Raw genomic sequence first — 72089 nt, 5'->3', positions numbered from 1 at the left:
GTTTTTTCCCTCTGGGGGGACATGGCTATGATATATATAATGTTTTTGTTACATTGACATCTATGAACATAATGTCAACAAACAAGACAAGCCAGGTGTGGTGGTTTATGCCTGTCGTCCCAGCTACTCAGGAGGCTAAGACAGGAGGATTCCTTGAGCCCAGGAATTTAAGGTTATGTTGAGCTATGATCACACCACCACACTCCAGCCTGGGCAACAAAGCAAGATCCCATCTGTAAAATTAAATAAATAACATAAAGTAAAAAAGCAATACATATACTCTGACGTATAGCAAGAGTTTTGTCCTCATGTAATGCCTTCATCCTGGAAACTCTCCCTCATCCAGCTAAATAGGACGAGATGTTCCCTCTGGGAAGGCTGTCCCATGGCCATAGATAGCATCAGGAGCAGAGCTTTTGCTCTTATTAACTTGTTTCTCCTTAGGATCCACTCAGAATAGCAGAGAAATTAATCACGATAGGCCTTGCTGCTTTGGTTTGGATAAAAGTTTAGTAATACTTAGCAATTGAAATATTTTTGTAGCCAAGTTTCACTGCCCAATACAATGTTATTTTTAGTTCATACATTTCCAACAATGTAAAGTGTTTTAAAACAAAACATTTAATATGCAATCTAAACTTTTGTATCCCCATAATATGCTGAAATTTTAAAAAATGGTACCATTTAAATGTAAAAAAAAACATTTAGTAAAACTTTTACTCTTCTTCCTTCTTAAGGTAGGGGGAAGGAGGTCATCATAAACAGTGTCTTGTAAGAAAGTCTCCACAATATATGCAGTCTAACGGAGGCTTGCCTTTCTTTCTTCTGCTTAGAAGAAATGTAGAGAACTTCAAGGAGCCTATTAAATGGCATATGATAGAAAATCAAAGTGAGGAAGACACATGTCCATATAAATCCAGAAAACATACACATACACACAGTAAACATACAAATTATGAACTGTTTCTAAGGCTTCTTATTGATATATGTACATGCTCTTCCATCATTTGTTTTGTCTTTTATCAATAACTGATAGACACAAGAAATGAAGAAAAGAAATTTAACATTTATGAGTTCCTCCTAGGTGGCACACACTCAACTTCATATACAATATTTCATTTCAACTTGAAGACAACCTGATAGGGTAGGTAGGTATTGTTCCCTTTTTTTTTGGATGACAGAGTTGACCACAAGGCCATACTCTCTCCACTACACAGTGATGACAACAAAAATTTTAAAATGATGTATCAGCCAAAAACTTAAAATGAAGAGAATTTTATCATATAATTTGTTTTCAGTGAAGAGAAAAGAAGACTGTCATTGTTCAATTTTTGCATATAATTCTTGATTCAGTTTTTATTGCACCTGTTTCCCTAAGGGATGTTCCAAGTGCTATTTAAGTGTTTTGCATATATCAACTAATTAATTTAGTCTTCCCAAGAACCCATGAGGTAAATACTGTTATTATTATCCTCACAATGAACTGATGAAGAAGACAAGGGGCTGAGGGATAACATGGATGCCTAAATTGAGAAGCTAGTGAGTAACAGAGCAGGATTTTGAGCCCAGAGAGTCCAAGTCCATGTCACTCTCTCCTATTGGCTCTCAAGACAGATCTTGGAAACCAGAGGTTTGAAGAAATGTGTAGACCAGCCATTGGGCAATGTGTATCTAGTCCTGACATTACCACTAATGAGCTGAAGACCTTGCAGAAGTCACTTAATATCTCTGGGCCTTACTTTTCTGTATAAGGAAGGAGTTGTACATGGAGGTGACAGGGATTACCAAGGAAGAGACTGATAAGAAGGAAAATAAAAGATTTTTGGATAAATCCATAGGAACACTTGTGTTTAAGGGATTTTCATAGTTCAACTTCTTAATTTACCTTTGAAGACTACAGATCATGGTTTCTGAATTATCATTCTGACTCTAGAGTGTACATTGATGCCTGAATCCCTGTTGAATCAAGCCCAAACTTCCCTTATTGGTATACAAGTTCTTCTGTAACATGTGTTTATACAATACTTCTTCCCAGTCACCATCTCAACTTTTCCACTCCATTTAGTGTCTGTGTTTTACATATGCCTAGTTCATTCTTACTTCTTTGACTTCTACATAGGAATAACTTTCTCCTCCTCTCTCTCTCTTCCCAATCCATACCTTGTTCAATATACAGTTCAAACCTGTTCTTCTTCCCCTATGGAGCCTTCCTTGATAACTTTTGATGCCTCCTTCCAATTAAGCACTCTTTTGCTCTCCCACATCGTTTAACCCTAGGTCATAAAGAATTTTTTGATAACTTATCAATTTCTGCTTATTTTTTCTCAAGATTGAGAATGAATGCCATATATTTTCCCCCAACTATGCCTTCTTCACTCAATAATCTGTGTACGTAGGTGAATTCAATAAATACATGGTGACTTGTCCATTGACTTCTGATATGAACACCACACAAATGCCTTGTATGACAAATTATCATTTCTAGAGAATTCAGTAGCAAATGCCAAAATGAAATCTTGTATGGTTGAATTGTACCTTGTTTTAGGTTATGTTTCTAAATATTGGGGATTTGAAATAGAAATAATGTGGAGAAATTATGCTTCCAAATGATATCTAAATAATGAGCATTTTAGCATGTGACAATGCCTTATCTGCTGAAGCAAGCAGAACAGCAGAAATGACTGTAGGTTTACATCCTGACCCAGCCGCCAACCAGAGTGTTATTGGGAGCAATACTTAATATCTGTTTCCTTTATGGTGAAATATGAATAATAGAATCAACAACAAGGGTTGTGATGTGTTTTAAATAAAAGAACATAAGTGAGTCATTTCATGCCTGGCTCATGTTAAATAGCCAATAATATAGCAAATGTTCTATATCTTGATGATAGTGATGGTTGTAAAACTGTACGCATTTGTCAAAACTCATCAAACAATACATTTGAATTTTAAATGTATGTAAACACCTTAATAAACCTGACTTTAAAAATAATGATATTTAATAAATGAATAAAGGGAGGCTGGGCAGCCAGAATCACAACCAAAATCATGTCACAGACCCCATCTGCTGAAGACACCACCACCGATGGAGCAGGGCATGGGGCATCAGGCACTGCTGCTGACACTGCTTGACCTGCCACATTACCAGAATAAATTCCCATCATTCCCCGCTTCTCTTCATCATTAGCTCTGCATTCCAAAGTCCCAGGTGGATGGAGATGATTAGTTGAACTAGATCACCTGCAACTCCACAACTGCAAAAGAACTTGGGAAATGAGGCACCTGTCCTGTTGATTTCTGTAGTAGGAAGCTGGCCAGAACTCAAATGAAAAAGCATACACAAAGACAAAAAAGGTATTTTAAAATATCAACTGCACTGCAACATTTATAAAATTTTCAAATTAATAAGAAAAAGGTAAAAACCTCAATACATCACTGAAGAAAGTACATAAAATGGCAATGCCTCTCTCCCAAGAATAATAAACATTTGAAAATATTAAATCTTTAATCTCACTAGTAACTAATGTAAAACAAAACAACATATTTTAAACATAAATTTGGTAAACTAGCTTTCTATATACCCAGATTTGGAAAGGGTTTGGGAAAATGAGTACTTAAATAAGCCGAGATGGCAGTATACATTGCTATTATAATGTTTCTTGAGAGTATTTGGCAATATCTATTAAAAGTTTTCAGAATTTTCATGCTCTTTGACCAAGCAATTACATTTTTAAGTATTCAACCTAATAAAATATTTTTAAAACTACACAAAGATAGATATGTAGATGTTGCTTCTAATAGCAAAATCTTGGGGAAATTATCAAGGTCCAACTATAGGCAATTGATTACATAAATTATATGATATTCATCATACTATGGAATATTAATCATATGAAATTGTGTTGTAAACAATATTTAATGATATGGAAAGATGTTCACTTCATTAGGTGAAATAAAATTTATCAAATATTTATATACCACTGATAAAATAATACTTCATTTACATGGAAAAAATACTGTAACTATATATATAAAATTTTAAGAGTGGTACTACTAAATGGTGACATCACAAGTGATGTTTGGGTTTGTCCATCTATTTTTCTGAAAACTATTTAACAAATATGTTTTTTATACTGAGAAACACAACACACATTTTTTTTGAAGTTACAAGTTACTCCCTCAGCCTCCAAAGACTCATTTCCCTTAACTAAACGTTATGTATCTATCATCTCTGGATTTACTCAAGTCAATTTTGAAGCTACTTCCACATTTTTCGATGAAAATCATGTCTTTTGGTATCAAATTGCATATGTTTACTACCTGCAGAAAATTATGTATTTTTTATCTGTGCTAAAATTTCGTCTTTTAAACTTTAAAAGAAGATTGCACAAGAAGGGAATTAACATTTATTGAACACCTACTATGTTCCAGGAACTATTTAAATCCCATTCACATATGTTAGTTCATTTGCATTTAAGTCTGGTTCCAATTACACATAACTTTCATAATTTGACAGGCATCAATCATTTTTCATTTTAGCCTGCATATTGCCAGACAGATGAGAGCATACATTTTTAGATTGTCCTCAGATGGCAGCACTCACATTCCCTTGATTCAGTTCAGGTGCCCTTTTCTGGACTTTCTCTAGCTATTCCTCTGGTTCCAAAATTCCACACATTGTTCTCCTGACTCTAATACTCTGTATAATAATGCCAAGAAATTGCTGGCATTTTGAGAAGCAAGTTGCTTTCCTGTGGGAGAATCTACTCTTAGAAATCACTCTCGTAACCCCCACTTCATGAGAATGAAAAGATTAGCAATATATTTCATCAGTATGTTTTAAACATAAATTAAACCTACTTTTTATACATCTGAGGCCCTCTTAATGACATACCAACAAATACTTCTGCAGCAATATATCTTTCAGTTTCTACATTTTAAGTGAGGTGTCTATCTTTTGGAAGATGATCTTATGCATTCTTTCTGTGTGCTTTGTCTGAAAAACAAAATAGATAAGGCTCTATCCCAAACTGATCTGGAAACCTCAAGCAACATAATTATCATTAAGCAACACTTTTGCTTCTGGGGTCAGGAAAAATTCCAAGGATTGGAAACCAGAGACTAAATCTGTTGTTTTAGTTCAGCAATGCAGCAAGTCTATATTAAAAGGCTCTGGCTAAAAGTGACCTGAAATCAAAGCACACCTTTTCTTTTCTTTCTCTATATCTCTCTTTTCAGCAAAACAATATAAGGTCATTACATTTCAGTCAATTACTTATAAGCTTCTTGAATATATGATTGTTCAAACAATGGCAGAGAGTCACGGAATGACCTTAGTAACCCATGGAATATATTCCTCTATAAGATCATCCCCAAAAACTCCAATTTCTATTCTTTAGGAGCTAATGAGCTAAGGAAATTTGATAACTAACACATGACTTTATATTTCAGTTTTAAAACTTTATTACTGCAATGAATATGGGTACTGGTCCATAGAGCCAAGCCCCCAAAAAACCTCTAAATGGAGCTAATGAAAATTATGGGGCAGACCAAGAGGAAATCAAGCAGAAGTCCTAAAATAAATCAAATACTCAATAAAGCCATACATGAATGCCAATGTCTATGAACAGGATTACTATATGCCTTACAGACCAATCATGTTATATGAGGCTTTTACTATAAAACTCATAGAATATAATTGATTCTCAAGGCTTTAAAGGAATTAGAATCTAGCCAAAACTCCACCATATTCATAAGAGTCCTCTTCAACATAATCATCAAGGGACCACCTGGCCTCTGCTTAAACCTGCAGACAGGGAGCTTATTGCAGACAGGGAACATATTAACTTCTAAAGCAGCCTATTTTAGCTCCAGAAAGCTCAAATCACTAAAAAATTCTTCTGTTATTGAAATGAAATCTGCCACTCTGATCTTTCTGTATCCACCCTCTAGGAACATGGCACATCCGAGGATTTCCTAAAAATGTATGCACATTGTTCCTAAAAATTACTGATATGTATGCATATTGTATGTATGCATTTTCCTACATCAAATGTCAAAAGCATTCATCAGATTCACAAAAGTATCTAGGATTCATAAAAGTTAAGAATTACTATTGTGGAGGTAACAGAATAAATCTAAACTTTATTCTACATGAGAGATATTTGAGGATAAAAATCACACAGCTATCAGTCTTCATTTTTCAAGGCAACCATATGTAATTCCTCAACCTCTTTCTCATTTCAGTAGTTCAGTGAACTCACTGTATTTCTTTAATATGTTAATGCCACCTATAAAATATGTCCCCCAAACTAGGTGCAACACTCTAAGTATTCTGTAGCATAACACAGCAAGTTTGTCACTCACCCCCTTTCTAGACCCTTCACTTCTATAAGTGAACCCTAAGAACTCAACTGTTCCTATCCGTTGAGTAGTTGCTGGCTCTATGGGCAAGCATTGCTCTATACAAATTAGACTAGGAAAGAGGGAGTGATAGCCCAGCCAGCAGAGCTCTTCACTTCTCTGGCAGTAGAGGGACTCATTATTCAGTTATTTTTAAACTTATACTTTGTTTTTCATTTGACTAATGTTTCTTGACCACCATATAGTCTCCTGGTCAAGAGTCCTGAGGAGAGAAAGGTCAGCAAGAAAAGATTCATATTTGGGGGGACTTCATGCTGACAAGCAGTGTGAAAACCTCATCCTTGAACTGTCATACGCGCCTGGAAGAATGCAAAATGGTCCAGCCACACTGGGAAACAAATTAACACTTTCTTATAAATTTACATATGCACTTACCGTATGATCCAGCAATCCCACTCCTAGAAAGCAAATTGAAATGAAAACTCATCTTCACACAAAAACCTGTGCACAAATATTGATAGCACTTCCGATCTAGTCATAATCACCAGAAACTATTAATACAAACAGCCCAAATATTCTTCACCAAATGATGGATAAACAAATTGTGGTACACCCATAAAATGGAAAACTACTGAGCAATAAAAAGAAACAAGCGAGATAATGTGCAACAACTTGAACAAATCTCAAAGGCACCATGCCTGGTGAAAGAAACCAGTCTCAAAAGGTAACACATTGTACAATTCTATGTATTGGACATTCTCAAAAAATATAAAACTATAGGGCCACAGCACAGATCAGTGGTTCCAGGAGTTATGGGCGGGGACAGAAGACACCTGTAAAGGAATATTGTAAGAGAATATTTTGGGGTGAGGGAACTCTTCTGTTTGTAACCTGAATGCAGTGGTGCTTACAGACATGTATATGTGTCAAAACTCATAGAACTATACACCAAAAGATAGTCTGTTTTACTTTATGTTAATTTAAAGTTGTCCTCCAAAGAAGGAGAACCTTATCCTGAATTCTTGAGGACCTCAAAAAAATGGAGAACTACCCTTAAATTAAACTCTGTGTAACTAGAATTAAACCTGCTTCTTCCTATTCCTGCTTTTTTACAATTCTTCCCCTCATAAACAATTGAATGCACAGATTTTGGTGGCGCTATCTTTAACCTATGTTCATAAATTGTTATTTTTTACAGTTATGGGAACCAAATCTTAATTTAATCCAAAGTGATGCAGTTTAAGATTGGCAAGAATCCTCATGTCACAATTCTCCTGCCTGGAAAACAATTGTCCTCTAATGATCCCAAACTGAATTCTAGTGTGACGCTGTTACTCTGCTGACATTGCACATGCAGCTTCGGGTGCCTGAGAACCTGAGATGTGGCCTCAGTGCAGACCAAATCAGAATCAGAGAGTCTGAGCTCCTGCTCCGAAGATGATACCCTGATTTTCAGACTTTTTTCTGAATGATCTGATACAAGCCAGCAAAATGCAGGCTGATTCATAAGTCAAGCACAAGGAAATGTAAAATAGATGGGTTATATGTATATGAAAGGAAAGCAAGCTCTATGAAAAATCCACCAAGTTATCAATACATAAGCATGTTTTTTTTTTTTCCTTAAACACCAGTCAGAATTAACAGAGGAAATGGGAAAGCAAATTCAACAAAGATTTTTGTCGACACAACTGTTCAGTCCGAGGAGGCTCCGCCAGCTGCCTGGTGGTGCGAGGAATCCACAGCCCGGCTCGCTGGCTGCAAAGCTGGGAAAGGAGTCAGAACTGAAGCCTCATTGCCATAGGAACACTCACTTCTGCATTTTCCTTTTCCTCATAAAACTGTACATGAGAACTGCTAATAAGTTTCACATTTCTTGGCTTTATAAAAGAAAAATCTTAAGATGTGCATAAGTTGGCAATATTCTTCGAGTTTGGAAGCCTGATGGAGTTTTTAGAGTATTACTGCAGGATGTGTCTTTCTTATTTATTTTTTTTTTAAAAAAAAGAAAAAGAGATGATATGAGAAGAAAAGTCACATAGGTTCTAAATTTCAGTGAAAATAAAAAGATAAAATAATTTTTAAAAAAAAATCTTAAAGAAACAGAGGGCTCTACAGCCATATCTGCCTATCGGATTTCTTGTCCTATGTGCCCCTTCCAGATAGATGCTTAATCATTTCATGCCTAATGATCCATCTTTCTTTATCCTTTCTAGGTATTACAGCAATCTGTTTTTATAGGGATGGCCAATTACATTGTTTTTGATGCAATAGGTATGTATTAACACCTACCCTATACCACGCCAGAAATTGTGCTGTGCATCGAGGGGAAAAAAATAAATGACTAAGATAGAGCTCTTGTCTCCAAAGACTTCAGTGTGATAGGGCGACAGTCTGGTCAGGGAGATGTACAGATGAAAATACACTAAGGCCAATACAACCAGATGACTGCCAAGCACGAGCACTGCACAAAGACTGACTGACCCTGTCAAGGAGCAGAGGCTGGAGGGAAAGAGAGAAACCTTCCTGACAACTCAGTTCTATGTTGACCCGTTGAACATTGTGAGAAAACATTCTTACCAAAGTTGAAAATGTACAATGACCAGGTTAAACGAGAACCAATTCAAAGATTTAGTCAAGAGCCAGGTGAGAATCATGCTTCCAAGAGTAAATGCCTTCTACTATCATAACCCTGCATGAACTAAAACAGTGATCAGACTCTAATTTAGTGACATGTAAATGCAGTGACATAAACTCAAAATAACATAGGCTTTTTACATGCTGTAGGCAATTGCCATAGATCTTCCCCATGGTATTTGAAATATGTAAGATATTGATTAAAAAACAACAGACATGTCTGAATGTCTTTGAAGATACATCTACAAAACAAGATTTCCACAATAATTATCATGTACCAAAAATTTGTGTTTTTATAGCACCGATTTATCAACTTTTGTGTGTGTTCCATTCCTCCATTGAATGTGATTATATTTTACAAGACACAGTATGATAAATATATTGCTGGTTAAGAGTTGTATATGCTATTTTTGTAAATTGGGGATTTGTTAGCTGCAGCTTGTGTTGTCATGTCACTTTGAATGAACTAACATCAAAAGTTTCCATCTTCACGAGCCTAGGAATTAGGAAAGTACAAAGAGATTCATGACAGACTCACCTGAGAATCATGAAGAAAATGGATTTGCCACAAGCTAGAGGCATGATTAGATGACTGTGATTAGATGACAAAAAATAAAGTAAATATATCAGAAATAATAAATGTCACATATAATAAAATTTCATAATAAAACAAATGCCCTAATCATTAGTCTAAATTATAATTCATTAATAAATAAAAATAGATGTGTTTCATATTAAACATCATAGAGTGATAAAGCCAATATTCTGACAATTCTCACTAGCTAATGAAAGTAGGTTTATTATAAAGGGCTTAATTGTGGTGAGACTCATTCCTTAGAAACTCCTCATACTTAGGCTTCCAAGAAGCTTTAAATATCTGATACCAAAGAAGGAAAAAATGCTGTGAGTTGGAGATTCAATTACCTAATTATTATTAAATTTACTAGAAAGAATTAGTACCACTCTTCTTTTATAATGATGAAGCTAAAATGGCAAAAGCTAGAAGTAATTCCAGGATTTTCATTATGTTATCTATTCAACAATCTCTGGTATATCTCTGCTCATGAATTAATATCTTGCTTAAGAGCGCCTTCTCTCATAGCAGGATGAATGCTACCTTTAGTCAAATGCTATATTAAGTTGATATAAATTTGCAAAATCAGAGTTATAAAAAGAATACATACTATTTTACTCTTATTATGTACCTTCATTGAACAGTTCTAATATCTAATTTAGGGTAACTTGTTTTAATATTAACATTATTTTGTATGAAACTATTGTTTTTAACTTGCACTGTTCACTTAATAATTTATCATGAATATTTCCCATATTATTTCATATCATTGTACAAGAAATAATGTATACATTATGAGGACATACTGTATCTAACAAGATATACTGTTAGACTCTGATTCTGTAAAACTAAATTGAAAAAAAAATAAAATAAAATAAAAAAACATTATTTTGATAAAATTGCACATACCTTTTCTACATTATAATGTATGAAAATTCTATTTCTGAAATATTTGCTTCCTTGGTTATATAATAACTCCAGAATGGTGGTTAATATATTCATGTCAGGGCTACTTTGATCATCTATCTAAAGAGACATTGAAACAGAAGATTTTTTTTTGTTTGGGGCAGTCATAAAACATATCTCATTTTACACACAGCTCACACAGTGGGATGTAGCTGTTCACTTAGTGCCTCAGCCTACCAAAAAATGCTATCAAGTGCATTGCCTGTCCTTTCCGCTGTGCACTTGGAGAAGAAGGGCATTCCAACTTTGATTTTGCACCACCACACAATAGTATGACTGGCAGAGCTGATATTTTTTTTAGAAACTGCCAATTATGCCATTACAAACACAAACCACTTCACTAGGAAAAATTAATAACTCCAGCAAACAGACTTACCAAAATGTCTGTCAGTTTGTTCAATTTGGTTAAAATAATCAATGAGATATTAATAATTTGCTATTCGGGTAAAGCGATTGGGGACTTGTCAAAGAAACTGAACAATATTGACAAGTCTATACATTAGTCTTACCACACAATATCATCATGTGGGACATATACCCATAAAGTTAGTCGGCAGTCTGTGAGCATTAAAATGTAGCATAACAAATGAAAGGTGTGTTCTTACATATTTCAAATTAATAATGGGATTTGAAGGCTGATGAGACTGAAAATAGAATAGTCAAGTAATTGTTTCCTGATTTAATTCTTTCCTTTTCATCTAGGTCAACATGACCAATAAAAGGGTCCGGTTTGGTTTGGTTTGTTTTTACTCTTAGTCTTCTCGCAGTAAATTTCATATAGTTTCATCCCCTAACTGAGATGTGTTCTCTCTGGGCTCTCATCTTTCTTTGGGCATGACTCTCCCATAACAGCCCCCACTCCCTCACTGTTGGGGTTTACTTACTTCTCTCTCCCCCACTAGGCTGTACATTCCCTGAGAACAGGAATAAGCACGTCTTTCTTGACTTTGCATCCCCAGGGCCTAGGACTGTGCCTGAAACACAGTATTTGCTCAATAAATATTTGGTAAGTGAAAAAAGCAACCAACTCAAGGGGAAATAAAGTTCAACATAATGTGAATTAATATTAACAACTTGCCCTTTGCCTTTGCCTTTGTCCATTCTCTCCCCCCTCTCTCATTTCTCTCAGCCCCTCCTCCTTACCCTCCTTTCCTCTTCTCCCTCCCAAAACACTATGTATATTAACAGCTCCTTAAATGGTAAAGAATAACACAATCCGTGTGCCTACTACATAGCCTGCAGCACAGCGTATTCTCAATGAGCAATTTTTGAATAAAAGAACAGAAGAAGTCAAGGGGGGAGAAAGGAAGGGTAATAAAATAAATCTTTAGAGAGGCTATGTTTTTAAGGCTTATCACAGCATAATGAAAGATTATTGCCTCACCCTATCCTCCTTTGCTTTTGATGCAATTTATTACCAAGTTGAGACAAACCATCCTCCTATTCACAGGGCAACTGTGATTTATTAATTGTTGGTTGAGATGTAATGTTGTTGGCACTCAGACATTTTTATTAACATAAACAAAAATGTACTTGGGTATTACATACATATTAAGCTTTTCTCTATAAGTCATCTTGTCTTACTATCATTTTCTAAAGATTAAAAATGAGTTAAATGAAATAGATAGCGTTCACATTGAGAAAGATCAACCCTGGTGATCTAGATTGTAGCCCATTTCTCTGACTAAGAAATAAATATGCTCCTTGTCTACGTGACTCTCAGTTTGTAGGGAAATCAATTACACCAAATGATGCTCAAAACCCCGGGAGTGTAAGAAAAGTCAAACCCACACCCACCCATCCACTTCAGGTGGGGACAAAACAAACAGCATGTGGAATCTGCATTATGGGTTCAGTTTAATTCAATCAATGTCTGAATATTTGTTTAATTCAATCAATGTCTGAATATTTGTTTCCTGGATGTTTGTTAAATATTTGCATGAGGGAATCAGGTTAATTAATGCATAAAAGTAGTTTGACTTCGGAGTGACTTTTGGTATAATTAGGAAAGGGAAACTGGAAATGCTGGCTTTTTATGGAAGCCAATTTCTCTTCTGTGCTGACCAAATGACAGGAAAAAGACAGACTTTTGGGTACAAAGATTTTATTATTTTGAAGGCAGAAGATATAAGTGGCATTTTCTGGGTACTAAAATTAATTTTTCCAGGCTAAGCTAGGTCTTAATACATTTCTTTGATTGTTTTAGATAAACTTTTTTCATTTAATTTTTAATTGACAAATAATTGTTTATATTTATGTGATAGAAAGCGATATTTCAATACATGTATAGTGTGGAATGATCAAACCAGAGTAATTAGCATGTTCATCACCTCAAATATTTATCACTTTTTTTTGGTAACCACATTTAAAATCCCCTTTTTTAGCTACTTTAAAATATATAGTACATTATTATGAACCATAGTCAATGCACTTTTTTAAATCAATGTTTGCTATTGACGTTATTTTCATTAAAATGTTTATATAATTGTAATGAAATGGAGACATGAAATTGGTGACTTTGTTTTTGATGTATTTTTTAAGATAATTAAGTCTATACAAGCAAAATACTTCATCGCAGAGAATATTTTAGGAGGATGATTTCATTTATTAATGCTAAAACCACGCAGTCCAGCAAAATGTTTCAGTAAGCTTCCTCTATGCATCACTCTTTTTTGTCACTGGAGGGGTGTTTTCAAATTGTTAAAATGGAGTGGTGTGCAAGATAGACAACATATCTTTTATCCTCCCCGCATGCAGGAACTTAGAAGTTTATCCAAACTGTTTCTATCTCTAAAACTCTAGCTAATACACATCCAAGATCAGAGCCCACACAGCAGGTGGTTGCCTATTCCACAGGACTAGACCAGGGCTGAGTAGGTCATTCCTGCCCCCTCCATAAAATATCTCCCTTGTCCTCATGTGCCATCATGCTTGAAATTCTCTCTTTAGAGATTCATTCATTTGGGTTAAACATTATCCTCTGATTAAAAAATGCAAATAAATGGAATAAAACTTTAAGCTACTAACCCATAAAAATCATAAATCAGAAGACTGGAAGCAACCCTTGAAATCATCTATTCCAACCTCTGTTCTACAGAGAATCTGTGCCTTATGAAAACCCTGGTTAAGCTATTAAGAAATGGCAGGGAGAATAGCAGAGTACAGATAGAGAACACCTTGGGTGTCAAAGGCAGAGCTCATCTTATTCACCATTGTTACTAGAATCTAGTTTATGCCGCCACTTATCTTGACAGAGCATCAAAAAGATGAATTGTGAAGACAAACAGAACCACTATCTTCTAGCTGTATAATTTAGGCAAGACTCTACATCTTCTCAGCTTTAGTTCTTTATTATAAATAAACAAAAAAATAACACTTGCCTTTAATGGTTGTTATAAAGAGAAAATGAAGTAAGAATTTGTGATAAGTGTTAATCTATTCCTTTATTTTTTTTTTTTCAGAAACAACTATTCTCAAAATGTCTAAAACAATCTGATGCCAGACTTTATCTGAGGGCATCCATTTTTTTCTAAAGTCAAGTCATTCAACAACCATGTCAATGGTCTCTCATGGTAGCACTTTCAGGGGTATTGAAATACTTCTCAATTTTATATCAGCTTGAGTTTTTAAAAAGAGCTAAATCCGCATGATTACACAGAACTACTGGTATGCATGTCCCATGAGAACAGGGACTTTAATTTTGTTTATAACTATATACCCAACACCAGCCCATAATAGAAGGCCATAAATAGTCACTGAATACATGAAGGAATCATCCTTTTTCCCCACGAGATTGGGAGAGGCTTTATAAGGAAAGGAAAAGGATTCCATGATTACCAACAAGGCTGTTTTATTAATATGTAGACATGCAAAGGTTGTAATGAAACGGCAGCAGCCAGTATTTGTCGTGTATCTACTTGTGCCAAGTGCTTTACAGGCATTGCTTTCAATCTTCACAGAACCTTCTGAAGTAGGTTTTATCTCTCCATTCTAAGATAAGGACACTGAGGCGCAAGATATTAGTGACTTCCCTAACAGAATAATACTGGTTATGGTAACTAAAATTTAAACCTAAGATTTAACTAAAAAAAAAAATTGTAGTCTTTTTACGATATCATGTTCTCTCAAATGTCCAAAACAGATTAAAAAAAATTGACAAGCGTAATGCAGAGGTGGAGTAAGAAAATAGGGACAGTAGAAGACAGTTTCACCAAAAAAGAATAAAAATGGTTCTGTTTTAAAAGCTAACATGAATTTAGAAAAGTGTTTAGAAATATAATAGCAAAAACTCATGCTATGTCCAAATTTTATTGGTTTAACTTCAATATGATATTCAAATTACAATGTATTTAGTAAGTTATTGAGTTCACGCATACTGATGATCATACCAAGTGGAGAAAACCATGACTAGAAAACTTTATGTTTTCTCTATTAGAATTTTCAGATGACTTAGAGTATTCATCTCAATGGTTATAATTAATTTTAATAGCTTCTGCCCTTAATTCAGTGGTTGCAATTTCTGGGAAAGTACAACTGGTAATTCAGTAAATGAATAATTAGATAAGATAGGAGACTAAACTAAAGGCTGTTATCCTGGCAGTCTCTAGTTTAACTTGGGGTTGTGAGAAAAAGGTGGGGTAGGTTCGTCTGGGTTGCAATGAGTATGTATGATCAGCACTTTACCCTCAACAAGTTGGAGAAAGAAAGTCACACTGCACCCTGGGGAAGAATAAGCTAAACGGAACTGAATTAAAGTTTATTAGATTGATCAGACAGTATGCTAATAAGCGATCTGCTTCCCCAGTCACACTATCTAACCTGATTGAAAGGGACACGGCTGACACCTGCAAATGAGTTTTGGACACTTGATGTATGGACACAGAACATATCTGGGCAGATTCAAACCAAACCAAACTAAGTCAAGCTAACGTTGAAGTCATGTATGTTAACGATATCTAGGCCAGATACACAGATCCCAATGTGATAAATGCAAGCCAGTGTGATACATGCATGTTCACCAAAAAGAAAAATACTTTGTTATATATAAATCAATACACATTGGTTGGACAATTATCACCAAGTCAAGTTGTAAAGGAAGACCAAACCAAAGAAGAATTAAGCAAGGTCGCTGAACTTGGAAAATTGGAAATCAAAACTGAGCACAATAAAATTGGTACCTAATCATAAAGCCCCCCATCCCTCTTCAACCTAAAAGGCAATTCTAATACCTCCAGGATGACATCCCCTTAGAACTTTAAAGAATAACTACTCAACTGCATATCCCTCTGCCTACAAAAAATAACTTGAAAAAATTAGCAATAAAATGTGAAAAAGATGAATAAAAATGTATTAATGATTCCATTAGATGGCTAGATTTCTGTGGCTAAGTTAGAACATCAATTTCCTTTTTTGTGTGTGCAAAAAAGTGTCAATTGTCTACCAATATGATGACCTACCTCTCTTTTTTAAGTAGCCTTGCTGAGGTATAATTTGTAGACCAAAACATATACCCATTATAATTGTGCAATTCAACTATTTTTAGTAATTTATAGAATTGTGCAATTATCACAGTTTTAGAACATTTCTACTACGCTAAAAAGATCCCTTATACCCATGTACTGTCAAACTCTGCTCCAACCCTCAGCCCCAGGCAATCACTCATTTGCTTTCTATTTATAGACTTGCCTTTTCTGAAAAGCTTAATTAAATAGAATAGAATACCATGTGTTATTACGTGTCTGGCTTCTTTCCGTGAACATAATGTTTTTGAGGTACACCATATTGAGGTACATCCATATTGAGGTACACCATGCTGTCTTGATTACCGTTGTTTCATAGAAAGTTTTAAGATTGGGTACTCTAAGTCAGGAGTTTGCTCCTTTTATGGCTGAAGAGTATTCCATTGTATGGATATATCTCATTTTATTTGTTCTTCATTTGATGGACATCTGAATTGTTTCCAGTTTGGGGTTCTTATGAATAATGCTGCAATGAACATTTGTATACACAAGTCATGAGGACATACGTTTACATTTCTCTTGGGTAGATACTAGGAGTAATGTTACTAGGGTATATTTATTTTTAACTTTTTAAAATACTACCAAATTATTTTCCAAAGTGACTGTATCACTTTATATTCCCATCAGTGATGTGTGAGAATTCAAATTTCTCCACATCCTCACCAACATTTGGCATTGTTTTTTTAATAACATCTACTTTAGTAGGTATACAGGGGTATCTCATTGTGATCATAATTTTCATTTCCCTAAGAGCTAATGATTTGAAGTATGTTTTCATTTACTTTTGGATGTCTTCGTTGGTGAAATATCTATTCAAATATTCCACCCAGTTTGTATTTGGGTTGGCTGTGTTATTTTTGAGTTGTAGGAGTTCTTTATATATTCAGGATGAAAATACTTTATTAGATATATTCTTTGCAAATATTTTCTCCCCATCTATGCTTTATCTTTCATTTTTTAAAGATGTCATTTGAAAAGCTAAAAGTTTTATTTACGTAAAGTCCAATTTATCAATTTATTTTTCTTTTATGGATTCTGCTTTTGGCATCATATCTAAGAAATGTTTATCTAACCTAAGGTCACAAAGATTTTTCTCCTTTGCTTTTTCTAGAAGCTTTATTATGTTAGCTTGTATAGTTAGGTCTATGATCCATTTTTATTTCATTTTTGTGTTTTATATGAGATAAGGGTCTATGTTTGTTTTTTGCATATGGATATACGGTTGTCCCGGTATAATTTGTTGAAAAGACTATCCTTTCTCCCCTGAATTGCCTTCGCACTTTTGTTGAAAATCAGCTGACCATAAATGCAAGGATTTATTTCTGGACTACCCATACTGTTCCATTGATATATATATTTATCCTTACACCATGCTGTCTTGATTATTGTTGCTTCATAGAAAGTTTTTAGATTGGGTACTCTTAAGTCCTCCAATCTTTTTACTTTTTCAAAGTTATTTTGGCTATGTTAGGTCATTCCCATTTCTACATAAATTTGGAGGATTAGCTTAATCAATTTTTACAAGAAACAAAAAAAATTCTGGGATTTTGGTAGTGATTGTTTTATATCTATAAATCAATTTGGGGATGATCGCCACCTTAACAACCCTGAGTCTTCCAATCCATGATAGGGTCTTCCTATTTATTTAAACATTCTTTGATTTCTCTTAGCAATATTGTATAGTTTTTGTTGAATATGCCTTGCATTTCCTTGGTTTAATTTATTCATAAGTATTTTTATGCTATTGTGGATGGAAATAATTTCTTAATTTCATTTTTTCATTTTTTTCTGATATGTAAAAACACAACCGATTTTTTTATCCTGCAACTTGGCTGAACTTGTTTTTATATTCTAGGGGTTTTTGTTTGTTTGTTTGTTTTAGTTTTTGTATATTCTTTGAAATTTTCTATGTATAGGATGGTGTTGCTGTTTTTATGTTTTGTTTTGTTTTTGTTTTTAATAACTTGCCTGGACTTAAATCTGTGGAATCTTTCTGTCCCCTGCAGTGTGAGAACTGATGTCTCCGCCCAATATTTTTTTGACTTGGCTTCCCAGGAGTCACCCTGACTGCATAGCAGCCAACCAATACTCGATCAGGTGTTTAAGCTTCCACCCTTTGCTGATGGATCTCTGTGTGGGTTGTAGAATATTTTTTAAGTTTCCCCTGGCCTTTTACTTTCTACTGGGCTCACCCGGTTCTTTTCTGTTTATGTGAACAGCCTCCCAGCCAGCCAGGGAGTGTGGAGAGCTCCTCTAGCCCCTGAGTTGTTGTCTCACTTCCAAGATCTCCTATTAAATATTTGGTTGTCAGCTGGTGTGCTTCTTGCCCTAAACAAAACTCTAACATTAGCCTAGGAGAGTTGTGGGCTTTCTTCATTCATTTTCTTCCAAGTTTGTTATTTTTACCGACAACACTAGTGTGCTTGAATTTTTTACCCTCTGCTCCAGATTAAGCCAGTCCTCTTTCTCGAGGTAAAACTGGTGGTTTTCACAGCAAGCCCTTCCTGGATTCACTGCTGCAGCCAGGCTGGGAAAGAAGGCCTGGGAAGGAAACAGCCCCAGGCAAGAGCGCCACAAACTCCTATTGTTCTTACCTAGCATTCATCAGTTTTTATGAATAAACGTTTCTCAATGGTTATTTGCCATTGGTTGATTTCTAGAGGTTATTTTTGACAGTTTAATCCAGTTTCACAGTTTGTTTTGGAAGGAGAAGACTTGCCAACCTCCCTCACTCTGCCATCAGGGAGGGTCCTGTATCGACTTACCTCTCGTTTGTTTCCTCTGTAATGCTTCCTGCTTTATTTGCTTGAATGTTCTGACCGTCTTTAATTATTTTCACGTTTTTTTCCTCCGCCATCTTTAGCCATTGGAATTATACCTTTTTCTTACTAGAATATGTATTTCTTTCTTTTTTATTTTTTTAGAGACTGGATCTCACGCCGTTGCCCAGGCTAGAGGGAAGTGGCAGGATCACAGCTCACGGCAACCGCAAACTCCTGGGCTCAAGTGATCCTCCAGCCTCAGCCTCCCGAGTAGCTGGGGCGACAGGCGTGCCCCACCATTAATGGATAATTTTTGTTATTTTTTTGTACAGACAGTGTCTCATTATGTTACCCAGGCTGATCTCGAACTCCCGGCCTCAAACAATCCTCCCACCTTGCCCTCCCAAAGTGCTGGGATTATATAGGCTTGAGCCACTGTGCCTGGCCACTAGAACCTATTTTCCTTTTTTTCGTTTTTATACTTGTCATTTAGTATGTGTATTTTTTCCTTTCTATTAAACTACTTAGCATTTAGAAATAATTTGCATCAGACTGTTACTGTATATGCAGGAATGTAATGCAGTTATTTTCTTCTTTTAAAGAACAAAATGATTAAATACCTTTCTTTACCCTGTATCAGAATTGCATATATATTCTATCATTTTGAAAAGGTATTTGATAACCATCTTATTAGAAAACAAATGGCAAACTCAAAGGAACATTGAAAGGATTTTAATAAAGGGATCTTTTGTAAAGTTATAAAACAGTGGTTCTTAACTGGGGATGATGATTTTTCCACTTGAGACATTTGGCAAAGTCAGGAGACATTTTTGGTTATCACACTGGGAAGTGCTACTGGCTTCTAGCGGGTAAAAGCAAAGAATGGTGCTGAACATTTTCTACTAAACAGGACAGCCCCCTAACAAAGAATTATCCAACCAAAATATCAATAATGCCAAGGTTGAGAAACCATGATTTATGGAAACCAACAAAAGATGACAAAACCCTTAGGGAGTCACAAAGGGGTTTACTAACCTCAGGCCCAAAGGGTCAGGGTGAGGTAGCTGTTACCAGATCCTAGATAGAGTGACACTGTGGAGAGGGGGCATAAGATAGGGGCTGAGCCAGCTTTTACAGGGCTTAGTTTTGTGTAATTTGGAGGACTCTCTCTAAGAAAAAGAATGTAGTTACAAATAGGAAATTAGGCATGAAGACAAATATCTTAAAATAAAAAACCACAAATGCTTAAAATCTAACAAATACCACAAACATAACAAAAATCTAGAAAAATAGCATAATATTTTATTAATTAACTAACAGACATAGCTTTGGAATATCTTTTTTTTTACATCTTTTGGTTGCATATTCTGATTGCTTCTTCATGTGACAATTTTGTGATACCATTTTCTAGAGGGAGGGAAAAAAGTCAGTAATTTCTCTAACATGATAGATTTAAATTTGCTTTCATCATTGATAGTTTAGAAAAGATTTTTATAGCTACACAATTTATATTACTAATGTCATATAATTATTTTTGTTTCACAGTCAAATTTGGGAAACCAAAAAAAAAAAAATTGGGAAATCTTTCATCAAATTGCTTTTATGTATAAGCTGTAAGATTACAAAGCATTTTAAGTTTTCTTATGTAGTGATTAATATTAAATACTCTTTGAATTGACAATGCTATTAACCAGTTTGTACTAACTGTCTCAGTATTTAGTGTCTTACTGTGAGTTTGATATTATCTTTATCAAAGCTGATAATTCATGTGAAAGCACCAACAAATTTATATCTTTCTCCAAGGAGTTGTATGATTCATTCCTGTTTGTTAATTAAATTATCAAATGACTCAAAAGTGTATTCATTCTTTCTATTCATAACTTATCCCTTTCTCTTAATGAATTAAGTTTTTAGTATGATCTAAAATAACTTTTATCAATATCAGAATAGTTTATGTTAATTTATAATTATATAATTATATTTATAATTTATATTAATCACTAAATTATCAATTTTGCTTCATATTTCATTAATTGTTTAACTTAAATTCTCAGCTTTTTAATAAAATATTTAGAAATGGTAAAAGAAAGTATCCTTCATTTATACTCCAATCAAGTCTCAAATTTCTTACTTGTTTTATTGAAATGTCCTAAAATGTCTTTTCCCATATAGTGCTCAATTTCAGAATATATTTTTTTTTTCTATTCACAAAGACATATGATCAAGTGAAGCACATTGTTGAATGCCTTCTGTGGGCCTTCAAATAGAGCCTGTTCATGGGAGGGGCTCTGAAACTTAAACTTCATTCATTTCGTGCAAATACTCCTCTACATGCAATCACTGACAAATTTTGGTCCGGAAAGGAAAAAGCCAGGAAAATAAATACCTCAGCCTTTCTCTATTGTTGCTGCCACCCATTGTCCAAACCCAACCGGAAGTCAGAGGGTAAGGAAGATTTAATGATGCAGTCTGTCAAAGTCAGCCTCCTGGGTCATGGAGCAGGGCTAAGGATTAAAGAGCAGATCTGGAGGGGGCAAACAGAAAATAAGAAGCCCAGTTAATTGTCTTTGACTAATTACTGTCTCCTAAAACTTGTATTTTGCTACATTTATGCCTTATTTTGGGCTTTTGTGCTTGTGTTCATAGAGAAGAAAAGCAAAATAAAGAACATGATTGGCACTTGCTCACAGAAAGCACTTCCTCAAAAAGCACCTGCTAGCCTAAGTATGCCTGTGAATACTGTACAATCTTGGTTCAGCAAAGCATATTCATCCCCTAATACATTCACATATCATAATCATTTTGAAAGCTTCAACACATGTCTTCTAATGGTGTCACTCTATATAATGAGATATGCAAATTAGAATGTTATAGAGAGTCTTAATTGCATTATATCATTCAGAGTTGTAAATGTTCAGCTAGTTACAGCCCAGGTAGGGCAATCAGATGAAGAAAAGAGAAAAAAGAAATATTCTTTTGGCTGTTTGACCCAAAAATGAAATAGACTTACATTGCTAATGGGCATATTAATATGCTTCTCAGACATCTATTGTAACAGTGGGTTAACAGGGATGGCCTCAAGAGATGTATCAGCATTTCCTTATAAATGCTTTATGAACCCTGGCTTCAGTGTTTTGGGGCCCCCAGGCACTATTTCATATATTGTTTTAAAGCTTATCATAAACCCCAAGGAATTAAAAAGAAAAACTTAAATCAAATATGACTTGTCAAGTAAAGAATATGGTAGGGCATAAGCATATCTGCTACAAAGAAAATGTATTCCCTTTTATATACTTTTCATGTAACTAATTTCCAAAATATTTTTTCCCAAACTCCAAATTCTGACATGTTTTGGCAAGATGTGAAAATGGAACCTGGAAACCTTTTTCCCTCTGAAAATAGGTGGTTTCTTTTAGCTGTTACCAACTTCTAAGCCAGCAAGGAATCTCTAACAGATTGTTCTACAAGACCACAATCAGGCCGGGCGCGGTGGCTCACGCCTGTAATCCTAGCACTCTGGGAGGCCGAGGCGGGTGGATCGCTCGAGGTCAGGAGTTCGAGACCAGCCTGAGCAAGAGTGAGACCCCGTCTCTACTAAAAATAGAAAGAAATTATATGGACAACTAAAATATATATATATATACAAAAAAAATTAGCCGGGCATGGTGGCGCATGCCTGTAGTCCCAGCTACTCGGGAGGCTGAGGCAGTAGGATCGCTTAAGTCCAGGAGTTTGAGGTTGCTGTGAGCTAGGCTGACGCCATGGCACTCACTCTAGCCCGGGCAACAAAGCGAGACTCTGTCTCAAAAAAAAAAAAAAAAAAAAAGACCACAATCATATGCCAATCTGTTTCATACCTCAGCTATGCATTATTCTATGCAAGCAAGATCAGATTCCAAGAGCAGCAGATTATTGAAAGAAATAATAGCCCACGTAGATCCATTCTTCATTTTAAAACCACTACCATCCTCTCCAGTAATCATCCCTGCTTCGTTCTACCACCAATGCCCCATCACAACCACCACTCTCACCATCCTGTTACCAGAAAGTAACACGGCCCTAGTCTGGGGCCATGTTCTTCCAGTGTTTGTCTTGCTCACTTAGTGCAGTTTCTTGGATGCTCTATCTGGAATAACGTGCCTTCAATCCCACACAGGTCTATTGAATCATGTTGGAATTAATGAAATTCAAGGTAGAAAAATCACAATTTTCCCTAAGGCAATATAACTCTATTATTTGATTCTTTAAAAAAGGATGCATTAATTCACTTACCTAATGAGCAGTAACTCTTGAGTGTTTCACCATTATGCCAAATTGAATGCATTCAAAATGCTCTGATTAGGTCTCCAATACAAAACACCTGAATTGAGTCCCATATTTCTGTCAATAGCATTATTTTCACATTTGTCAAATCTCTTAATTTGGTATTTATTCTTTTCTTCCTCTTATTCACCCTCTGCAACAAATTAATCCGCAAGTTACATTGGAGTTTCTCTCTAAATGTTTCTCACATTCCATTCCCTTCCCTGTCATTCCCTATCAACACCCATGCTCTTGCCATTTCACGCCTAGTTTATTGCATGAGCTTCATAAATCACTTCCATCCAATCTCCTCTACAAATTGCTTCCAATTAGTATTCCAAAAATACAATTTTGTTGTGCCACTCCTCTGCTGAAAGTCTTTCATGGATATCCAATAACTAAAAATAATAGTTATTATAAAACTTCTCAGTTTGCCAAATCTTTCAGTTTATCAAATTCCATTCCATGTCAGAATTCTCTTATTCTCACAATCCTCAGACTGGCTGGGCAATCTTATGAGGTAAGTCAGTGTACAAGACAGAATGTACTTAAATTCAGAGAATAGTGTCCATAGACAGGAATCAAGGCCAAAGATACAAAAATTTAGAGATTAAGCCCAGCAGAGATGGACTGGAAGGTGGACTACAAGGAGCAGAAATTCCCTTAAACATAAAATCAACTCTTTTGGCCACTGAAAGACCTAATTGACTTTTAGGACCAAAGCCAAGGAAGACGGCCCTAATCTAACCTTCAAAACTTCACTTTCACATACTATCCAATGTAAGCTTTCTACCTAGGGCACCAATTGTTCTCAGACTTTAGTGTGCATCAGTATCACTTATAAGGCTTGTTAAAACAGATTTCTTATTAAAACCTCCAGAGTTTCTGGTTCAGTAGGTCTGGGGCCAGAAAATTTGCATTTCCTCCCAAGTTCCTAGATGATACTGATGAAGCTAGTCTGGGTATCACACTTTGAGAATCATTGCCCTAGATAAACACAATCTCCTCGCTCTCTCATAAATGTAAATACCCATTCTCAACTCCTACAAACTGGCTAGAATAGCCACTCCACTTCAACCAATATACAGCCTACTCAGACTTCAATCCTACACAAAACTCTCCCTTCCCCTGGTCCTTACATCTTTAGTGTCTGTGCCTGTAGCGCTATTTTTTTGTTTTGTTTGCATTTTGAGAAAGAGAGAGAGGGAGAGAGAGACAGAGAGAGATTCAGTTCTTTGGAAATAGACTTTAATCCTGTCTCCTTGGATTTGAACCCTGCCCACAACAGTGTGATTTTAAACAAGGTCTCTTTTCTTATTGTAAACCGAGGATAATAACATACCTTTACTTTGTGTGAAGATACCAATATTTCGTTAGTTTTTTTACCTGTACTGGCCTTTTCCCTTCCCTCCAGCCTTCCCGATTCTGGAGGCCAGCATGGCCACTAGATATTTGTTTTATAGGATCTCACAAATTCTAGTTATAAAATTTCCAAGATGAAAACACTCTAGTGGTCCTTAAATGTAACCCCTTCATTTGAGCTCATTGTCAGAAATGACATATTTGGTAGATGATATACCAGGCTCAATTCACTTTTTCTGATCCCACCTTCTCAGGTAAAAGCTTTTTATTAGATTAAAAGGTTGCTGACATGGTGTGAATTGGTGTAAGTAGTAGGAAAAGGGAGTAATTTGGCTAAGGAGGTCAGAGAACCAGACAACACACAGGAATTCTTTTTAAAAAATATCAATTCCATCATCCTTTAGCCCATTATTACACCTTCATTTCTCTGAGTCTTAAAAGTCAGTGGCATGGAATTATGCTAAGTGAAAAAAGCTAATCTCAAAAGGTTACATACTGTATGATTCCATTTATCTAACGTTTTTAAAATGATAAAATTATAGATATGAAGAGCAGATTAATGGTTGCCAAGGGTTAAGGAAAGAGGTGGTGGTGGGGAGGTTGCTATGAAAAGGTAGCAGGAGAGTCTTTGTGGTTATGTAACTGTTCCGTATTTTGACTGTATTGTGTATTGTGTATTTGACTGTATTGTGTATTTTGACTGTATTCTGTATTGTGGTGCTTCCACAAATCTACGCTTGTGGTATTGTAGCATAGAACTAAATACACACACACACACACAGTGTGTAAAACTGATAAAATCTGAATAAGTTCAGTGGATTCTATCAATCCCAGTTTCCTAGTTATGATATTATGCTATAGTTATACAAGAGATAGTTATACAAGACATGGGGCAAAACTGGGTAAAGGGTACATAGTATATCTTGATATTACTTCTTACAACTGCATGTGAATCTACAATGAGCTCACAATAAGAAATTTAGTTTTAAAAAAGTCAGTGGCATGGAAGAGTGGCAGTGTTTGTGGGCTTTAGGCTGATTTCCAAACACCTTAGTTAAGCTCTTATTTAAAGAGTAAAATCTTTTGGAAATAGTGCCAGGATATTCCTGGGGTATGGCTGGAATTCCTGGGAAAAGAGGAGGAAACTTATGAAGCTGCAGAGAAACATGTCCGTGGTATCAGTTTTGCCTCACTCTGGCTCTAAATATAAATGTTGAAGTTTAGAGGTCAGCTGGGCACAGTGACACTTGCCTGTAATCCCAGCTACTTAGAAGGCTGAGGTGGGAGGATGGTTTGAACCCAGGAATTCGAGGCTGCAGTGAGCTATGACCATGCCACTGTGCCCCAGCCTGACAGAGTAAGAACTCATCTCTAAAAATAATTTTAAATATATAAAGTTCAGAAACCATAACATTCTTGGTTAATGCTAAGGTTTCAATGTCTTAGACCCTACTAGGCCAGTCCAATATCTGTCCCTTAAGTTAATCATCTAACAAATATTTATTAAGCATCTACTATATGCCAGGATCACTGACTTTACCTTTTCTCTATTTTTCACTTAGGGTCAAAATTTTTAGAAGTGGACTAATTTTAGAGACCCTCTAATCCAAACCTTTTAATTTATGGAACCCAAAATAGGGATCTAGAGAAGTTAAGTGCCTCAGTCAAGGCACAGTAAATTATTTGGACAAACTGTGTATATTTTCTCATTTATGGCTTTACTCATTTAAGTAACACAAAATGCCTTTCCCTCCTCATTGCCTCCACTCTTCAATACACGAAGCAACTGGTCCTGATCCCACGGTTCACCATCCACCTTAACGGCCTCACGTTCTACCCACTGAGCTAGCTGGGCAGAGGCATCATCCAACTTAAAACACGAATCTTTCAAAGCCTGCATAGATCAAAGCCACCATAGGTTCTATTCAATCCACAAGTCTTGTTCTTAACCACGATGTACCAATTATGCCTACAACAAAACTGTTACTTTTCCTGTTTTTCTGAGGTTATCCCAGTAAGAGAGAGAGGGTGAGAGCAATGGAGTGAGAGGAGAGAGAGTGAGAGTAAGAGAGAGAGAGAAGCCTGAGAATACCAGTTGTCCAGAGAATGCTAAACTGGAGCCAGGCCAAGGGCATTTCTGGAGAAGTGTTTTCTAATGTCCCATTCCTATAGGGTCCTACTCAGTCAGAAGGTACCAACAAAAGTGTTTGTTATTAAAACTTAATAACCATGAATGGTTTTTACTTTCAAGGAAAACTCCTGAAGGCTAATTACAAGCAACACACTAGAGTGTACTTGACACAGAAGTTTAGGTGTGTCTGGCTCATGTGGAGACTCATGCCCAGCCTGTGCCTCAAACAGAATATAAGAAGTCTGCCCTGGCAACCTGTTGCTCACAGGAACTACTTAATGATCACTTTATTATCCTTATGATTCTGTGCATTAGCAAAATGGGGCAGGACACAGCAGCGATGGTGTGTCTCTGTTCCATGATGTCTGGGACTAGCCTATGGTGGCTTAAATGGCTATAGATGGCTGAGACAACTCAATTGGGGCCATATGTCTGGAGGCCTCATATTCTTAATGTGGTGTCTGCTGGGACTGGATAAGATAATTCCTTCACTCTCATGCCTGGCATCTGTACTGCGATCACTGAAGCAACTGGGGGTGGCCTACAACTCTCTCTCCACATATCAGTTCTTCATGACTAGCTTGGGCTTCCCTACAACATGGCTGTCCAGGGTTAACTTCAAACATTTGTCAGTAGTGAAAACTCATCTCTTCTACACTCATGATGCAAAGTTCTCACTTGCTCCTATAAACACATATCTTTCTTTAGTTGATATTTCATATTATGTTATACCTCTTACTTCTTATTAACATCATGTTAAACCCTACTTATACAGTTGGAGTGTTTGCATATACTTAAAATTCATATGTTAATAACTAACTCCCAGTGCAATAGTATTTTTTTTTTTTTTTTTGAGACAGAGTCTCGCTTTGTTGCCCTGGCTAGAGTGCTGTGGCATCAGCCTAGCTCACAGCAACCTCAAACTCCTGGGCTCAAGCAATCCTTCTGCCTCAGCCTCCTGAGTAGCTGGGACTACAGGCATGTGCCACTATGCCCAGCTAATTTTTTATATATATTTTTTTGAGTTGTCCAGCTAATTTCTTTCTATTTTTAGTAGAGACAGGGTCTCACGCTTGCTCAGGCTAGTCTTGAACTCCTGAGCTCAAACAATCCACCCACGTTGGCCTCCCAGAGTGCTAGGATTGCAGGTGTGAGCCACCGCGCCCAGCCCAATGCAATAGTAGGGGGAGCTTTGGAGATGATTAAGTCATGAGGGTTCCAGCCACATGAATTGGATTAGTGCCCTTATAAAAGGGGCCTGAGGAAGCTTGTTTGCCTTTTCTGCTGTGTGAAAACAGAGCAAGAAGGTGCCATCTATGAAGCAGAGAGATTTTTGTGAAGAGACAAAGACAGAGCGGTTGTAGCCGCGTTGTCAACCTCAAGCAGCACTCAGCTTCTCCACGTAGAACCCAGGGAGTGGGAGACTTAGAATCAAATTTCTCCCCCCTCCTCCCAGTCTGTGAGATTTTTTTGATCTTCAGCTACTTTTATTTCGACTTCATGAGGAACCTTAACATCAAACACAATGGCTAGCAATGTTACCAGCAAAACAGATCTTCATTCCATGAACTCCTGTGTATTCATTGGGAATCTCAACACTGTTGCCGTCAAGAAGTCTGATGTGGAGACAATCTTCTAGAAACAGGGCAAAACTGCGGATTGCTCTGTTCATGAAGGCTTTTGTTCACTGTGTTAATGAGAGAAATGCCCGGGCCACTGTAGCAGGAGTGGAGGGCAGAATGATTGCTGGCCAAGTTTTAGATATTAATCTGGCTGCAGAGCCAAAAGTGACTCGAGGAAAAGCAAGTGTGAAATGATCTGCAGCAGAGATGTATGGCTCCTCTTTTTACTTGGACTATGACTTTCAACGGGATTATTATGAAAGGATGTACAGTCACCCAACACGTGTTCCTCCTCCTCCTATTTCTTGGGCTGTGTTGCCCTCAAAATGCCAGCGTGTATCAGGAAACACCTCACCAAGAATGATAGTGGGGTTCTCCTTCCAAGCCTCGAAAGTTGAAAAGAGATGACCATAAGACCATTAAGAAGGAAATTGACTCAGATAAACTAAAAAGTGGATTCTCTATGGGAAGACTTGGAAAAAATGAAAAGGAACTGAGCAAACTATCAGTAGAAATGAAGAATGATAAGTCAGAAGAGGAGCAGAGAAGCAGCTCCAGGAAGAAGGATGAGACACATGTGAAGATAGAGTGTGAGCAGTTGCAGATGACACTGCTGAGGAGGGGGACCTACTGGATGATGATGAGAATGAAGATAAAGGCAGCAGATGACCAGCTGGAGTTGATCAAGGGTGATGAAAAAGAGGCTGAGGAAGGGAGAGGATGAGAGAACCCCAATGTCAAAGATGATTCTGAAGCACATAGAGGGGTTTAGAAATCTTACCCCGTTATTTCTTTGCCTAGGCTCTTGTCTAAGATCAAAATTTTCAGCAGATCCTCCCCCGGTATCTTCAGCACATGCTCACTGTTCTCCCCATCCTTGTCCTTACCATGTTCATTAATTCATATTGCCCTGCCCCTAGTCCCATTTTCACTTCCTTAGATGCTCTTAGCAGTTTTGTTAAGTCTTACTCTGTAATTTTTTACTTTTAATTTTGATACATCTTTATGACTTAACATTAAACAGGACCTATGGTTTTTATCAGCTGTCTCCAAACTAATCTCTTGTTATGCATAGAGTACAGTTCTTTCCATTCATACCTGAGTTCAGTAGTTGCTTCCCAGACTGCAAAGGCAATCTCATTTAGTTAAGTAGCACCTGAGAGCAGATTTGGATTAGAAGTATGTGTGTCATACCCCACATAAGAGTGCTATGTGGGGCATATGGACACAAATGTGACAATGTATCTTTATGAATGAAAGTTGGCATGTCAAATGTATCCTCTAGAAAAATAATTATCGTAATGGTCTTAAGATTTGTTTTCTAAAGTTGATACTGTGAGTTATATTTGTGAACAGCCTGATGTTTGGGACGGTTTATCCTCAAAGTAAACGAGTCCTTATTAAACCACAAATTTGGAGGGGAAAAAAAAAACAGAAAGCAAGCCGTCACCAGACACCAACTACTATTGCCTTGATCTTGGGCTTTCTAACCTCCAGAACTGTAAGCAATAAATTTCTGTTGTTTATGAATTACCAAGTCTAGGGTATTTTGTTATAGCAGGCCAAACAGACTAAGACACCCACTTGGCATTGAATCCTAAAACCGGCTCCGACAAATAGCCTTGTAATGTCACAGTAAATATTTGATCAAGATTAGGCAGCACACCTATAATAGGTTCAGGATAGCCCAGCTGAGAAGAACTAGAACAGGGTTACTACATTTAAATTAGTGATCAGAGGGTTTCAGTGGTTCTTCAAGTTCCTAAATATATCATTTGAGCTGGATGAGTAAGAGCAAAATTTATTTCATTTCCAAGATAAAATGCTGTGTTGAGTCATGTTTGCAAACAAGAGTGTAGGAAAAGCTGGTTTTCCCAGAGTAGGCTATAGAACAGATTGTATAGGGGGCTGAGGATGTCACTGGCACCAGTCTCCCCTTCAAAGGACCCCCTAGCCTTGTGCTCAGCCCTGGTGGGATGTCCAGTGCAGTTCATCACTGGTGTTATCCTCGATGGGAGGGATATGTGGTTGCAGGGCTCTAAATTCCTCTTAAAATTCACTTGTCCCATACGCTATCCAAACTTGTTTCAGAGATGGCTAGATTATTTAACAATGTAATGCATGCTAATATGATAGTGCATTTCACATGCATACTGTTTCCATAGCAAGACAACTATTTGCTTTAGAGGGACCATCTAGAATGTCTATCTCATCTCAAAGGAATAATTGTTCTGGTAGAAATGTCAGACTCTACTGTAGGTCTGTTAGGACAATCTGAGGATAAGTGGTCTTTTTTTGGTACCACTAGATAGTATGATCAATGACATTCAAAGCTTTATAATCTAGAACTCTGGTCTTAAAAGTTTCCTTTATATACAGCTGAATGTTTATGTATTGATTCTTTCTGGGGTCCGTATCATATATTGGATAAGAGTAACAGTTCTGGCACCTAGCTACTAGGCACTGGTGTTAAATGCTGGCTTCAACACTTGTTGGCTGTGTTACTTTGGGCAAGTTACTTAATCTCTCAGTGTTTCAGTTTCCTCATCTATAAAATGGAGAATATATAAATACCCTCTTTACAGGGTTGTTAGGACTCTATCGGTGATATTTGAAAATAATTATTCATTCATTCATAACTGGCTTGTTCCCAAAAGATTTAAACAAGCCAGCTGAATAAATAAGACATCATAGTTATGATATTATCTGTTTAGGAATAGTACACAAAGAAAGTAGTTCTTGAACAAGGAAAAACAATGATCCTTAACTCCTAAGTGCTATCAATTCAAATCAGATTTTGAAAAGACTAAATACTGAGAAGTGGCAGCTACCAGTGAGGAAAAAGAGAAAAATCACCAACTAAAAAAACACAACAATGTGTATTCCCTGTTGAGTCACCTGTATTTCCCATTAGATTGTACTTTCTGGATGAGCAAGGACTATGTCTATCTTTTTCATATTAATTCAGTTCTAGTGTATTGCCTGGCACTTACTAGGTGCTCAATATATTTTTAAATAAAATAACACTAAAAGTCTTCAGTAGCAGAATAGATTATACAAAACAATAAATCAATACTTTTCTCAGTAATTTCTTTTATGGGTGATTTTCCATATAGTTATTTCATGCATCAAATCATATTAAGCTCTAAATTATAGTTTAGGTCAATCCAGAACAGCAGAGATGTCAAGCCCATGTCAAGTTCATGTGGGAATATTGTTTATATGTAAAAAAAAAAGTGGTGTGCACCTTGTGAAGATTTCATACACACAAACAATAGAAGTATTTTTCAATAACTTCTATATACTTCATACATATGTCTGGGGAAAAAATTATACGTCCAGATTTTTTTCTTATTTTCTAACAATGTAAAATAAATATGCCTCTGGCCTGTGTTCCCACTACACAATGTGCATGCTTCTTTCCTAGCACTGCTCATGTTATAGCATATCTACTGATCTTTGTAAATGCTCCATTAGACTTAGCATCTGTCTTTTATTTTTGTATGCCCGATGATATCTGGTATATAGAAGAAACCTCATAAGTATTTGCTTAATTAATTCACTAATACCTTATTTTCTATACGAATTTCCCCTTTCGGCATATTTTACCATAGAGAAAATCATCTTGATCTAAGTCATCATGTTCAAATAAGAAGGATAGAGACCCCCGGCATCCCATGTCAATGGCTACCCATTGCCCTACGGATAATGTCAGCACTATTTATGGGATCCTGTGTGACCTAAATCCTACTTCTGTCTCCAGACCCATTTCTTGCCCTTTTTCTACCTCCCATGCCTCTCTAGCTCCAGGTGAGCCCTGTTTTATGAATCAAATAACTGGGAATTCTTTGAAAGGATCAAAAAGAGAAACTTCAAGTCTCTAGCCAATCTGTTATTTTAAAAAGTAATGTTAGGCAATAAATTCTTTGGCAGGTATCAATAAGAAAGAATGCAGGTTACTCTACAAGGGCTTCAGTGATGGCTCCTTTCTCTGATTTCTGATTGTTAAGTTCTGAACATGATATTATCTCATCCTTGAATTGTAATTTATTTTGATTAGAGATTGATTCTTTCTTCAGTAAATATTTATAACCTTGAAATAGAGACATGGAAGCTACAAAGACAAGATTTTTTAACAATAGGCATTACATTTGTTTTTACTACAAGCTTTCAATGAAATATAAATTGCATGATTTTCATAAACATATTTGCATCTTTCTAACCATAGTTGAGTGCTTTACACAACTCCATGCAATAGTGATTTATCCACAGCTATCGTTTTAAAGGATAAAATCCCTACTTTTGCTGAATCTATTGCATTATCTAATTCTTTGAAAAACAAATGCTTATTTGTAATATGAGCTATATTTTCATAGGCATCAACATTTATGTGTTCTTCCTCTTACATAAAAGGCCATAGTTTAGATATATGAATATTTTATTTTCTTAGAGCATGTGTGTTTTTCTTTTCTTTCAAAAATATTGAGCATACCTTACCCTGCTTGAAAAAGAATGATATAAAGTGGACATTTTTTAATGCATAAATAAAATAGCTTTGGAATACCACTGACTTTTCTCCTGCAACAGCCCCCATTCCTGATTTTTTGTTTATCTTTATAGAAACTTCAAAGAAACAATTATGACAACCAAAAATAAAAAACAAGTCACATTCCACAGACATCTGTCTATAGAATTCATAGCCTTCAAGTGGACCATGCAGTCTGATGCTTTGAAATGTGGCCTTCCATGCGCCACATGGAAGCTGCCTTTAAAAACAGAACACAGTATCACTTTGTGGTTCTGGGTTACCTTTTGCATAAGATTTGCCAGCAGCAAGATATATAACAAACTTGAGTCTGAATAAGAGGCCATATACAGAAGACAAAACAAAAATATAAAAAAAAAACTTAAAAACACAGTAATTAGAATGTCATTAAGCTTCTCAACAGCAACACTAGATGCAAAAGAATGCCTTCAAGATTCAGAGGAAAAAATGATTTTCAACCTAGGATTCTATAACCAACCAAACTATTAAATGAGTATCGGAAAAAAATAAAGATATTGTCAGACAAACAAAGTTGCTGAAAATTTACCTCCCATACCCTCTTTCTTAGAATGTTATGGAAGGATACTCCACAGCACAGGAGAGTAAAACCAAGAAAAAGAAGAGCATGAGATCAAGGAAGCAGGAGAACCAACAGAGGAGACCAATGAAGTAGAGTCCCAGAAAGAGAGCTTGCATTCCCTCAAAACCACATTAGAAAGTCTGGGCAATGAGGGAGATAGGTCTGGGGCAGGAATGGGGATGGGGAGTGTGTGAGGAGCCTGCAATTATTAGAGGGTTTGAAACTATGTTTAAGAATTTAGAAAAATTATAAACAGAGTGCAACCAATATGAGCACTTGAAAAAAGTAATGAGAAGGAACACAGGACCCTGGCACCTGCAGAGCAGCCAGCCGCTTGCTTGCCCCAACTCTGCCCTCCAGTCCCCAATTGCTTCTTGCCTACTTGGCCTCAACCCCACCCTCCAGGTCTGGTTGGCCACCATCTGTACAACCCCACTTTTGGTTCAGAGGCCTTGCTCAGAATTTCTACTGTGGCTTTTTCCTAGTCCCAGCTCGCAGGCTCTTGCACCGGAGCCTGTGCCTCCAGAAAACCCGCCAGGCCGGAGACACTGTCCTCAAGTCCCCAGCACTGCACCTGGATGCCAAGACTCTACCTCAGAGCCTCTATCACCAAACCAGAGCTGGAAGAGCTGCTGCAAAGTCCAACACCCCACCAGGTATGCTCCAGCCTCAAGCTGCCAGCACACTGACCTTCTTCGAGCAATCACCCACAACCTGGGAACCCACAACAACCTTATCTAGCTGCTGCAATTACTTCTGTGGGGAGAGCCTGAGTAGAGCAATTTTCACAACACCAGCCTCTGTGAAGAGACTCTTATCCAGCTCAAAACTTGAACATCCTGCAACTATCTCGAGAGTCCCCAGCAAGGAATAGAAGTCCTCCAAACCTATCAACCCAGAACTCAGAAAAGAGGGTTCAGATGAAAGAAAATAGCAAAAGAAACCTGGCAACATGAAAAATCAAAACAGATCAACACTCCTAAGGGATCACAATGGAGCTACAGCAGTGAATTCCAACTACAAGGAAATTGTTGAAATGACAGAAATGAAATTCAGAATATGTATAGCAAGTAAGATTAATGGAATGGAGAAAGTTAAAAACCAACAAAAAGAAGCCCAAAAAACATTTCAGGAAATTAATGAAAAAGTCACTAAAGAGCTTAACAAAATTAGGAAGGATATAATAGAACTTGAAGAAATGAAAGAGGGATTTTCAAAATGCAACAGGAAGTTTCAGCAACAGATTAAACCAAGGAGAAGAAAGAATCTCAGAGCTTGAAGACAAGGCTCTTGAGCTAGCCCAGTCATGTAAAGAGGCAGAGAAGAGAACAAGGGTAGAGCAATCACTTAAGGAGATATGAGACTATGTGAAGAGAACAAACATATGAATTGTAGGTACCCCTGAGAGAGAAAAGAAAGCAGTAAAAGCATGGAGAATCTATTTGAGGGCATTATTGTTAAAAACTTCCCCAGTACTTCCAGAGATCCAGACATCCAGATACAAGATGGTCATCGAACTGTAGGAAGATTCATAGCAAATAGAACATCTCCAAGACACATAGTATTCAATCTGGCCAAAGTCAAAGTAAAAGAGAAAATTCTACAAGCAGCTAGATGTAAGCAACAACTGACCTACAAGGAAAAAACCCATCAGGATAACACCAGACTTCTCAGAAGAAATCTTATAAGCCAGAAGGTAGTGGGCTCCCATCTTCAATCTTCTTAAACAAAACAACTGCCAGCCTAGAATTTTGTATCCTGCAAAACTGTTTCACATTTGATGGAGAAATTAAGTGTTTCCTAGAGAAGCAAACACTGAGGGAATTCATCAAATTCAGACCTGCCCTGAAGAAAGTACTCAGATCTGTACTACACATGGATCAGCATGATAAAGTGGACTAATAATATGTGGTATATGTATACCTTGGAGTATCACTCAGCCACAAAAAAAAAAATGGTGAACTAATATTTCTTGTATTATCCTGGATGGAGCTGGAGCCCATTCTTCTAAGTGAAGTATCACAAGAATGGAAAAGCAAACACCACATGTACTCACCATTAAATTGTTATTAATCAATCAAAACATATGCACACATATGGAGGTAATACTCACTGAGTGTCAGGCAGGTGGAAGGAAAAAGGAGGGAAAAGGTAAACTCATACATAACAGTTGTGGTGTGTGCTGTCTGGGGGATGGGCACACTTGTAGCTCTGACTCAGGCGGTACAAAGGCAACTTATGTAACCAAAGCATTTGTACACCTGTAATACTCTGAAATAAAAAATAAATAAATAATAAATAAAGTAGATGTTTAGTCGATTACCAATGATTGCTAGTTTTATTTCAATGCTGATGTGAGGTGCAAGAAACCCTAATCTATCTTATACATGATATAATGCATTGAATTCTTGAGTTATACAGTAGAATAACTACTATCTTGCATTTAGTCAACTTACACATTCATATCCAAATCTTTGGAACTATTCCTCAGAGTACTCCTAAAAAATTGTAAAGCTACTATTCCCCTGGAGACTGCTTCCTTCCTTCTTTTTTTCTAAAACATGTAGCTTTCAACAAGGTGACTAATCTGATTCCTGAAATGCTCCTGATATCAACCCAAACTAGGCTGATCCTTCCTTAAAAACTCCAAAGAGAACAGATCACAGGGAGAAAAATGTGTACACAGAGTCTGGCATACACTTAGAGAAAATAAAAAGCTTTAAGGCAAGGGTTCATCCTATTGAACATGCCAACAATTCCTATTTCCACATGACTCCAGACCCTAGACTCTCAAAAGGAATTCAGCATACTCAGAATGACATGAAGCTGGGCACTATACCTCTGTCTACTTGCTTATATTTTATTTACCTGACCTAATCTGTTTTAAATCCATGAACTTTGAACCTGCAAAGAAGTAAGTTTTATTTTAATTACTAAACAAATGTTTTGCTTGTCTTTGGTTAGGTATGCCATTATTTATGTCCTAATTACTGTCAGAGCAATTTAGTATCTGTACCTGTAATAATATAAAGACTTTCTCTGCATTGTGCACATCTTTAGAACATAAGTCATTATTTATAAATCCACAAAGAAAGTGTTAAGCAACAAAGCTCACCATTATCAAAAACTCTCACATTCACACCAACTTAAATATTTCTTATTCCTTGGAAAAAATCAATGGAAGTTATTCACATATGTTAAAGAATCATCTCAAAAAACTACTTTTTCTATAAATAAATACATTTTGTATAAGTAAGCCAAATGTACATAATGTAATTTAGCTATACTTGGCATCCTAAAAACACTTGGGAGAGTATTCACTAAATCATTCACTAAATGCTATAATATTCTGTCACTGTATCATAATATTTTATATGCAAAATATGCCCTTCCTAAAGTGGGCCTAAAAACAGTCATTTCTGAGACGTTTATCTGGAATATAAATGTGTTAATGCACTACAGGGTAAAACACTTGAGTGCCTAAGGATTTTCACTCAGCCCCAGAAATTTATCAAAAGATAAATCTTTCATTCCTTTTAATGGAATATTCAAAGCAGTTAGCATCTAAATATTAAAGTGCTCATAAAATGTTTTTTTCAAATCCCCATTTCATGACAGGTTACCTTTTGTTTAGCTGGAGTTAAACTGGGAGATTGTCTTTGGCATTCAAAAGAAGCAAGACAAGATTGGCCAAGAGGAATAAAGATGGCCTTAGTCAACCTTATGAGGCCACTTCAAGCTTTATCATTTTACAATTCAATAAACAAACAAGTGCTTATCTTTCTAAGAAGATAACAAATGTTAACTGCCTCAAAATGAATCTAATTACATAGTAGATATTATAAACATTGCACAAGTTATGTTGTAGTTAATAATAATGTTCTTGTCCCCAGAGAAAATTCAGGTGTTGTTCAATGATGTCATGAATTTGAAGAGATCCAGACAACTTATTCATACAATCCTATTACATAACTCCCAGCTTCCTTAATATGGCCCCTCAGCTCTGGCTAGACTTGTCTTATGCTTTCAAAAGACAGACAAAAAGGAACAAAAAACAGCACAGAAAGAGAAAAATAATTGCATAATCACTTCAGGAAGTTTTGTGGTCAAAAAACTGAGCTCAAAATAATTTAAAGATTAAACTGAATAGGGCAGGCGTGGTGGTTCACGCCTGTAATCCTAGCATTCTGGGAGGCCGAGGAAGGAGGATTGCTCGAGGTCAGGAGTTCAAGACCAGCCTGAGCAAGAGCAAGACCCCGTCTCTACTAAAAAGTAGAAGGAAACTAGCTGGACAACTAAAAATATATAGAAAAAATTAGCCAGGCATGGTGACGCATGCCTATAGTACCAGCTACTCGGAAGGCTGAGGTGGGAGGATCGCTTGAGCTCCGACTTTGAGGTTGCTGTGAGCAAGGCTGACACTTCAGCACTCTAGCCTGGGCAACAAAGCGAGAGACTCTGTCTCAAAAAAAAAAAAAAAAAAACAGGTCAAACTGAATAAAAGGTTTAACATGCAAATTGAAGGGTTAGGACTAAGATTCCACAATGAAGCCATGACAAAACTAAAAAATAAAAGGAAATGATTGATTTTTTTTTAAAAAAAAAAAAGCTCAATATCATATACAACAAATTCCTACTATTCCTAGTAATTGTGCAAATTAGAATAGTAAAAAGGCTTTGTAATTAAACACTCTAGAAACTAAGTATGAGCACTATATATAGAATAATCCAAAATTCAGCATTCCTTCAAGTGATCAGAAGAATTTAAAATGTTTACAATAAGCTAATTATGAAACTGAAAACAAAAATCAACCGTCTCCTTTATCTATGTTAATATTTTTAAATTCACAAATAGTTACAGCAGAAATGTTTCTTGTTAGAAAAGTTTATCATTAGTCTTGTAAGAAAAAGTCAATGATAGCAGCTTTGTTTACTTTAATTAATTTTTTGTGCAAAAATAAGGTCATTTTCCCACCAAATCAATAACACAGTAACAAAAGTAAAGCAGTTTAACAATTATAAACGTTTGCTTACAGCATAGTTTACCTGTTTAATCTCTTCTCTATCACTTTCTAAGGCAAAAATAATTACATTAAATCTCTGAGCTGACGAGTTTGCTAAAATAAAAACAGAAATTATAACCATTTACAAAATGAAAAAAAAATCTACTGAAATCTTACAACATCCTCTCCACTTAATAAAACTGTCTAGTAAATACAATACACTGATTTTTATTAGGACAATGCATTTTTTAAAACATAATTTTTAACAAATAATAATAACAAAGAAAAACACCTGGGATCTCTTGCAGCAGAGTAAGAAGGTATCTTATGCTTTATCTGTCAGCTTGAAACTAAAATTATGTGGAGAGTTTTGGTATAGGTAAAACACACCTATTAGAAATTTAAAGGTAGTACAAACAGAAACAACTGGGTATAACTGACCACAAGCTATCATGTATGTACTGCCTAGAAACAACAACCCCTTTAAAAAGTGAAAACAGATGTTGGATTTTTTTTTTTCTTTCTTTCTTCCAGTCAGCTCAATAAATCCACCAGAGTTCAGATATCACCGTGCACTACATAGCCTAAGAGAAAATATCTGTATGCACCCCCAAAATAATACTTCACTGTTAGAAGCTTACATAATACACACAGGAAATATCAGTTCAAATAAAGACAGACTATCAGTCAGCATTATCATGGAGTCATACATAGGATCCTCTCCAGAAATAATTACACGCAGCCTTCTGTAGCAAGCACGCCCTGGAAGCCTGCATATGTTGGCTTCTCAGCAGCCTGACAGCAGGCAGTTTCCAATTGCATGGAGAATGGAGAGCTCATGTTAATGAGATTCTCCTTCTGCATCTCTCTACCTCACATGCTGCATCTTCTAGCACAGGAAAATCACTCTCTTACTAAGGCAGAGAAAGCAGGATCCTTATGGGCCTTTAGTTCACTTACATTTCTTTTTCTTTTTCTTTTACCACTAGTGATTTTAAATCCATTTATACTCCTCATTGACACTGGAAGGAATTTTTTCCTTTGCTTGGCTTCTAGAACAGGATGCTTTGTAACATCCTTTTCCTCACTTCCATGTTTATTATAACTTAAAGTGGCCACTTCATTCCATTCGCTCTTTTTTCTTCCTAGCTGAGTCATGTTTCAGAGAGGCATGACAGGAAAAACAGTAATAAAGGACAAATGAGAACACTTCTTATATCTTTTATCAATTTGCTAATGAACTTTGTCCCATCAACATCACTATGAGAAGAACAGTTTGTTGAGAGAAATATTTCATTAAAAGAAAATGTGAAAACCCTCTCATTACACTGATGGAGCTAAGATTACCCTACTATAGTATATATGGTCAAGAGTAGATCTAATGCTAAGAGGACCTATGGAAGTAAGAATGGTCCTATTTTTAGGACAGCTTCATTTAACTTTCACTCTGACCTTTATAGGACTGTGTCATATTTAATTTAAACTATATATAAAGCTCTTAACATTCTAAATTGAAGTAAACTATTGGGTTTTTCTTGATTTTCCTCCTTCTCATCTGAAAGTTTTCCCAATGGGGAAAAAGCCAGTCCTTTTTACATTTTCAAAAAATTATAATAATAAAGCAATGCAGCTTACCAATTCCTCAAAATTGCTTCCATTATCACTGCAAAGTATTTTTTCTAATAATCTACCAAATTCCTCTTATTTTCTTTCCCATACCTCACAGTTATTGCCACGTTGGACCAATCTGAACAATTCATCTCCTACCTTGGTATTTACACTCTTCAAATAATCATACATGGTTTTCTGTTCTCTTCTCCCCACTCTGCTGCTCGTCTTGTTTGGGTAAGCAATACATAATTGGTTCTTTTAATCTCTCCTCATAAGTCAATTGCTCCAGCCCCTTAATCATTTTTGTTGTGCTTCTCTGAAATCTGTCCAATTTGTCAACATCCCTCTGGTGCTGGGACGTTCAGGACTGCATGCAGGATTGTGGTACTGCCTCATCGATGCTTCATACAGAAAAGGATTATCACCGCTCTTGTTCTGATGGTGAGAAATCTCTGGGCATGCAGTTTAAAAAGCATACAAAATTTTTTGCTACAAATTTACATGCAATATTTCTAGCTAATTTTTTTTCTCTGGCCTTCACTCCAAGCATTAGCATTTGGCAAATATTTCACTGGAACTCATACTCTGCATTTCAAATTTGTTGTGCTGAGACGTGTATTGGATATATTTGCTTTCATCTCTCTCAGCTGAGAAATGCTTTATTTTCTTCATGTATGCCTGACCTCTCTTTGAGCTACTGTATTTTTCCAGCGTCCTCAAGTTCTCAATTCAGTGCGATTTGTGGGCATAATTAATATGATCTTTACTCATTATAAGAGTTATTAATAATAAGGTTAAATAAAAACCTTATAACAGCACCCCGACTGAATCACTCCACGCAAGTCAGCTTATTGCTAGATCACAGTTCATTTTATTTATGATCTTCCAACCAATTTTCAGCACATGTGACAGTGCCCATATCTGAGTAAGATTTCAAATAAGGTTTTGTGAAACTGTATCACAGGTTTCATGTTCCTTTTAGTCACCAGTTTTGTAATTTGATCAAAGGGTTGTTAAGTTTGACTGCTGTGGTTCAGTCTTCATCTTTGGAAGTTACTGTTATTAGCTACAGAAAAAAAAATGATTAGGCTATTCATAGTACTGGAAGATTGATTTCTCTAAATGAAAGCTATAGGAACACAGACTTTTAAAAATAATAAGCGTTCATTGTAAAATCATATACGTTTAATAATATGCCTAGTTTCCATATTTATGGTCCTGTTTCACTAAGTTATCATCAAAATTTATGAATATGTCCACATAATGCAAGTATTTGTATTCAAGTTACAGAAAGAGGAAAAATGCTTATTTACAGCTTCTCGTTTATAGTACCTTGCCTTTCCTATCACACATTGCTACTTGCAATCTAATGAATGATGCATTTCCCACCCACACTAACTTTCCTATAATCATCAAATTCCATAAGTATTTTACATTATGCTACACTGGAATGCTTATTTTGAATACATGTTAAGGGAAATTAACTCAAGGAAAGACAAGCACTTGATTTTCTTTTTCTTGCTTTTCAGTTAAGTACAGACAAGAAATGTAATGAATGAATCAACAGTACATATTTTGATGAAAGCAATGTTGAGCATACCAAACACTGCACATTCAAGAAAAGCCTTGCATTTTTCCTAACTCATAACATTGAAAATGAGATTCACAATCTTGTTAGTGTCAGACTATAATCATTCACATTGCTCTACAAATCAAAATAATATTTTAAAAAGAACAGCACTGCACTTTCAATGTTAAAGTTTTATATTGTTTTGTGTTTTATGAATGAAATTTTGCTCAACAAGATCCTCAAATGGATGTGAGGGACATAGAGGTTTTGTCAGTCAAGAAGAGAACCCATGAAGATACCCGTAGCTAGTTCATGCAAGTTGGTCTCTTGATACCATTTGAATTGCAAGAAATGACATTGGATACTTCTGCCTACTGGAAGTAAACTGATAGTATTCTGGTCAAACCCTGGGCCTCAACTGCTGTGTGTGTCATGAAGGTGATGTGTTGGTCTCCAGGGGGAGGATACAAAGGAAAGTTCACGTAAAACTTCCGCTTCAGAGGAAAAACAGCTCTGACACCCTAGACAGTGAGAGTTGCCCCTCTGTCCTCCTACCTGGAGGTACAGTGCTATCCTGGCATGTGACAACAAGTGGACATTAAAAACAGGAGAAATATCTGGGACAAAAAAATGTCAAAGCCTTAGAGTCAGTTACGGCCTTAAAGAGGATAACATTTAGAGGAAAGCCACATTATTAGCAATGTGGGTTTTAAAGGGAAAAAAGGTAATTAGCAACATATTAGTTCTGAATTACAAAACTCTCAGCCAAATCTAACATTAGTCAAGTTTGAAGAGATGTTAGAACAGACCGTGTAGCCCTTGGGTTTATTGCACTAGGTAAAATGTGGTAGCAGAAGCTTTTCAATCAAAGTTGTTGCCTTTTCTAATACTTTAAAAGAAAATGCTATTTCTTTTAGTAGTATGGTACTCATAAATTTGAAAAATACTTCACCAAAGACTAGTTTTGAACTCAGTCATTGAGTTCAACCTAAAGAACTAATGTAGAAAAAGATACAAAGGGAAGACAACCACAGTATCAAACCCATACCCTATTCATTAAATGCTGCTGAAATTGCAGATTCTACATATAGTTGGGTGTGTGTTTTCTTACATGATACTTACCTCAAGGCTACCTCAATTTCTTAGTTCAATTGGAAATTCCCTACTAGGGACCCTTTTACCCCTTTCAAAAGTAAATGAATAAAGAATAATTTTAAATACTGTTCAGGCTGATTTCCAAACCTCTATTTATTACACCAGATTCTGATGCACAAATTCCTTGGCATATGAGAGCATAATCATTCCACAGCATTGCTTTCCCTCGTTGGCTAATTCAGGATCACAGCAAGTTTAGGATATTTGACATGTATCAAATATATTTTTTATATAGTGTTCCTTTAAAAATTGAAAATCTAATTATCTCTTCTTCACAAACTCCTCTTTTTAGGCTCATAGTATAAAAAGCAGTAATAATCCAATTCATTAAAACATAATTTGCATAAATAACAAACCATTTATCCAATAAGCAGACTTGTACACCCCAAATATAAACACCAAAAGCTGCATTTAAGTAAGAAAATATGCACTATTGGGGAGAAAATGCAAGACAGACAGAGCAGTACACCATACATAAAATGTCAAACATGTCAAAATACTCATGAATACCAACATCTCCCACCACACTACGACCAATTTTAAAGGTTATTTAGGGCTCACACATCTGCAAGTGCAGATTTTACAGAAGCAGACTTTATTTTTTTCAGATATATTAAAAATAACTCACTGATGTGTCAAATGTTGTTTCCACACATGTGGCCCATGTAGAGAATTCTACCCAGCATTGCTGAGAGAAGGACAATTACACAGAACACAGACTCCTGGCACGGAATAGATTCATTATGGATTTCTAGAAGCTTGTTTTTAACTGTATCAATTCAGTATGCAGGAAGGATAATTAGTCAAAAGACCAAAGAAGCAAATGTAGCTATCTTCATTCCTCAAAAATAAAAACCCCTCTTAGGGTCCCCATAATTCAACTTCTCAGAACTTCATTTCAGAAAGGCACTTTCAGAACATATCACAAGGCTTCCTTGTCCCTAAGTCACTGATTGTGAATTATTTCTGGATAACTGCAGACAAGTAAGTCTTATAAAACAAGAAGCATAACACATGCAGAACATACTTATCCTATTCCCGGCCCTCAGATAAGTGAAGCTTAAATTAAATGTCAAAGACGAACAAAATCTATTGTATAAGCAAATAGCTGACCTAAATCCACCATATTTTGTTTGTCAAGTGTGTATATTCTAATAAATTTTATAATATAATAAGACTATTTTCGTCACCCTTTGACCACACCAAGTTAAATGCAGATAGTCTTCTGAATAAATATTACTCTCTGCTTGATTCTTTAAGCAAAATCTATTTATACCATTTGGTAGACTGTGAGAGTAGCTCTTAAGAAAATGTTAATAACAGCTAAGCATTGCAGATCACAAATACAGGAGAAGTAGAGGAAAGAGTAAATGGTTCATGCATAGCCAGTGTCTCAGTTTTACGAAGTGGCCTGCTCAGGACTTTGAATTAACTTTTCTTGGTAGAAAACCTAGAAGTTGGCTGAAAAATCAAATGATTAATACAAGGAAATTCAAATAGCTTGAAGAGAAAAAACATTTTTCCTCTTTACTACCTTTAACATGACTTGTTCAGTGACATAATAAACACATGCAGCAATCATTCCCATTCTTTTACTGGGCAGCAAAGCAAGCAAGTCAAAACTCCTTCATGCATTAACTATGAGAAGCAATCAAAATAATCCCTTCTTTAAAATTTCAGAGAGAAGAGCACTATGTTATCATTAATACCACTATAATTTCATGTCAATGCTCCCCTCCAGAAATCTGAACATACTTGAAATAACTTCCTCAACTCTCAGGAGGTGAGAAAACCCCCGTTAGTATCTGCAAAAGCCAGGTAGTGCTAAATAAAGCAAGGCACTTGGAATCTCAGGCCAGGGCTCTGAGATCAAAGTCCAACTATTTCATGTACTTACAAGCCAAAATATTAAACAATACCTCTAAGCTTCACCTCCTCATTTGTAAGGAAATAGGTTGGAGCTGAGAGGATTACATGATAGGAGACCTGACTTTGCAACATGTAGTACATAGAGCTATTGCAATGGAGAGAGTTCAGAAACCTTAAAAGGTGACCTCTATCTGCCTCCTGCTTCTGCCTCTCACAACATCTTTGAAGGAGTCCACATCACCCCTGCCTGGAGATAATAGCACTGCTTAAGAAACAAACCCTCCAGCTAGAACAGAATGACAGAAGATGAAACTTTCCATGCCAATAATGTTGTTCCTTTTAATTCCTTTATGACATACTTTGAAACTTCTGCATGGCCCCATTAGCCCAGGGCTTCCTACACCTTCTTTAAACTCATCCACATTATTGTTTCCACCCTGGCCTCTTGTGTTTCCAGGGTATTTTAGTCCTCTCCTTCCCACCTCTGTTTGCCTTCAATTCTAGCACTCTGATTAAACAAATCCTCTAAATTGCTTCCTCCTCCTCCAACTCCTCAGTCCCTGCTCACCTGATCATTCACAGTATGATTCATTATCTTTATCCATTGGTATCTCTACCCATTTCCCTGAAAAGCTTTTGCTTCCTTTCTTGTTTGACAATAGCGCACAAATGATAGAGCCTGACATATGGACAATGGGACGTTTACTACCCTCCCCTTTCTCTAGCTTCCTTCTATGCCTGCTTTGCTGTTCACTCTCTCCCCAGGTACCATGTTCCCAGGTACCAGGGGGTGGCTCTATGTGCTTATGTGCTTGCCCATTGGAGTGGTGACCAAAAATAAGCAAACAAACCAGACTAAAGAAACAAGACTGATCACAAAACCACAGGACCCTAACGTAAAGGTACCCCTCTCCCTCATTTCCTGCACAATCTGGTCCATCAGTAATGAGGCTGTCAAACTTTTTAACAGCCCCATTCTCATAAATATTAAATATATTTGATAGTTTCAGCAAACAATGCTTAGGCTTCTTATACTTTTGCTACCCTATGCAAAGCACTCGTAATTTCTATTCTCTTATTCTCTCATTTCTTTGGGAAAAAAATTCAGATCACAACCCATTGTAATAACTTCACAAACCACTAATGGGTCAGGACCCTCAGTTTGAAAAACACTGGCCTACTTGCAGTTTATTGCTGGAGAGTCATCTCTGCCCTTATCCTGTGCCCTTCCTCAAATTGCAATTTAATTTGAGGTTGTCAAAACAACCCTGTCGTCCAAGCTTTCAGAGCCAGGATAATCTTAGTAGGCTCAATCCCCTCTGGAAGTCTCTCCAGTACTGATTATCTGGTACAAACCATACTAGAGAACTAGTCTTCTCACTCGCAGCGGCCCCTCAGCCACCCTCTACTGCCCCAGGGAGGTCTCTAGCAGAACCTCGGGCACTGTATTTGCTATAGCAGGTGGCACGCGTCCTGGAAATCCTAGATCATCTATACACAAGTTTAGATAAAAATAAGTAGTAGGAGTAAGAGAGATTAAGTGGGGGTTGGGGGGAGAAGAAACGCGGAGGAAAGCATTGAATCCGACGTCTCCTAGGATCCAGGTGCTGGATCGACGCTGTGTTCAGTTCAGTTAAGCGCGACCGAGCTCAGCTAAGAGGAGAAGAGGGCAGTGAGCGGCCCGCAGTCGGTGTCTCCAGGAGAGGAAGGAGAGGAAGGAGAGCGCAGAGTGGCGCAGAGTGGCGGCCGAGAGGCCCCTCCAGGCGCAGCACCCATCTGGCCACTTGACTAGATGCTCACTCCGGTGCGCTCCGGCCGAGGGCTCATTACACGCGTCTCGAGGAGACCTGAAAGAGCGGCGGGGACGCGCGAGATCTATCTTTAGGCTTCGGGTCATGAACACAACGTGTGGAGCACGCTTGTGGCATGGGTGTGGGGCCAGTCCTTCCCGAGATGCGGACGCGCCGCTGTCCCGCCTCTTTGTGCGCCCCCACAAGTAGAAAAAGAGTTTTCCCCAGTGTGACAGGACGCCCCAGCCCAGCTTAGCACTCTTCTAGTAGAAGACCCGAGACTGACCGCGGACCAGTGGGTGCAGGGAGAAGCAGGAGGCGCGCTCGGTTGCACGTGCTCACACCCTGATGCACCTGACCTGACCAAGGGGCAACTGGAGCCTGTTGCGCCTCTTCCCTGGGGGATGAGGGGGTGGAGAATAGGTGGGAAAGACGCGGGGAGCAGCTGGGAGGGAAGGAAGAGACAAGGAGGAAACAGAGTTAAGCCGGGCTGGTCGGTCCTAATTGCTCCAGGGCTCTCTCGGAAAAGTCTACCAGTGCAACGCAGAGTCAAACTCCAAATCTCCAGAACGCAGTAGGCAGAGCAGGAGCGCTTGCGTTTCCACATTCGCCCCAGGCCAGACTACGGACCTACGTCCTCTCCAGTAATCCTTGAGCCTCAAAATCAGACAACTTGGGGAGAGGCGCCTAGGGAGAAGGGGTGGGGCGAGGAGAAAGCGGCAAAAATCCGGCTACCCGGAGTTCTTCCGCCACTGTCTGCAGGGCACTGAGTGCACGTCGTGGACAGGGACCCGGGTGCGGCTCTCCTACGAGCGCCCAGTGCGTGGGGTGGGGCCCTGCTTCCCTGCGCACTGACTGCTTCACCAGGCGCTCTCCGACGGAAGCCGCACTTTTCCTAAGGAAGGGCAAAGTCAAAGTCAGAGGAAAAACCTTGCGGCCCCAGCGGTAGCTCCTAATCGTGGTTAGAAAAGAGACTAAAGGAAAATGACTTTAAATGAATGACAGTCTCGCCATCCTAAATGGTTATGTGTGATATTTTGGTTTCTAGCAAAATTAAAAATTACAAGGGGATTGCCATGTATTTATTTTCTTATTAAAAACGAATTACTAAAAAATGACTTGTTTGGAATTCATGTCTTGCTTTACCAGCAAAGTCAGCCAATATCAACTGAAGCCAATAAATGCAGCAATGCGAAACGTGATTGCTCGGGTTCGAGTTCTCTCTGATGCACGGATCTAGACTGTTGTAACCGGGTGCGCTTTTTTTTTTTTTTTTTTTTTCAGTTGCGGCTTAGTCCTATGGAGGAGGGGGTTAACTAGGCGTCAGCTGGGATCTCCGACGCCAACTCTCCTTCCGGGACTCCAAAACAGTAAAGTTCCTGCCCGAGGGGTGCCTGGGAAGTGTGGATTGCTGTGAAATTCCCGGGCACGCCCAAGAAGCAAGAGTTCCTATTCTCGGATAGCCGGGACAGTGGGGAGAAAAGGGGGGAGGGGACACCAACTCTTAAAACCTTGTTTGGAGGAGAATGTATTAGAGGCACTCAGTTCCAGTCCTCTATCCAACCGTCAAAATAATACTGAGAGAAAGTTTTTAAATCCTCAGGAACAAGTACTTTCCTTTCCCCTTCCACCTTGCGGGAATCTGTTTCCATTTTCAACTTGGATTTGGAAGCAAAGGGCCTCGAGACAGGCGCCTCTCCCTGTGAGAGAGGCGAGGCGAGGCCAGCCCGAGAGACAGCCAGGCGGAGAGACCCCCAGCCCCTTACTCTCCGCAGCCACCTCCGCGCTGCCGCGCGGCGGATAAAAAAGGAAACGGAGTGTGCGCAGCGAGGCCGGGAGCTGGTGGCGCAAAGATGCGCGACACACGCGATGCCTGGAAGTGCTCTGGTGTCACTGCCCTGTATAGGACCTAGAGAGATCGAAACGTATCCTGTACTGGAAAACTCTGTGATCAAAATATTTCAATGAAATACAACTTTTCCCTCGCAGACCTGTTTGTGTCTTGGAAATATCTCTTCACTTCCAATGCCTAGGTTTAAAATACAATTAGATAATTGGATATTCGTGTTGACGCATTGACACAGAAAAAGCCAGGAGATTATCAAGGTATAGTGAAATCGAACCTTCAAATGACATTCTTAAGTTGGCAAGAATATCTGTATCTCCTTTTTTAGACTCCTTACACACAGAGAACCAGTGGCCCATAAGACTTACGATCTATATTTTGGGGGGAAGACACCCAAGCTATCTGGGGCTGGTGTCAGGCACCCGAGGGAAACACAAATGATAAGGTCGTTGGGTGCCTCTATCACTGCGGGGTGCTATCAGCTCCCAGGGTCATGCATATCTCTCTTGTTAGAATCAGGACCCGAAATACGATCTCTATCTCTGGCTCTCTCTCTCTCTCTTCCTGTCCCGCGACACCTTCACCTACCCAAAGCGGAATGTGGGAGCGAAGGCCGGCAGGGGACCCCGAGAGGCTGCGGCGGTCGCCCGGACCGAAGCAGAGCGCAGCAAGGAAGGAGCCGGAGACAGCGCTGCTCACCCGAGTTTGAATTAAGGGCATGTCTCCATAAAGTCAGAGCATTCTAGGCAGTCGCTCAAATTGGGGCTAGACCGCGAACATTTAAAATTAGATCTCCTCTCAGAACTGAAAAGTGTGTGGTCCTGTCTTCCTAACAATGATTATGTATTTTCCATTGCCGGAACCATTCGCAATAACTGAAATGTTTAAAAGGACGTGGGAAGACGAGGGCGTTATGAAGCCCTCGTTATAAAGTTTTTATCTCTTTCTAAAGAAGGTCCATTCAACGTCTGGCTTTGGCAATGCAGCCTGTTTGTTGCTTTTCCTGAGCTTTACTCCTAGAAACACTGGGACAGGGAAAGTCCTCAGAGGCGCGTATCTCGAAAGATGCAGGGACGATGCGCGCGAGGCTCTTTACGCACACAACTCGGTGCGCATAAGGGAGTTGGAAAGCGACGGTGTGAAACAGAAAAGGCACTGGCCACTTTGCAACTTAGGAAACACAATTGATTGTTCGTTGAGCTGGTACAGTCTGCACGCGGACACGGCAGAGCGCCATCCCTCCCTCCGTTCACCCCAAATTCTCGGGAGGCGCGCTACCCAACGCCCCATTGGCCTCGGATGTAGCGCCGCCGCTTCCTTAAGGGAGAACCGTCAACAGAGTTCGTTTCTGGGTTAAACTCTCGGGGATTCTGTGACGGAATGTAATTGTCTCGGGGCTGCAGACACCTGGGAGATGAGCGCGGAAGGCTCTGCAGACTCCCAGCATTTCTAAAGAGCTTTCTCTTTCTGCTTATTGGTTTGTGGCTTTGGCTGGGCATAAGATGTGAAAATAAAATGAAATAGCTAGCCTCATCTTTTCAAGAAAGCCAGGAAATTGGACATTTCGTTATTATTTAATCTTTTAAGTGGCCACCCTCTTGCCCCTGTTACCCAGAGAGAAAGGCATCGAGTAAAAATAACCTTAAATTACCACCGAGACCTCCCTTCTCTCTTTTTGCCGACCCACAAAACATGTCTTTTAAAAAGAGGGGCAAAAAAGAGCAAAAGAAAAATAACCTGAGAGCTCACGTGGCAATTTACTTTTCTCACTCTGCATTTTAAAAACAATAACAATTTTTACAAATTTCAGTGACCCAGAGGCCATCTGTAATTCACCAGGGTCAGCTAAGGAGACAGTCCTCATCTTGCATTATGAATTCACAGCTGGCCGAAGGCGAAACTCGCTGGACCTTGTCGGCCCAAGGACAAGGGCTCTGAGCGGAAGCTCAGACTGTGAGCAGCTTCTACAGCGTCAGTTTCTTCTCTTTCCTGAAAGTTTGTGCTGGATAGAATCCTAGAGGCCCTGCTACAACTTGCTATACCAAACCCCGGACCTGACAAATGGATATTTGATTATTTATCTGGGAAACTTACAAAGCAGAAATTTTATAGTGAAATTGCAAATTGCAAAACCAATGGTCATCATCATCCACTGAAGGAGGAAAAGAAAAAGTTGGAAGATATGCCTTTACTGAGTTCGGCTCCATGCCAAGGACTAACGTAAGGCCCAAAGGGCCCCAAATGCTTAGGCCTTCCTCTAAGACCCTTTCCGACGGTTTTAAGTGGAGGAATTGGAAACTCAAAGGTGCTATACAACACTCCTCAAATCCGTGTTGACTTCCTGAGTCTTAAAAAGATACTTCTTAAACACTGTGCAAGACAAGAACTTAAGGAGAGGTGGGATATTGTAAAAGTTCAAAAGATTTTTGGTCTCCTGAACTTTTCTTCTGAAAGCTATACTTACTCCAAAAGTTAACAGAAGAGTTAAGATAGTCTGAATCGATTCTAATAAATAAAGATTGTCAGACTGGAAAAGTCTGGTTATGGAAAAATATTGTCCTGAATTCTCTGGATAATTACTTCAATTCTCCAAGTTCTTTTTGCTAGAATAGACTTAGGTTGTCAAGTTTGAAATTCAGATGTCGAGTAAGTGACCTACCCCAAATTAATCTCCAACTCTTTTTAATGTTGGTGTTTGGCCATCATTTTTCACTGACCCCAAAAGAAGACAAAATTTTGTTCATTTACATGGTTTATTGTTGTAAACATTAAAATTGTCTTTCCCAAAGAAAGAATTTATCAGAAAAAAAATCAGCGTGTCTAACTGTCATACACCATAGAAAAAAAGGCAGTGACTCATATCATGTGCCATACTAGAAATATACAAAGAAAAATACTACAGAATATGGCAATATTAAAATTCTTACTCAAACATAAAATAATATATTAACTGACAATTTTAGACATTAAAAAAACAAAAAAAAAATTCAAAGTGCTCAGTAATTTCCAGGGAGTTATGTATATTATAAGCACTCTGGAAACAGTCAAAAGCTGCTGCATGCAAGTTTTGTTTAGCTTTAGACAACAAAATAATCAAGATATAAACTTTCTTTTATCAACATCAACAGTACATACAACACTTACAAACAAGGAATGTTGGACGGTGTTACAAACACTATGTGTCCCTTTTGTCAAGATTTTCTGATGTGTAATACTTGTGCCCACCTATTTTACAATTGAGAAAATGTTTAATTTCAGATAACTACCAATCTTTATAAAATCTAACAGACTACATAGTGTCTGAAATACTATTTATATAATATAGACATTACTGAAGTAGCAAGTGCCTATAACATTTTCAACCTAGAATCAACATGCTTGTCCCTTTTTTATGTATTTATTTTCTTTTTTTTTTGCAAACACACTTATCTTTTAGAATTTGTAATATTTATTCATAAATAGGCACAAAATAATTTAAAAAGCCAAACTGCATTGGATAAATTTACAAGCCTTTGCCTTCTTCAACTCATGCCACCCACGCAACATTTAGTTTTACTATATATTACAGCTTTCTTTACAGCAGAAAACTTTGAAGTCTTGTTAAAGGGCAATATTTGTGGGTCCCCTTTAAGATGTGTGTGTGTGTGTGTGTGTATGTGTGTATGTGTGTGTGTGTGTGTGTGTGTGTGTTACATTGTCTTAACTGCAACAACCAAGCATGGCCAAACATTTCCCATCATACATTAGCAATCTTTCTTCTGAACAATAAACTGATTTTTAAACTGATAATAAAAAGTTTATACCACTGTATTGTGAGTAGTCCGTGTTCTAAATCCAGGATGCCCCGGAGCCAAAATGCCCTTTCAGGTTCTGCCTGCAGGTTAGGAAATAGCAACAGTTGTTTGTTTGTTTGTTTGTTTTCTTTAAGGATCAAGGGGCTGGGGGAGTTTACAGAAGGGGGGGATAGCTTAAGCTGAGACAGCTCAGGGGGCTATCTCTGCCCATGTGACTTGCCCCCTCTGGACAGTTTCAGTTTTCTTTCCAGTTCCTTTGAAGTGCAAGGGATGAGGTCTTAGAAAGGTAAAGTGTCCAGGAAAAGTTTGTCAATTATTGCTGGCGGTGGTACCAAGTCTTCCAGTTTCAGGTAGAAAATGCGCTGAAGCCCCTGTGTGCAAAGGGTACGCAGTTCTGGGAGCTTCCCCAACAGTTTGGACAAATAATTGGGACGATTCAACCCCCCATTATTGAAAGTCACATGGTCTTTGAGACAATTTACAATCTTGTTTTGCAATTCTTCCACTCGCTTGGGTTCCTTGAGCCCATGTCTCTCTGCAGAAAACATAATCAGAAAGAAAAGAAGAATGTACAATGCAGTTAGTTAGTTGGCAGGATTGGAGAGGATCTGTGACAAGGGAAAGCCAGGACAAATCCTGCTGGGAAATTCCGGAGGGGAAGTGCCCTGCACCTGCAGTACTGACCTGTGACCATAGCCAGGGCAGCAATGCAGGAGAAGGCAGAAATGTCGATGTTCATATTCTGCAAGTTGGAGGAGAATTCAACAATGGAATCAATCCATTCCCCAAAGCCACGCACGCATTGCAACCTGTGCAAGACCACCCCATTGCAAAAGATGAGTTTACCCTCCACTGGGTTGGACCTGCAATTAATACCAAAGAGAGAGAGGGGAGAAAAAGAGAGAGAGAGAAGCTAAACAACTAATTACTTGAAGAGCAATAAATGAGGGATTTAAGAGGCACCTAATTACTGAAGAGTTAATAAAATGTAGGCCAGTGGACCTTGAAAGGGTTTAATTTCATAACAATCAAGAACGCCCCCCTATCCCAACTCCATTCCACTCATCCAGGGCTTCTGGGCTGCTCCTTCCCTTCTTTTCCTTTTGTTTTCTATCTTTTTCTTCCTTTTTCCCCTCTTTCATTTCCTATTCTGTCCTTTTCTCTCCCCCTCCACCCCCCCCCTTTTTATACCCCTTTTCCTCCTGTTCTTCTCCTTGTTTGACTCCTCTCTTGGCCTCTCTGCATTGCCTCCTCCCTCATTACCTGTATGCTAATCGCAGGACAAACAGTTCTAAGAAAGCGGATTCAAAAAGCAGGTCCTGGTCGGCTTTGGGCAGGTCAGCGAAGCCGGGGATCTTTTCCGCCCAGCCCCTGATGATCTCCATGGAGCCAGTCAGGAGATCATAGAATTGCTGGATATGCTGGGTGTCGTCTCCACTCATCTGATAGTCAGGGTTCGCCTGGAACTGGAATTTCATTTTAAAAAGCACTTAATGAGGTTCTCTAAAATATATAACCCGTGAAATTGCTAACCCTGTTTCTAGTAGGGGAGCCAGGTTTTTATAACAATTAAACCTCTCTCTGACCAGTAAGGAAATTAGATGTTCCGGGGCAATTAATTCAATTAGGGATGGTGCTACGAGGTCGCTGCTTTAAATATGTAAATTACCATTTCCATACAGACTAAATACAGTGCCATCCAGCCCTGAGAAATGTTCACTCTTATCTCCACAAAACAATTGACACGTTAGTATTCATGCTAGTCCCAGAGTGGGTCTCGAGCTGAGATGTCCTCTGCAAATCTTAATAAAACTGCAGTCGCTTGTAGGTTTGCCCAACATACTTCCTCCAATTACAGCCCACATATTTTTCACAGCTGGAGTAAAAAAAAGGAATCTGACCACTTGATCCCCCCACCCCACTGTCATTCTTTATACCCCTCTTCTTCCCTGACCCCCTGGCAGGCCCCACATCCTTCCCCCAACAGTGCCAGAAAGGATGAGAATTAAAGTATCTCTGTGGAGGACAGGGGATAAAGCAGATGTGGGGGGATTTTGCACAGCCTCTGGTTTTTGAGCTAGAGACGTTGTTGTGCATGGTGATGGGGAGAGGTCGTGGGGTAGTGGGAGTTCACAGTGCTTCAACCACTGTTGCATGTCCCTCTCCTCCTTTCTCTGCCCTGTCCTCATGTCTACACCCCCAGCTACACGGATTGTCTAAAGGTCTGTGGGTCTCCGGAGGCCCTGTCCAGAGCTGTGAGGCATATAGCTTTGCTTGCCTCCTTTACCCCTTGAGTCTGAGGGCTAGTGGTGGGTGGGTGTGGGGAGAGGGTCCTGCCCATCCGTGGGTTTGTCCACATGATACCCCCCGCCAGCTTCTTACCCTGGAATAGTCCAGGCTGGTCATAGCCGGGTTGGAGTCGACATGGGCCCTGACGAGGGCACTGATCAGACTCACCGGGGGCGAGGGGGGAGAGGGCTCCTGTGGGCTCTTCGGCTTCGAGGGCAAACGACCTCTCCGACCTTTTAAACTGTCCGTGCGAACCACTGCAAAGGAAAAGCCCTGTTAGCGCGGCTCCCCAGAGCCCAGGCCCAGCTGCTGCCTCAGCCCCTCCCCGGGGAAAGGCCGCAGCCGCGGGGCGCCAGACCGGGCGGCTCAGGGCCCCAAGCTTGTAAAGCCTTTACTGACGAGAAGCATAAAAAAATGCAGGGTTATTTTATGTCTTCCTCCAAATGGGTTGTACAGTTAAAGGAGACAAGGGCCTGGCGGCTTTCTCTAGAGGAGACTGGGCAAGCAGGCAGCTGCGGGGTCCTGGAGGCCAGGCTAGGGGGAGGGGGCGACCGGAGATCCCAGGCTGCGGGAAGTGTAAAGTGCAAATGGGGTGTGAGCAATAGTTTCCCAAGGGCGCAGACTAGGGGGTCAGCAGCTTGCCCCGACCTACCTTCTTTGACCATCCCAACAGCCAGGCACTTCTGAAATCGGCAGTACTGACAACGATTCCGGCGCCGCTTGTCCACTGGGCAATTTTTATTTGCTAAACATACGTATTTCGCATTTTTTTGCACCGTTCGCTGCAAAAGGAGACAATATAAGCCAAAAATTATTTTATTCTTTTGAAAATCCAGCAACTCAGAGACAATTTCTGAATGGCTGGGATCTACATTCCCTCCCCACAAACAAACACATACACACAATTCCTTTTCATTATTTTTCTTTTCCTTTTCCTTCTCATTCTTTTCTTTTTTCCTCCCCCAGGGCACTTAACAGAAGAAAATTGATAGCGTTAACATTTGAGCTAACCTTGCCGCTCCTTGCTGTGTTTTATATGCCAAGAGAAGGAGAAGGAGACGCTCAGTAAATACAAATCCGTGGGCATTCATATTATTTACATTCCTTGGAGACCTTCTCTATTTAAAATGATAAGATTATTCAATCAGGATGGCGAAATAAAGAGATCACTTAATTTGACCATAGGGAATTCTGTTCCACTTGGTTAGCTCAGACACGGTTCTCTGTCCTAACCAATTTCATTCTGAACAGGGAAGACAGCTCCTAGCACATGCAAATGACCCTCTTCCAACTCCGGCTCTGGCAACTTCGGGCGGGGGCCAGCCGGGTCGGCTGTGCGCGGGTGATGCGACCCAGGGTTTCCTTGTCTTCCTGCTTCCCTTTCTCAGATACCCTGAAGCCCTCACTGCAGTCCGTGGGTGGCTGCAGGGCAGCCACATCGGACCCCAGAAAGTCGGGCCTTCCGGGGCGTGCTGGGGCTGGGCTGCCGGCACCAAGGCGGAGGACACACTCCAGGATCCCGGGCACTAGGGGGTCCTTACCTGCCGACTCCGCTCCCGCCCTTGCTCACCTTAAAGAAGCCTTTGCAGCCCTCACAGGTGCGCACGCCGTAGTGTTGGCAGGCCGCATTGTCGCCACACACTGCGCACAGCCCCTCATTGGAGGGGGAGCCCCGCGACGGCGGCGAGGGCACCTGCGTGTCGAGCAACTGCGAAGCGTGGCCGATCTGCAGGCCCGGGAAGCCCATGGACGCGGGCTTGCGAATGGGGTTGGGCACAGCGAAGGTCTGCCCATCCACCACGTGGTGGCTGCCCGCGGTCTCCGTGTTCATGGGGACGTGCAGGGGCCCTTCGAAGCGCATCTGGCAACTAGACACCGGGGTGCCCGGGGGCGACTGCTTAAAGGAGAAGAGGGACAGGCGGGAGACGGGCGTTTTCCTCTGCTCGATCATATGCGTAGTGGCCACGTAGTTCTGGTGGAAGTTGTGGAGAGACCCCGGGTCGTCCCACATGGGGCTGTGCTGCACCTGGAAGCCCGGGGTGGTGGGCGTCGGGGGTGAGGAGGGCTTGTAGTAAACCGACCCGGAGTGCGGCATCATCTCCTCGGACTGGGGGGGCAGGTGGCTGTGTTGCTGGTAGTTGTGCATCTGAATGTCTTCTACCTTAATGGAGGACTGCTGTCCGGACAGGGGCATTTGGTACAAGCAAGGTGGCTTGACGTCGTAGCCTGTGCTGTAGTTGTCCATAAAGGTACTGAAGCTGGGGAGAGAAGTGGTGGCAGTGATTTCAGTGTTGGTGAGGTCCATGCTAAACTTGACAAACTCTGGAGTTAAGAAATCGGAGCTGTATTCTCCCGAAGAGTGGTAACTGTAGCTCTGAGAAGCGGGGCTGGCTCCTTGAGGCGAGGACCCATACTGCGCCTGAACACAAGGCATGGCTGGAAATGAAACAGGGTGATATACACTCAGCCTGGTCAACTGAACACTTTCTCCCGGGCTCGGGTACACCTGGAGCTACACCGGCAGCCCGCGGCGGTCAGAGAGCCTGGAGGGGCGCGAGAGGAAAGGCGGGAGAGGGCGAATGCTGTAGAGCAACAGTGCAGGGATGGAAAGACTGATCAAATAAAGACCCACAGCTAGAAAGCAATTGAGGGTCTACACTCCCGAATATTTTCAAACACCTCCCTCCACCCCCCTTTTCACAGCCAACCCCTCTTCTCTGAAGCTCAGGTTCAGCAAGCTCTATCTAGAAATGACCATCTAGAAATGAAGTTGAATTGCGCAATGAGAAAGTTGTTCCCCAATGCGATGGGTCCAGCAAACCTTAAGTTACAGGTTTTGCCGGAGAAGATGCCTTGTCCTGTTTCTTGATGTTTAGGGAACTCGGGAGAGGAAAGGGGGAAAAAAATGAAGTTTCACTAACCTTCAGCCGAGTTACAGGCGTTTTCGAGGAAATTAAAGGTGGACAGTGTCGTAATTCAATGAAGGACAAAGTTTCCAAGATTTTTAGAAAAGCAATGGGGAGTCCAGCCTTTCCGATCTCTCTGAAATACAGACACAGGAAGCTTCAGGTGTCTTTCCCACAGATTTGGCTGGGCATATGTAGACTCACCAGGCAGGCCCTTCTATGCCCTCTCTGTTTGTCTCATTGGAAATTAGTCTGCAGCCTTTACTAAACTTAGCAGTTGAATGTGTAAAAGATATGGCTGGAAACAGAAAATGCCACCCATTTCACTGTATAAGTCCTGGCAGAGCGAGGATCCTGAAAGAGGAAAAGTATTCTATGAACTTATTTAACACATGATGTAATGAATTTGCCCCTTTGCTGGAGTGTGGGTGTAGGGGTCATTTCCATTTTAGTTTAAATCAGACCTGAATAAGAAGACTAGAGTCTAAGAGCAAATACAGTATTGGAACCTTTTTTCTTGATTTTTTTCCCCTGCGGAGAAATTGTCTTTTCTTTTGGGAAGGGGGAAGAAAGTTAGTAGAAGTCAATAATACAATGAGAAAATAATCCCCCCTCCCTTACAAAATATTAGTGAGGCCTGGACAATGGAGAAGGCAATTTGAGTGGAAGCATCTGGGTTTCTAAAGCGCTTTTGACAGAGCACTGGGATTGGGGATACACAAGAATTGATGTTCACTTTTCCAGAAAACTTGTCTTTCAACATCTTTAATGGCCATGGGATGGGAAGAGGGGACCTTACTGTTCCAGGAGAATCTTAGGTTGTCTGCAGAGGGAGGGAAATATTGCTTACATGGTACTGGCACCAATGTTAGAAGAGCTTCCCAGCACAGCAAGCTGAACACCTTCCCCAAAATGCCTTCCACAATCTGCCTACTTGCTGGAACAAGGCATTCTTGTGTCCTAGTAATTTTCAGATGTTCCCACTTGGAAGGCATTCTAAAGCATAAACAATCTTATTACTAATGAAAAAGAAAGCCAAACATCCACTCCTTCTGTTCTCTCCCCTCCCCCATAATCTTGCTTCATGGGGTGGAGGAGGATTAATCATAAAAAGTAGAAAGGAGACTCTTGACCGCCACAGCCCTTAGACATACGCCTGTGCTGGATATTAACCCCCTGGTAGCTTCACAGTTTCAAAACTGTACTCTTCACATATTCATATTCATTCTCTCTTTCTCTTTCTCTCTCTCTCTATCTCTCTTTCTCTCTCTGACACATTCAAATGCCCAGGGACGGCATATGTCAAAACCAGACAGAAATTTCAAGCAACTTAGTAACAGGACACTTTACCAACACCACTCCTACTCAACAATACCCAGGAAACATCGGCACTCTGGCCAGCCAGCCGCTGTGACACAGTTCCCAAGCAACGCATAAACTGAAGAACTTTCTCTGTCTGTCAGTTTGCAGGCAGCTTCCCTCGTATGTATACACAGGATTTGTAGTCTCCATGTCTAAACGCCACAATCAATTCCGCACTAAGAGCAAAGTTTCCGCACATTTCCGCGGGCAAGTCCGCAGCTCCCAAAACTGTGGAGTCTCCCTGCCATGCCTACCAATGAAAAGCCTGGAAGCCTCTGTGGGGAGCCAACTCCCCCCTAGTACCAAAGCCAGAGCTCGATCAAATGCCCCCGGTAACTGCGCGCACCCATTCCCCATCCTCCGGCCCCACTCGCGCTAGCAGCTTCTGGCGCCCACTTCCAGAGAGCCTGTCCCACACCCGTGTACAGAAGAGACGTGCAAAAGAAGGAAGAAGCATAAAAGAATGCGAGCTGCCTGGGCTGCACCTACTCACTTAGGAGTTCTCCCGGTCTCTCTTCATTCATTCAACTCTGTCGAAGTGCAGTTTCCTCTGGGAGCCTGGGTGCCGGGGTCGGGGAGGGATGGGCGAGCTGGGCGAAGGGAGCGGGGACACCACAAGCGGGGCCGGAGCAAGGGCAGGCGGCCGGCTGGGCAGGCGAGCGGGACCGCGGAGCCTTGCGCGAGCCGCCGGGCGGACTGGCCCTGGCCGCCAATGTGCCTTTGTTTATGTGGCTCGCGCTGCCGCTGCCAACATGCACCTAAGTCTCCGCGCGTCAGCGCGCGTCAGCGGCCTGGCGCCCAATCGCTGCGCCGCCGCGCTCCCTGGACTCCTGGCCCGCGCTCGCTTTGGTATATTTCCGACCTGACGTCACGAGCAGGGCTGATTTTAAGGTGGGAACCGTTCTGCGTTCACCTTGGTAGCCGGCTTGGGTGGTTTTTTTTTTTTTTTTTTTCCGAAAGAGGTGTGACCTCTCCACCCAGGACCGCGCAGCCCGCAGCGTCGCTACACTACACCTTCCCCCAAGCCCCCAAGCCCTCACTGCCGCTCGGCCGCTCACACGTGGGGAGGGTGTAACAAAAGCCCGGGCGGAAAAGAACGCTGGCGTGGGCCAGGTAGCCCGCACCTGGAGCTGCACGGGATGGGGTGTGCCTTGCAGCGCCCTAACCTCACACGCCCACCTTCTTCACCCCCTTAGCGGAAGTACAGGCAGACTGTCCCATGACAAGAGACGCTCGGAGAGGGCTCAGGCAGTTGGGGTGGGATTTCCCTGGCCCAATGCATCCCCTTTTTCTCTCTTTTCCTGTCTCTAGCCTCCAGCATATTCTCATTCTTTCTCTCACACACACAGAGTCCGTGCTGAAAGGGAATGGCAAGAGGGGGTAGGGCCTGTTTTTCAGCGTTCCCTTCTTTTCTTGCAGTGTCCACATTCGAAGGAGGACATGGTACGTGGAGAGAGCAAAAGAGGGGAGGAGGTAGACAGTGACCCTGCCTTTCAGAGACCCCAAAAGTCAGAATGAAGTCGCCTGCTTTCCTTTCGCAGACAATGCAGCCGAGCAGCAGGCAACAGGTGCGCCTTCTACAGAAAGGTAGTCTGATCCCACCTTCTGCCCACTCTAATACTTTTGACACTCCCTGGTGCCCACCAGCTTGTACTTCCTCCAGGAGTTTTAGGGAAATCGACTTTCCTCTGAAACAGAAGGGCTACCTTAGCCTCAATCTGAGAGCCCAGAGGGAAAGAAGGGACAAGAGGAAAGAGGTGGGTGGGGGTTGGGGAGAGCGTCTCCGCGAAGGGTAAAGTGTGTGCCCACAGCTCTGCTTGGAGAGGGACTGGGACGAACTGTGGGAGCGTGTCCCGTCCCCGCTGCGGTCGGAGTCGCCGCGGACTCTGCTTTGCAAGTCAGTTCCCTGTGCAACGCCGAGGGCGCAAGGAGCGTTCTAGCAAAAGAAACGCCGCTGCTCCGGAAGCCAAGCCTCCCTCCCGGTAGCCCAGCCCGAGCTGGGCGGGCTTCTCCCGAGGGCTGGAAGAGACTGGGCCCAGGGAAAGGAGAGTTCGAAGGCGCCCCCCCTTCTCTGCTGGCGGAGAGCGTTCAGCTGCCCCTCCTCCCTCAGCATGGCTTGCTTCCGGGCTGCCGGGGCCCCTTTGCAACTCGCCCCTTCCCGCTGTTCTCGGTAGGGGCCGAAAGCGCGAGGAACTATCCGGGATACTGGGCTGCTCAGTCCTCATCTGCACCCCCGCCTTTACTTACGCCCCGCCACCCCCAGCTCCCCCGAGATTGGCGAGGCGTTGCGACGAAATGCCCTGCGGCTGCCCCGGGAAGCCGCGGGCTCTTCTGCGCCGCAGCCTCGGGAAAACCTACGTGACCACCTTAAGTTTCCCCCAGATGTTGCGGCTGCCGCTGCTGCTGCCGCTGCTGCCGCCGCAGCTCAGCGGTGCCCTAGCGGGCGCGAGAAAAAATAAAACCAGGAAGTGTGTGTGTGCCCGCGTGTGTGTGTGTGTGTGCGCGCGCGTAGGGAGGGAGGAGATGTTGTGGTGGCGGGTGAGGGTGTTGTGTGTAGGGGGAAGAGAGGGGGGAGGGCGAGGAATAGCTTATTAGCATGAGCTCGGTAGCGTCAGCGCCCCGTGGGCAGAAGCGATTCCATGCAAACGAAAGGGAAAAAGTGAGAGTTTGGAGAGCAGGGGAGAAGGAAGGGGGTGGGGGTGGCGGTGACGCAGGGGCTCAGGCATTGACGCACCGGCCAGGCTGGGCCCAAAATAGCAGCAACTCCAGTGCCGAGGCGCCCTCCCGGGTTCCCTTCCCCTTCCGCGAGGGAGCAGGGTGCGGCCCAAGGCAGCTTTCCTTGATCCCCGCGGTGGGCCAGGCTCCTGGCAGCTATTTTGAGGCAGTCGGAAACTCAAGCGCAGCCACGCTGGGGTGGCAGTTATTGATTTTTAATGTAGTCCTAGGAAAGCGGGAGCCAGGAGAACTTTACAGTTGTAACCTTCACCCTCCGTACACAAATACATCCGTCTAAGTACATACGTTCACCCTGCACGCTCCTCCTCCCTCATTACCATTAAAAATATACTCAATTTAGGTTGGGGTTAGTCAGGGGACAATTTGAAAATTCCCTCCCAGAGAGCTGAAAAGTGTCCTGGAGTTCTTAAAGTGAGTTCCAAGGAAGCCAAATAATTGTAATGTGATGCGTTATTCTTTCACAGCAACCTGTCGAGTATGGATGGCTTCCTGATAACAGAGCGTTTGTCCAAGTCTTAATGCAACCAGAATCAAAAGGTACTTTTCACAGCAGCTTATTATAACAATTATTACTAACTGGGAATGGAGTGATTATATATATCATTAAAATGAGAGAAAAGGGGGACTTTTTCCTTCTACTCTACCATCCACGTAAGAGTTCTTTTCAAATTCCTATTCTGGTTCCTGGGAAGTATTACTATTTCTTAGGAAGACACAACGGATGTAAGACTGATAAGCTCGCTTAAGCCAATTCTTAGATAAGCTATTTCTTAGGATGGGGTTTTTGGTAAGGCTGCATGTGCTCGAGGTGGAGGGATTTAGCACATGGATCACAAAGTGTGAAGAAGGGCCCACATCCCCCAAACCCCAGTCTACTGTTTTCACCACCAGATTCTGTTGGGACGAAGTCTCAGTAGCACTGCAAACGTCTGTAATTGACTGATCCAGTCAGTAGGGGGCCTGACTCCACAACGTTCAAGAGAGTCTCTCTCTCTCTCTCTCACACGCACACACACACACACACACACACAAACTAGCTATTTACTATTTAAGCTAAGCCTGAGGAGAGAATGCTGCAGGCTCAAATATTCATATTGTGCTCGAATTCATAAATAACTACAAATATTTGATTCTCTTCTATTTTCTCCAAAAGGGAAACAGTTTAACACATGGGATTAGGTTCGCAATAGCTTTTCTGTATTTCCTCTTGCCCATATTTAACTCACTGTTAGGCCACAGGGGGGAAAAAATCAAACTGGTAATAAAATCTCTCATTTTATCACCAAGCAGTTCAAATTGGCATATAGTTTGGAAAAATGAAAGCATGTTTTAAAATCCTATGATTACATGTTTAAATAAATTATAGTTTAGAAGAGGATTCCTGTGGGTGTATTTGCTAGTACATAAGAGAATGCTTTTGTGCAGAGAGGTTTAATTACACATATAATGGAATCAAAATGTAGAATTGAACAACCTTTCAGAAAATGTTAAAATGATGCTTTAGGCTAAAAGAAACTGAAATTCTGCATTTATATGACTGCAACCCTTCAAGATTCTTGAACATAAATAGTTCAAATAAAGTATTTTATAACTCAATTAAAATGACAATAATGGTTTTTTTCAGGACCCAGCATCTGATATAACTTTAAATTATTGCCATGTATAAATGTGTAAAGTTACCCAACAATGAAGGTCTATTTTCTTAATAATTTAAAGTAAGTGGAAATGAGAATTGGTCCTATCCTCTTTTAAAACCAACTGAAATAAACTAAAAATTATTACTATGAATAAATACTATTAGATAACCTCAGAAAAGCATTTAAGAAGGTAATGTTACTATATTATCTTTTATGATATTAACAAATATTAAGCAGAACATATTGGCACATGTATAGACAACATATTTTCATTAAAAACCACCATAAATAATACATACACTCACATCTAAACCAAAGTATTTTATTTTATGAATGGCTAAGCAGATTATACTTAATAAAATTGAGCTTTTGGTATAATTTAGAAGGCAAACATGGATGTAATCCCATAGGATTTTCTATCTTAATGCATGGGAAAGAGGCCTTTAGGGATTTATTTCACTATTCTCCCTCAATGAATTCAGAGTAGACCTTACAATGCAGATATAGTGAAACAGACATACCTGTTATGCTGTAAGAGTCGAGGCAACTTTAACATATTTCATAATAAAATTGCTTAGTGGAGCTTATTTTATCCATTAAAATGACATATATCCTTTAAGTTATATTTGGACAAACTTCCACTTATGGCATTTTTTGCTATTCAGCAGGCATTTTTACATTAGTGATAGAAGAAAGAAATTTTCACTTTGAAAAAAATCTGCTTCTTAAAATATAAACTCATTTTTTAATATTGAAAGATTTTTGTTGTTTTGCTTTTGCCATTTCATTTATATTGAAATGATATTAACCAACCAAATTGTTCCTTTCCCATAGGATACTTAGAGAACAAGTCAATTGCTTTTTTAATATTCACATTTGGGGTAGTTGGGGTTTTTATACAGTTTTACTCAGCCCATTTTTCACCCAAAACCACTTAACACAAAGACTTTAAAAATTATTTCTTACTTTGATTCAGAACTCAAGTTCTAGAAATGTGTAAAGAATTGCAGAAGAAAACAGCATTCCTTTTTCTAGAAGCATCTTCTTGTAAATTAAAATTATAAAACTGAACATATGGTAAAACCTCATGCCACTCAAAAAGTATTTTGCATAATAAAAATCCTTCATCTTTTTGTTAATACTTGACTCACAGTAACCATCTCCTAAATATTTGCTTTTAAATTAACCACCTAATATTTTCTTATGTAAGAATCATTTTTTTATTAGGCAAAGAAAGATAACTGAGTTTAGATCACTGCTAGTATCACTAAACATGGGAATAACTGAGATGTATAAAGTCCTAAAAGACATTTTGAAGATTCTGAAAACAAGTTGCTATATGCTAAGAAAATATCAGACTCTAGAATTGCTAAAAGTAGCTAATAACATTAGTAACCCGAACAGTATTAGATAGCATTTCTTTAAGTAGATAAAATACATATATTTTGCAACCATTTTTATGTATAAATCACAGCTGGCTACTTTTTGTTCTACCTTTAATAAAATAACCACTTTTGTTTTTTTCCTCATACTAACTGGGATGTAAGAATCTCTCAATTTAATAAAAAAGGAAGATAAAGTATGGATATATTACTACAAAGACATATATGCCCTTTTCCTCATCATAATTCTGCAATTATCAAGCCTACAATTTTAACACTACAAAAGTAACTTATAGCAAGGACCCTTATAGTGATAAGTAATAAATCTAATTACCATATTCTTTGAATAGATGTAATATAAATTTCATTGCTCACTTAAAAGTTCTAAAGTTAACAGCATAAACTTGAAGTTGAGTAATTAAGTAATCCTTATATAGACACTTATTAAAGTATTTATACATATTATCTTAAATCTACATCTATCATTTTGCCAATTAAAATTAGGACTTTAATTGCAATTAAGTAATTTAATTGCCAATTGAACAGCAAAATTGCTAAGTGACTAATTTTAATGCCTATTTTAATTACCAATCATGACTGGGGAGGGAGCTAATCAAGTTACATCAAGCAGTACCAGAGTAATGATGTGAAAAAAAAAAAAAAAGTAGAACAAACATTCAAGGCTACATGCTTTAAAAAAAGAAACATAAATTAAATAAATGCAAACACAATCTTATAAATGTATAAAAATACTGTATTTCAATATCTGAATACAGAACATGAAAGAGAACAAGATTAATTACAGAAGCCTCTGTCAATCTTCAAAGTAAGGACAATGAAAGTCAAATTTTTTTGTGGTATTTACATGGCACTCATTCTAACCCAGATAAAAACTAAGTTGCATATAGCTGAGAATAATAGGCTGTTTCCTGCTTAGCTGGTTAAATATTTGCAGATTGACAGTTTTTAAAATTTTTTTCTTAAATGAAATGCTATAAAAGAGAGAAACACGTTTCCAATGCAACAATGTGGATTCTGCATTTGAAAACCAACAGGGCAAGTGCAATGGGACTGTGCTATTTCCTGGTTGCTCTCCTCTTCCACCCCCCCCTCACTTGAATGAAGAGTTCCATTAGAGTCCCAGTGCCTATCCATAACTGTCTCATGTTACCTTGAGAAAAATACACACCTGGCCAATCTTAAATATTTCAGATTTTTTCATTAGTAAAAATAAGAAAGTAGCTAGGATTACATCGCAATTAAAATTACTTAGCATGGGGAATATACCTAGTTCTAACAGTCTTTCTTCCTTTTCAGTTAGAAGAAACATGCCAGCTCAAGAGAAAGGCCACAAACCAGCAGGCAACCAGAAACACTGGTAAAAATCTTCCTGAACAACAAAAACATATTTTCAAGAGTTTTCATATCCAAACTTATTCTCAGATTATCAATATGAAAGGGCAATATTGAAAGGAGGAGGTGAGTTGAGAGCTCAAAAAAACAGAAAGTGATTCCCGGGTAGACAATAACAATTCTAGCACTTTCTGGCTATAGGGTTCCCCTTGGCATGCAGCCACCTCATTTAGAGTTAACAATGGACATCCATCAAATCTTCATTTAAAATAAAAGTCATGCTGCAAGATACGTATCTTGTTTTTGTCACCATATATGTATACCAAAAATATACATAGTAATGTCTACAAAAGGGCCCACAATTATTAATGAAATACATGTAATGCTATAACTTGAGAAAAAGCAAATAGTGCTGCTTGGGATTTTATTTACTAATGGACTTGAATTCTGAAATGAAGCACAGCAGGACTATCCGCCTGGCTTTTGAAGGAGGGACACTTTAATAATTACTGGCCCTGACAAAAGACTGCAATATCTGTTCATGACAATAACAGCTTTATAAGGCAAGTTCTGTGTGACTGACTAAAGGACACACTCACTGCCTATTCACAAGTCATGGAGATGGAGTCATTATTGACAAACTCACTACTGATCATGGTTACAACACATGGAGTGCTGATGCTAAAAAGAGAAATAAAACCTCAGCCACTCAAAGATTACAAAAAACGGGCCAAGAAAAGAAGGTAGCCATAAATTAGGTATATCTTAATATGTTCTATGTAAGATTTTCTGCTATATGCATACATAAAAGATCTTATTTGATGATAACCAAAATTATTAAACTAACTCAAGCATTAGGTAACAAATCAGCCATTACAAAAGGGGAAGAGAAACTTTGTCTTGTAATTTCAAAATGATTCTCCAAAGACATGATATATATACAAACTTTCGAAGTGTTAATACTTTTCGAAACTTGACATGACTGAAAGTATATACTTTTTTAGACTGTTGATGATATTTTATGTGTTTTGCTAGTCTATCAGTTCACATGAATTAATGTGTTTCACATATTGCCGGAGGCAAAAACTTTTAAGAGATAGCATGTCTCTAGCTTTCAGATATCCCTTCATAAGTAAAAGTAAACATAAAGTTTAAAAATTGTAATGCATTATTTTACTTTTTTACCCTTAAGTTATTGCTTGTCTTTTAGTGTGATCTATCTGCATTAGTGAATGAAAAAAAAAAGTGATACAATAAAAGAGAGCCATGTTTATAATCTGAAATTAGAAGGAATCAAAATATTTTACTAGTGACCAGAATATTTAAAAATAAATCCTGTGAAATAGTACAGAATTATTCCAGTAGGAGTTAAGCAGTGACTTCAGTATGCTGTCACTGACATACTGGGAGCAAAAAGCAAACTATCAGTATCACCATATACATGATTCAAGTTAAGATACATAAATAGTGAGTGTGTGAGGGTGTGAGTAATAGAGATTGGTTTGCTGAGGTCTTACATTTCTTATAGTTCATATTTCTGAGAACTGTTCTCTGTAAGTTAATTTCCAAAGTTCAGGAATGGTTGAAGTTTAAAAATAAATGGAGAATTTCAGATAGTTAATGAATAGATTTAGGAGTTACACTGAAACAACTAGCAGAAAACACATTTTCCCTAAGAGTCCTTTAATTTTCCGGGTTTAAAAGTATGGTGTTCCTAAAGATGGCCAACTCTTGTTTAAATAACTATGTCTGGAAGTAGTATTTTCCATTTCTCCATACTCTCATCGATTAGTCGGATGCTTGGCAACTTCCAAGACCACAGTTTTGGTAAACTTTATAAATATTGCATCGTCCAGAGGTGGGAGGGGGAGAAGGAAGGCAATGCAGAAACAGATTTTACAGCCAGAATGATTTGACAGGGCCCCTCAAACTACAAATAGATGTTATAGAATTTGAAATGTAGCTCTGTAGCTCAATTTATACCACAGAAATTGTGAGATGCTATCTTCCTGTTGTTATAACGTTATCAGGTCAAGGGATATAAATTGTACCAGGTAATTCATTTTGCTGTTCAGAGAGTCATTAAGTTCCTCCCAGAATATATGTGATTGATATCCCTGGAGGTGAAAGGCTAAAGGAACCATATGGCAACATGTTGCATTCCGTATGCTATCTGCCCATCCGTGCTTAAGCTGTCATTAGCAACATCTGTACCTTACGGAAATCCAGCTGCGCCGACGACGGCTGACGGAATTGTACTTGGGGGGCAAATCTAGCTTAGCGCCATTAACTTGAGACTTAGAGTCTATCTACCAGGACGGATGGAAGCTTTCACAATTAGACGAGACGACACAAATGCTTTATTAAAGTTTAATTTTGAACTCCCAATTAGCGAAAGTGCATTACAAATCGCTTGTAATTTCCTAGAAGACACAGCAAGTTCTCTGCCTGCCTGCCACGTGCGAGAGGCTCCAGAGCAAGCTTTCCCAGCTCCCGGCAGCTGAAAGGGGATGGTTCAGAGCGGTCTCCGCATCCCAGGAAGTCCCTAAAATCCTCACCAGCCCCTCCTTCCGCAGGGCTGGGGCGTCCGTGAACTGAACCCGCGGGGGTGGGGGTAATGCTCGTCCAAGGCGTTAGCGGGGTGGGGCGAGAGGAGGGAGTGGACGGGGGAAGGGAGGCGGGCGGCGGGCGGGAGAGGGGCGCTCTATTATCTCGGCTTCCCGGGAGGAGCCTCATCTAGTCAGTCACGCAGAAGTTTCTCTTTCGCTCTTCGCGCAACACACCCAGATTGGCTTCCAGCGCGCAGGCGAGGGGGGCGGGAAGGAGAGGAGAGAGGAGTCCCGGAAGGGCTGCCCGGCGTTCACAACCCCCTCAGCTCCCCTCCCCTCGCCCCAAACAAAGCCCCCGCCCCCGCTCTAGGTCCAGGATACGTTACCTGCCCGGCGCTCCCGGCCCCTCGGTCACCGAATCCCCTGCTGGGCGCGCCTGGTGTGGGTCCCGCTCCCCGGGGCGCACAAAGTGGTCGCCCCCGGCGGCCGGATAAGTCCCCCTCTCTCGTCATGTTGGGGAGGGGAGGAAACGGGGGAAGTAGAAGCGGAGCTTGGGGCAAAGGGAACTTACTGATACAATAGAAAAAAAAAAAAAAAGCCCGTGAGGCTCGGGTCCTGGCCGGGGGCAAAAGAGGCCTGTTACCTTTCGGGGGGTCGCGGCCGAAAGGTAGGGGAGTCGGGGAGCGGCCGCTCGCTCCCCTCCCCCAGCCCCCGGCGGCGGCGGCGGCGACAGCTGCACACACACAAGCCCATTGTCGCCGGCGCCCGGCGCGCAGCCCCACGGACTCGGCCCCGCGGCCAAGCGCGTCAGCGGCCCAGTCAGCCGGGCCGGGCTCCGTGACGCGCGCGCAGCCCGCTCTATAAATAACCCGCCGCCGGGCTGCTCGGGCTGCTTTCCAGTGACGCTGGGGCCGGGGCGCGGGAGGAGGAGGGCGAAAGGAAACAATAAAACCGCCCGCCCCGGGCAGCCCTCGGCTGTTCGCGCGGTGCTCCCCTTTCCCCGCCCCGGCCCGCCCTTCGAGGAGCGCCGCTCGCGGAGGGGAAGGAGCCAGCGTCCTCCCATCCTGCCGGAGGCGCGGGGCCCGGGCCGGACGCCCTCCCCCGAGGCGGGAGTGAGGATCGCCCACACCCGGGGTGGCGGGGAGGAAAGTAGGCGACAAGTTTAGCGGAGGAATCGCTGTGTTCCTCCCTAGTTGATTTGAAAACATCTCGGTGCTTTCTCTGCTTCCCCTCCACACCCATCCGGGTACAGATTGGATGTATTATTGTGGTAGTATGCCCTCAATTAAAAACACATACAGAAAAACTCACGTCTTAAACGTAAGCATTATCTAGGTCTCTGTGGGGCCAGGCCCACGTTACTATTTTAATTAAGGGGAGTCGAAGCAGCGTGGGCATGGGTTCCACGACTTGAACTCTCAGCTCCGGTGTATTTTTGCAGGTCTTTGTGACCTTAAACTTAGCATAGGCCTCGAACATAGCTTATTTGAATTTTCTGAAAGTTTATGATCTTTCAACATTTTGGACTTTAATCAAGGCTACCGCTTAAAAGGGGCTTTCTCCCTAGGTAAATATTTTTGTAGAGACATTCCGTTGCTAACTTCCATAGTCAGGCAATTCTGTCACACGCCCTGACACCTGTCCTACTCATGAAGGTGCCCATATACAACTGGAGGTAGTCTGTTAATGGACGATTAGGACGGTATTTCTTCCTAAGAAAAAGTCTCGAATATATGCACCCCACATTTTCTGGGGTGCTGATACATAGAAAATTTGCAGATGGAAGCAAGGTGTTGAAGTAACTTGGCATAGATAGAGTTAAAGAGGCTGAGGAAATGCGCTGGGCTGGGGATGGGAAGATGAGGAAATGAGAGTTTTAATTGTGTCTTCATTGTACTTTTCTGTGCCACCTTGCAGAAATCACAATCTCTCTCTGCCTCATTTTCCTCATCTTTAAAAGGAAGAGCTGGAGGTTCCTTTTCTACACTAACATTCTAGGACAATAAAGGATAGCACCGTGTTCAGGTACAAAGTTTCATTAAACGAACATGAGCACCCAGTGTCTGGTAGGAAAGGGGTAACAGATGTAGAATCATTTGGTCTTCTGACATTTTTAAATTGTGTACATTTTTAAATATATTAGGGCCACTTCAGAAAAAAAGAATGAATTCAAGTGTGCCATTAAAACTATTTTAATAGGAAATAATAGTAGTCACTATATGTTTCACTCATGTGACAGCAGACACATTTACAGTCTGATGATGTCTTGGGCCTCTTCTAACAGCACATTTTCTTATGTGCATAAATGGATCATAGGTAGAAAAATACACTAGGACCACTTTCTCCAATTTTGCTCCCATTTTTGGCTTTTGTGGTTTTTAAGAGGAATTTTTCAGATGAAAGACACTAACTTGTTTATCAGTGAGTGGCTTGCTGAGACAAGGGAAAATCTTCTGATTGACCTTCACCAGACAGTCAAAATATGCCTTATTCTCCTGTCTTCAGGTTGGTGAAGGCAGAAAACATAAAAGTGGCAAAAACAAGTTTAGAGCCAAAACATTTGCTTCACATAGACACCACGAAAGTGTGATCACAACTAAAAGTTAACCAATATTTTTCCAGCTCCAAAAGCACATCTGTCTCCCTTTCCCATAAAATGTTTGATATCTCTAATTTTACTTTGCCTTAAGGTTCTTTCTTCTGCTTCTCATAGAAAGGTATTTTTCTTTCACTGCTATTTTCCTGAAACATCCAGCTTCTCACATAGTTTTAAATTAAAACTCTTTTGCTTACTTCTTATCCCTTTTTTGCCTTGATCAATTTTATTCTCCATTATCCCTGCCCTTAAAATTTAATAGAGTGAGAACTAGCATATTTTGGCTAAATTTGAAACATGCCCAATTTTATAGGAGAGGAGGGGGAAAAAGCTTAGCTCTAGGACCAGTAGAAATAGGGTAAAACAACCAGTTTTCTCAAAACAAAACAAAACAAAAAAAATCATGCAAAATTTGTGAAATAGGGGACTGAAAATGTGAAAAATCTTTTATTTGGATCTGCTTGATAGCATAAAGCTTGTTACAATTTTTCAAACATAGTGAATGTTTTAGAATGTGGACATTTCCCAATACTTCCAAAGTTTCTGTCTACCTGAGGTTAAATCCTTTGAAAGACTCTTCTACCGTAACAGTATTGAAGAATTTATTAGAGAAACTACTGTGCACTCTTGCCTTATTACTCAGTTAATCCTGATCTATATTTAGAGAGTGGTGCCAGCCAGGTTGAGGCTTCAAAGGAATGAGCACAAATATTTGCCATATCCTGTGCAGTATAGTTTTGGTGATTGAAATGAAAATTCGTCTTGGAAAATATCACTGAAGTTATAGTATAAGCAAATCTCAGCAACCTTCAAATGGATAAATAGAAGGTTAACAAGAAAAGTGATGGGGGATTCTCAGTATTCCAAATGAAAGAAAAGGGACGACCCAGGTTATACAACTAGGAGCTTTCTTTATATAAAAAGCCAAAAAACTTAGGCAATCAATATTCTTAAAAATAAGGTTGCGCACAGTGGCTCTTGTCTGTAATCCTAGCATTTTGGGAGGTGGAGGCAGGAGAATCGCTTGAAGCCAGGAGTTAGAGACTAGCCTGGGCAATAGCGAGACCCTGTCTCTACAGAAAATAAAAAATTAGCCAGACATGGTGCCACACACCTATAGTACCAGCTACTCAGGAGGATGAGGCAGGAGGATCCCTTGAGCCCAGGAGTTTGAGGTTGCTGTGAACTATAAGGACACCGCTGCACTCTATCCCAGGCAAGACCCTGTCTGAAAAAAATAAATAATAAGGTTGACTAAGTTCAGTAAAATTACAGGGCTC

At 39.8% G+C, this 72089-nt stretch overlaps 1 protein-coding gene and 1 pseudogene across 3 annotated transcripts; one reads left to right on the top strand and one right to left on the bottom strand.

Moving 5' to 3' along the window:
* The first annotated feature begins 28126 nt into the window (after positions 1-28126).
* On the top strand, positions 28127-29007 carry LOC138386211 (heterogeneous nuclear ribonucleoproteins C1/C2-like; annotated as a pseudogene).
* A 21937-nt stretch (positions 29008-50944) lies between these two features.
* NR4A2 (nuclear receptor subfamily 4 group A member 2) lies at positions 50945-59290 on the bottom strand. 3 transcript variants are annotated; one of them, XM_069472472.1, is made up of 8 exons: positions 59046-59290; positions 57210-57330; positions 55859-56724; positions 54941-55070; positions 54382-54545; positions 53263-53465; positions 52684-52862; positions 50945-52534 (listed from the first exon to the last, which is right to left on the bottom strand). In XM_069472472.1, the coding sequence occupies exons 3-8, from the start codon at positions 56720-56722 to the stop codon at positions 52278-52280; spliced, it is 1797 nt and encodes a 598-aa protein (XP_069328573.1). In that variant the 5' UTR covers positions 56723-56724; positions 57210-57330; positions 59046-59290; the 3' UTR covers positions 50945-52277. The 3 variants fall into 3 exon arrangements, with proteins under 3 accessions (XP_069328573.1, XP_069328589.1, XP_069328582.1); XM_069472488.1 differs by having other exon boundaries at positions 55859-56546; XM_069472481.1 differs by lacking the exons at positions 57210-57330; positions 59046-59290 and having other exon boundaries at positions 51942-52534; positions 55859-56802.
* Positions 59291-72089: the final 12799 nt, after the last annotated feature.

The sequence above is a fragment of the Eulemur rufifrons genome, chromosome 1, assembly GCF_041146395.1.
Source record: "Eulemur rufifrons isolate Redbay chromosome 1, OSU_ERuf_1, whole genome shotgun sequence".
Taxonomy (NCBI): domain Eukaryota; kingdom Metazoa; phylum Chordata; class Mammalia; order Primates; family Lemuridae; genus Eulemur; species Eulemur rufifrons.
The sequence above is the reverse complement of the archived record's forward strand: the minus strand, read 5'-3'. Positions and strand labels throughout refer to the sequence as shown.

Bases quoted from the DNA above. Each gene is read 5' to 3' on its own strand.
- NR4A2 (XM_069472472.1), bottom strand. From the start codon at position 56,722: ATGCCTTGTGTTCAGGCGCAGTATGGGTCCTCGCCTCAAGGAGCCAGC. The intron at 55,071-55,858 runs GTGAGCAAGGGC...CTCCTTTTGCAG, and splicing joins GCTGCAAAGGCTTCTTTAAG to CGAACGGTGCAAAAAAATGC. The intron at 52,863-53,262 runs GTAATGAGGGAG...TATTAATTGCAG, and splicing joins GTCCTGCGATTAGCATACAG to GTCCAACCCAGTGGAGGGTA.